Genomic DNA, 72,089 nt, shown 5'->3' with positions numbered 1-72,089 from the left:
CAAATGACCGCCTCTAATCGAGGCCATAAAAGCACAAACACGAGAATATAGATGCAAAGTCCTGTTAGTAAAGCTGCTGTTTGGAAAATCTACATTATAACATTTACATTTCATTTACAGTGGGGAGAAGGGTGGCTGATCATGCCTCTTCCAGTAATGGACTGCTAATGAAACATTTACTGCTTGAACTAATATGCAGCGACTCCTGTCTGAACCCAGAATTAAAGGGAAGATTTTCAAATGTGATGTTGGTTCACTGGACTCTACTGTGATTTATATTATTCATTAATCCACCATCGCTCTGCTATTCTTCCATGCTTCATGAAATAAGATCAGAATGGTTAAATGAATCTAATTTTATTTATGCAGCAGCTGTCTGTTGGTGCTGCAAAATCAGAGTCACTAAAAAGTATTTAAAAGGAAATGAAAGTGTTCTGGAAGAACAAGATTTGAGTTGCACAAGCATAAATGTGGGCGAGGAGCAAAGGAAATTGCAGCTGAGAGCATTTTTCAGATTTTCATCTAAATTGTACATCTTTGAATTGTTACTAGATAGCCTTCATTTTCTGCTTTTTTAGCACTTGGGAAATTACTGGAGCGAGACAGTCAGTTTGCCGTCTCTGCAAGGAACTACGGCTACTTTTGCAAAAGCAGACTTTGCTTTGATTCAGAGGAAGATGTGGAGAAGCACAGCTCCTGACAGCTCCTGCAGCGAGTTATGTAAAACATAAATGTTTAGGGGTAATAAATCATATTTATTATCCCGGTCCCTGGGGTGCAAAGTCATAGAATAATTAACAGCATGCACTTTAGTGCAAAGGGAGTTTCAGCTTCAGCTGTTATATTTCACTGTGAGAAACAAGATACGACACAGATTTCATTAAATCAGAACCAAACATATGCAAACAGAGTTGATCAGTATTAAAGTTTAATTTTAGGTTGTCAGTTCAGTGTAGCATGGTTTAGCATAGTGAATAGTAGACTGTATTATAATTTATATATTTTCTATTTATACATAGGGGATGTAGTCTAGTTTAATCAAATTGAGGAATGTTTGTATGTGCACTCATCTTTCTCACCGGTCTCAACATCTGTTTATCCTGCTTACTTCAGACTTGGCAGGTGTCGTGCTGGATACATGAATATGAACAGCACAAAACTGAAGTTTTTCGGATGATTGGTGTTTTCATTTGCTGTCTGTTCCCTGTTGGAATGACTGGGTGGAGTCAAACTAATTCTGTCATGTGATAATGTCATCAGGTGTGTTGTAGCATTTAATGGTTGGAAGCTTCCAGAGGATGTCACAGAAACACCTGCCAGGGAATTAGAAGATCTGACTGACACGAATGCATAACCAAGAAGAAGCTAAGATATACTTTATTTATCGCAGATTTGATCAATTATATTATCCACAAAAGAGTCCTCTTCATAAGAGTAAGTGTTATCACTTGGCAGCCACCTTGAAACTCCCACAGGTGCTTGTGTTGTTGTTGCTGTTATCTTCGAAATCTGTTTGTAAAAATTAAAGGTTTTGCTGATGTTGCCTCCCTGGAATTTATACTTCTAACACAATCTCCTCTGCTGCTGCATTCTCCCACAGATTTTAGCTCAGCTTTCTTTAAGTGTCTCGACCTTGTATCAGTTTTCCTTTCTTTAGCAGTTTGATGTAACTACTAAAGAAATGAATCTCTGTATGTGTGCTTGTTGCTACTGATGTCAAAGCACTGACCTTAACATTTACCTTTACTGAAGTGTTAGTGCTGTACAGTATAATATGCCCGACTATACTTTAGTGTAGTGCAGTATAGTGTAGGCTTTCTGTGTGGAGTTTGCATGTTACCCCCTGTGCTGTGTGGGTTCTCTCCCACAGTCATGCATGCTAGGTTAATTTGTGAGTGTAAATGGTTGTCAGTCTCTCCGTGTTATCCCTGTGATGGACCAGCGATCAGTCTGAGGTGTACCCCTCATCCAGTAATAGCTGTGATAGGTTCCAGGCGCCTTAGGATGATACTGGATAAGTGGTTACAAACAAAAAAGAAAACAGATGGATGGTAAAGTATTTGTCAATAGAAAACACGGCCCAACAATCTGTGTTATAGTTTCAACCCTGAGTGTGAAGAATTGCAATTCGTATTTTGTCTCAGTGACCTAAGTGCTTATTTATCACTTGTCGATTTCAGATCCATATCAGCTTCTATGAGTGAAGAACCCCTTGTCAACACTAATCTCCAAATAATTGCCTGTGAAACATCAATAATTTGCTGTGTGTTATGGATTCAAAACTAACAGCGCGTAATGATGTTGTGAGTCGTGCATGTACACGTAAAGATTCAAGTACATAATATTCAGTTCTGTTTGTTTTATTTCAGGTGTCTCCAGAATGTTTTCTAATATTTAAAAAAATATTTAAATAAACATTAATATTAATTCGAAGCACCTCTTAGTTTCTGCGCATGTTAAAAGTTCAGATCGAGGCATTTAGGGAGCGATGCTGCTCTATCCGTGGTTCTGAAACGGCCTCGACTCGTCATCTTTTTGTTGAATTCCCAATTTTACAGAAATAGATCCTTTGTTGTCCCTGTGATCCTGAATTATTTATTTCGGACCGTCGTTCCGCTGTGACATTTGCTCACATCGTCCCCGGGTAAGCATGTGCGGGAGCATGAATCCCCCGTCAGAATTCGGAAATGTCAAGTGATTGATTTCACTATGCAAACACGCTCTATATTGTCAGAATCAAACCTCCAAAGTTACGGATCGGGTGGAACATGACAGGTGACATCGGGGCTCATTGTGAGTGTTTGCTCTCAACATGCAAACTGAACGGACAGCTGTTTTAAGTTTACGCACATGTAAGTGGCCGATCCGTGATGCGTAAAAGGTGCGCTCCGGGGTGGAGACTTTCTCTGGAGAGGCAGCGGTAGAGAGCGCAACAGCACGACTCTGCATCCACAGGTTGCCGCGCGCATCTCTCCTCTTCTCTGAACATCTTAGCAACCCGCTGCAGAGTGCAGTCACAGGACATGAAGTCATTTGAGCACGCGCCAGGCTGAGCACTCCCGGGCTGCAAACAGAAGCTCGCGAGCACGATGCCAAACCCAGGAAGAACTGCAAGACCTCATTCAACAATTTAAAAACGCATCTTTCTGATTTAACCGGTTGTCATGTGAGCGTCTCCTCCGAGGACTGCGCGTTGTGTTCGAGAGCACCATGCTACGGGTCCCTCACTGCAGCGGCACCACGGAGACAACGGCGGCATAATGGCATGCAGGAGCGGCTGCTGCTGCGGCTCCGGTCCGATAAACGAGGATAACGCGCGGTTCCTGCTGCTGGCACTGTTCATCGTTGTCTATCTCCTGTGCGGGGCCGCCGTCTTCTCTGCGCTGGAACACCCAAAGGAGAGAGAAGCGAAGGAGCGCTGGGCGCAGAGGTTCGAACATTTCAGCCAGAAGTACAACCTGAGTAAGAAAGAGCTGAATAACTTCCTGAGGAACTACGAGGAGGCGAACGTGGCGGGGATCCGCGTGGACGCAATCAGACCTCGATGGGACTTCACGGGCGCTTTTTACTTCGTAGGAACTGTGGTGTCAACCATCGGTGAGATGAAGATGCTGGCCTCTGCAAACTCAGTCAGATACATCACTTTTTTCGTTCTTTTACATAATCAGTTTCTGGGTTTTTGTTTCGTGACTCTCTGTTCTTTTGGTGGATGCAAATAGCAAACTCCCACATCAATGCGTCTCTTCATCACTTTATATTCCTTTCTCCCGGGAATGTAAAGACTGGCCAGGTTCAGTTTAATCAAACTTTTATACAGGCCAAATGAAACGCAGTAGCAATCTTTACTGAAAAGTAGGCAGATCCACTTCAGCATCAGTTTAGAGAGTTGACTCAGTGCTTACAGTGTGGTTCAACAGAACTACACACACCCTCTCTCACACACAAACCTTTTAATGCCTACTTCAGAGATTTGTCCTTGACTGTTATTTCTCCATTTCAGGACTGGCTGACCGTTTGAGAGCATTCAAGTCTTTAGTGTCAGTGAGGCAGACAAAAACACAGCCATCACTCACCGTTCTACACAGCAGGCGTACAGCTGATCCTTTTTTTTGGTCAAAACTGCTCCTCTGATTTGTGCTTTTTAAGTCTTTTCAGATTTTTTCATGTTGTGGACAGGTCATGTTTGCAGCCGTTATAACAACCTGATTGGAGTTAATTTGTTTGTAATGACTGTAACTGGCTTGCCCATATCAGTTTAAATGAGTGGACTAGCTGAACATATTTTATATAGAAGTACTCTCCTTATACAGCTTAATTCTTTGGGTTTTCAAGTGAAAGTGCCTCAAAAACAGACCTGAAACCATACTTTCCTCTACTCGAGTGTCAGCCGTTATGCACTTTTCCCTCTGACAGTGCACAACAGCTTTATTTAAACAGACATTTAATCCCACCTTAGTTTAGCTTCTAAAAAACAAAACAGGATTGTCTTTTTGAGGTATGACTTCACAGTTATTCATGATACAAGCGCGGGGGGAAACAGCACCTTTGATCATGTTATAAGTAATAAGAGACGATCTCTGATCTTACAAATGACCTTAAAGTAATTTGATGGGATATTAATCGCTGTGTCCAGCCACTTCAAAACAATCATATGTAAATTGTTATAATATTGAATTCTTCCCCAGTTTCATCAGTCCCTCTTCATCTTTATTTTCAACAATCACCTCTCAGTGTTTGCCAGGGAAAGCCCCATTAGGAACACATCATCATTTTGCATCTTCTCTGAGAGCACTGTGTGTATCACAGCTTGGATGAATGTGTCTCGATTATCAAAGAACAGCAGCCTGAGTGTATGCGTAGGCACAAGAAGTCTATTTCAAAGGCATCTCGTATGTGTGCTGAGGAAACCAAGTATAATTCATTATGTTTAGAGGTCGACTTCACTGAGTAGACTGGTGAAAAAAATCCCTTCTCTTCAGTTTCATCTGAGTATTTGAGTATTTTTATTACAGATATGTAATAATGTCATCTGTTGACTGGTTAACTGTCAAATTTAAAGCATCACTGCGACGTTTAAGACAGCGGATCTATTACTTGATGGAAAACTAGATGACAGTTTCAAATCTATATTAAACAAGTTTATGAGGTGCTTTAGACTGTCAGGGGGAACTGTAAAAAAAAAAGGTAAAAAAGAGCATAAACATTATGAACAATTTATGAGTACAACACATTAAAAACTGTAAAGTGTATCCAGAAAAGAGGCCGTTACAGCTGAGTAACTGCAGGCTTAATAATGTAGCAAACATCCAATCGCAGTTTAAATTTGAATCCTGAGTCGAATTTACAAATGTAGAAGAAGTGATGTGATGTTGGACTCCACTGTGGCAGGACTCCCACAAATTAGTGACTTCACTGTAGGACTTTGTCATATTTTATCCTCTGCAGTAACACTGGTATAATCACTAAACACATTCATAAAGATCCTATGCTCTGATAAAAACACATTTTTACATTTCTGTTTTTCTATTTGTGAAAAAAAAACTTGCCAACTAAGCTAAAGGGTTGTTTCATGCTGCGTACAGCCAGTAAAGACACAATCGAGTTATTATTTAATGATTATTATTGATCAAGGAGCAAATAATCACCCAAAAAAGACAAACTTTAGCTGTATATGTTTGCAGAGTGCAACCCCAAATAACCCCGACTGTGTCCTGAGAGCGCTGTAATGGCGCTGCAATTTTACCTTTTTTCTTTGAGGCGCCGCATATCTTGTTCACTGGACTCATCAACATCAAATTTACAAAACAAGGGGAAAGAAAAACACATCTATAAAATCCAGGCCATTTGTTGCATTTGGATGAAATCTCTGTTTCAATTAGCACCTTGAGATCCTTTCTGAATGTGAAGGCAATCAAACCCTCCACAAGACGCCTGCCTCTGGCATGGAGGCAGTTAGTCATGCTGCACCGTGTGTTTTTCCTGAGTGGATACAGTCATGTTTAACTTTGTTTTTAGTAAAAAGGACGATCATATTGTTAAACAATAATTTGTCACACGAGCACATATAACTATGACGGTGCCACTCTAAAATAAAAGCCAGAGTTCGATTTTTCAACAATTGGTCAAGAAGAAGAAGAAGAGGAGCAGAGAGACAGACGGCACTTCATGAGCTTTAGTGTTAAATGAGGGATGAAAAGACATCAGTGAGAGTGGTGCAGCTGAAAGACCTCATGTTCTGACTCCCATTTTCTTCATCTGCCAGTTCAGAAGAGACAAAGTCAGTCACAGAAAAACATTTTCAGATCCTGTTGGAATAAAAATCTGCAAAATCTGTTTGACCTTTAAAAATCTGGAGAAAAAAAAGCTACACCTGAGGCGTGGGGTGTCTCCACTGCATCTTTCATTTGCCAAAAAAGTGTGGAAAAAAATACAGTGAAATGTGAGACTGGAACACCTCGGCTCTCAAACTGAGTGTTGCTGCACAGAGAGACAAAGTGAGAGAGGGTGAGCATGTCACCAATGGCAACCCTGTGGAGGAAAGCAGTCGCATGAGCACATTTTTCACTTAGCAGGAGAAGAGAGTTGTAATTGGTTGATGGCAGATAGGAAGAGAGCTTGATTTAAAAGATAAAGCAGCTGCAGGTTGGTAGCCACTTTTCTCTAGTTTGCTTGTGTGTAAGAAAAAACCCCAGAAGTTATGGGCAGGACTCGCATTTTCAAGTGAAGGTGACGTTTTAATGTACGAGAACTCTTTTAATCTGTCCTTTCATTCAAAGATGATCTGTACAAGCTGAGGATTTAAAGCTCTCTCATTAATCATTTTTCCTCTGACAATGTCCTTTTTTACATGTAGCACAGTGTAGCGACAGCATGATGCTGCTTTGCGAGTGTAAGGAAGGAAACAAAATAGCCTCATACAGTTTTAAACTAGTTTCATGAAGTAGACGTGTGGTATGAAGCCTTGGTTATACTCTGCTAACACAGCCAGCAGCCTGACAGCAAAGCAGTCCTTCCTGTTTAGTCTCAGTTACACTTTCCGTGTCCGTGATTTAGCTTCGGTCCAAATTTTGTTATCACATGGAGAGTGTCAGGGTCTGTGTGGATGACCTCACAGGTCTGACCACACAGAGTTTAGATTACAATACCCCAACTACACATGCTCCCCAGTCAGGTGGCAGACTTCAAAGTGGGCGCCAGCAGAGTTGGCGAGCTTAGCTCCTAGCATCGTGGAAAGTAAAATCGAGAGTCCACAGATGCGACAAGCCACAGCTCAGTCGTTTGTCATCAACGCCTTTGGTAAAAATTAAAAAAAAGAAGCTTGATGTTTGTGAAAATGTGCATCAAACCAAATTCTTTTAAGGTTTCTGTCTTGATTTTAGTTGCTGATGATGATGAGGATGATTTTCCTCTAAGAGTGACCATAAAGTAATCTTATCACATCAAACCATTATCTTTTCCTAAACTTCTTCAAACAGATTTGGTGTCTAAAAGTAACAATAGTGTAACATCCATCAACATTCACCTTAAGGGAGTGGGGGAGACTATCCTGGAGGACATTAGGTGAAAAGTTAGATCAGACTCTGTTGGTCTTTATATGACCTCTGGCTTCTGTTAGTCTATTTTAAAATGCTTTTGTCAGAAGGTCTTTCTGCTAAAAAGCACTGAAGGCAGACTTCTACCACTACAATCTTTGTCAGTGTAGCTACAAAGCTCACATCACAACACTGAGAGTGTTCGGTTGTAGTACTAGAGAAGGTAAAGACCATTAAATATGAGCTTCCACTGCTATTGACATTTGTGTTTTATCTTATAATAGCAGTAACACTGTGTAAATTTACTCTCACTACGTGATCTATTTCTCTGTGTGTGAACGTCAGGGTTTGGGATGACAACCCCGGCCACCATTGGAGGAAAAGTCTTCCTGATGTTTTATGGCCTGCTCGGCTGTGCGGCTACCATCCTGTTCTTCAACCTCTTCCTGGAGCGTGTCATCACCGTCATTGCCTTTGTCCTTAAGTTGTGCTACGAAAGACGTCATAACAAGGCTGTGCTGCCACAAAACGGACGTCAAGTCTCTGAGGGAAACAGAGCAAGTGAAGCCGGGGAGGAACTTGCAGGCTGGAAGCCCTCAGTCTACTGCGTTATGCTCATTTTAGGAGCAGCAGCCGTTTTGGTGTCTTGCTGCGCCTCGCTGATGTACTCCGCAGCGGAGGGTTGGGGCTACCTGGACTCGCTTTACTTCTGCTTTGTAGCCTTCAGCACCATTGGGTTTGGAGATATGGTTAGCAGTCAGCGAGTCGCCTACGAAGGCCACGCTACGGTTGCGTACAGGCTGGGCAACTTCTTCTTCATCCTGACCGGCGTCTGCTGCATCTACTCCCTCTTCAATGTCATCTCCATCGTCATCAAGCAGGTACTCAACTGGCTGCTGAGGAGGCTGGAGGCTCCCTGTCGCTGCTGTTTCCCCAGGAGGGGTCACCACCCGCACCGGCATCCCCGTCGGAATGTGGTGGCCCCGGGCCACCTCCGTGCCCGCAGAGACCCATCCATCGAGACAGATGCCATTAACGAGAGCGAGACCGACACTGGACGCAGGTTGTCTGGGGAAATGATTTCCATGAGGGACTTCTTAGCAGCCAACAAGGTGAGAGTAGACTGACCACTCGTGTGACTCTGCACCTGGTGAATGAAATCACACCTGTCTTTACAAGCAAGCAGTTCATTCTAAGAGTAACCTGATGACTGACGCGAGTAGTGGAGGGAAAACTCCTTTGTCCTGCTGCTGTCAGATGTCTCTTTATGAGCCATAACCTCCATGTGATTACCGGTGCATATATGTTATTATTAAAACTGATCAAAATATTTGTATTCGCTGTACATATGTGTGAAAAAATACAGGGGAGAATTCCTATTTTGATACAAGCTTATACTTCATATTCAGTGGCTTATGTTTGGCTGCTGAACTGCTGGGCTGCATGCATATGCAGTGTCAAAGTTCTTTGAATATCAACAGCTAAGCAACCACCGGCACTGCTCATTCAGCAGCTCTTGTGGCCCCTCAGGAGTGTCAGTTGTCCATACATTTCCATATCTACTACTCCACCATGTAAACAAGACTAATGAGCAGTGTGAGCTGCAATTAAATGTCAAAAGTGTGCGCCCTTCTGCACTGGATCAGAAATCATTCTTAGATCTTTCTTTACAGGTCCTGGAAGTCCTGACTGAGAAAATTAGAAGGCCGAATGGTTTAATTCTGCTGAACTGACACAACATTTTTGTGAAACCAAGAATAAGTTAACTGTCTTCCATGTTCTTAGTTTCACTTTTCATGTTGTGTTAGGATTGTTAGTGAAATATAAGATGAATGAAGAGTTTAATCGTCTGATTCAGCCTCAGAACAAGCTGATGACATCAGAAACCTGTCAAGCCGTAGGAACTCATGTCTTTGTGTGTTGGTTGATGGTAAAATTTATTGCAAATTATGATATTTCCCTGTTAGTGTGAAGCATGGTTTCTAACCTCTGAAGCACCACATGTTCATTTGCGCTTCTTTTTTACGTAAAACATAATAATTTATGGGTAACTGATGGTAATCGATTTCAGTCTGAAAATGTGAGCCTGGAATTTCACTGGAGCACCTGTTAAATCTGAGAGACCACTGCTAATACAACAATAACAGAGAGAAAAAGGGGCGGGGGGGGATATATCACAGAAATCAGCAACTTATAATAAAACTTATAACCTTCCTTACAAGTACAAACACTTTATAGTCATTTCCACTGCACAGTTAAAATAACTTAGCACTACCAAAGGCTTTAACTTTTTATTAAGGTGGAAATGCTGCTTGCATGATAAACCTGCAGCAGAATAATGGGCAGAGTCTGCTTTTAGGCCGGTTCCCTGTAAGCTCTGCTTTCATTATGACAGTCCGTCTGCCACTGTGTGCCCGTCTCAGGGGAAAGCAAAGGCTTAATTGTGAAACCAAAACAGGAAGAGGACAGTGTGTTTGTGTTCCCTGGTGTCTATCTGTAGCTTTCCCCAGCTAGCTAAAACGGTGGATGCTGGAGCAGTTGGAGTAGCTGTGAAAAGTCTACGAGATAAAAGAGAAAGAGTCGAGGTAAACAAGGTGAAGCGAGCGAGGGAGAGAGTGATGGTATAATAAGACTGTACCCCAGATGGGTATTCATTCATGGAGAAAGATCTGATGGTTTAGAGGGTTCAAAAGCTCCGGTGGCGTGACTTCCACGAGCTCGTTAAGTTACAAAAGCTCTGTACTTATTAACCTGATACAACTGGGTGTTTAAAAACTGTGAGGTCTCTGAGACAGCAGCGAAGGGTGTGTGTGTGCGTGTGTGTCTAAGGCATGTTAATGTAAGTCTGCTCGTTCCACATCAAAGCGTTGCTTTCACTAACAGCAAAGGAACAAGAAGGGAGGTTGAGCCTTGGCAATTCAGCTGGAAATATATACATTTGCAACATTTTTCCAAATTTCAAAGGATGGTTTTGTATCCAGGTTAGGAGGTGGCTGATGTAACTTGTAGTTGGTAACACAAACGAGCTTTTGCTTTGGGGTGAATATTTCAAGGAACGAACACCGTCCACCATCTGTGAACCATGCATGACAGCAGGCCTCACTACACTCGTCTCCACCCACTCCACCCTACCTGTGCTCTCTTGCTTTCCATGGTTGATCTCAGGCATTTAAACACATCTACCTTCACTATCTCTACTCCTTCCATGTTCAACTTTCTACCTGTCTCCCTCTAATCCACAGTCTTGTATTCTGTCTTGCTTCTACTGCCCTTCATTCCTCTTTTCTCCGGAGCATACCTCCACCTCGCCATACTCTCGTCCACCTGCTCCCTACTCTACAGATCAAAGTGTTATCTGCAAACATTATAGTCCACGTCTGCCTGGCCTCATCTGTCAGTCTGTCCATCACCACTGCAAACAACAAGGGTCTGATGGAATCCACTTGTTACTCCTACCTCACCACTTTCTTGTCCTGCACCACCCTCACATACTTCTCTGCACCTCCTGACTTCCTCATACAATGCCACAGTTCCTCTTTTGGTACCTATCATATAGTTTCTCTAGTTCCATAGAGGCAGAGTGAAGTTTTTACTGACCTCTATACTTCTCCATCAACACTCTCAAAGCAAACATTGCATCTGCTCTTTCTCAGATTAAAGCAATACTGCAGCTCACTGATTGTCACCTCCCTTCTCAGCGTAGCTTCAACAACTATTTCACACGTCTTCATGGTGTGTCTGATCGGTTTTATCCCTCTGTAGTTACTACAGCTCTTCCCATCATCCTTGTTCTTGTAAACTGGTACCAGTACACATCTTCTCCATTGCTCAGGCATCCTCTCATTCTCCTCAAAATAAACCATGATGTGCCAAAACAAACAAAACAGTCTAAAAATTGTGCCTCAATTTGGATCATCTGCAGGAGCAGCTTTTGCAGCTTTCTAACCTCCGAGCTAGCATACGCACTCACAATATATCCTCTTTCTACTGGCTGAAAAATGTATCCTTTGATTGGCCTCTTGATTTCTGCTATAAAGCCAAGATGGCAAGCAATGGGCGTCAGAGGTGTTTGGTGTTTCAAGTGTTTGTGGTGCACTTATTCACCCAAAACAGTATGGAGGTGAACGTGTGCCAGGTTTGCCAAAGTCAGCAGATACACTGTATTCACTCACCCATCCAATTCATTGAATTCAGGTGTTCCAATCACTTCCATGGCCACAGGTAAAATAAAGCAGCTGGGAATGGAGAAAGCAAAGTCCGTAAAACCATAAAGTCCTGACCTGACAGTAGATACATTTACACCCGATTATATACAAAACAAGCCTGTTGCATTTTCTGCTCTTTGTTGTGCAGAAAAAAAATCAAAGGTAAAAGTTGCTGAGTGGCAAAAGTTAAATCACTGACACTCGCGTCAATACTTTTCACCTTTGTTTGCTTAAAGCAGCCCACTAAAGAAGAAATACCATCTGTCAGCTTTTTAATGCACCTGTGAAATCAGATGCTGGCGTTTGATCTGAGTTTGTTTGCCAAGACTTTATAGCTTGAATGTACCACTTCACTTTCCCCAGTTTTCTGCAGTTTCCATTTCCTCTTGTGCTGATTTTTTTTTTAAATCTCTTCCTCTAGGTGAACTTGGCCATTATGCAAAAGCAGCTTTCGGAGATGGCAGTCGGGAACCAGCGCCAGTCCAGCTCCAGTTCACGTCAGAACGGCTTCTCGGGAGGGGTGGGTGCACTGGGCATCATGAACAACCGCCTAGCAGAGACTAGTGTGGACAGATAGGGAGAAACAGCGCGAGATCCTTTTAAAGGAAACAAAAGACACACGAGAAAGAGTATGACACTTACACTGAGCGCCGCCTCCCCGAGGAAGAAGAAGCTTTGATGTTGGAGGAGGAAGGCTGACCCCAGCAGCTACTGCTTAGACAGAAACCATCTCAGCCCAGCTTCTTGCCAAGAACTTGGCTAGATGAAAGATGCACGATAGCGTGCTGGATTTCCACATCTGGACCAGGCTCCGCGTGCTGGAATGTTCCCCTGTGAGGAATCCAGTTTCCATGGTGATAAATAAAAGCCTGCCTAAAGCCTGTATCTAAGCTTTAAAGCCTGATGCACTACGTGCTGCTTCACATAGACCTGCAACTTTCACTCATCCGCAGTACTTCACAACACTTACTACGACTCTGCCCGGTCCATGAAAGGTATTATTGTCAGAGAAGTAGCTTTAATAAAGGTGGTGTTTCTTCAGTCTCACAGCAGTCATTGCACAAAGCCCTGCGTCATGTTTGGAAAGTAAAAAAAGACGGGAAAACATGACTAACTAAAAAGATTTTAGTTCTACGCTCACAGCATTTGAGGTAAATGTTTCACAGCCATGTTGTTACACTATTCAGTGGCTCGCATCCATTCATTAAAACAACAAATAGCAACAACAAAGACAGAATCTCCCTCATTACAACCCTGAGCAGCCCTGCCCTCTGCAGAATCAGAGTAGGAGCCCGCACTGATCCCCATTATGTAGGATTTCTGTTTACTCCGAGTTTGTTTCACATTAGTCAAGCACAAATACAAAAATTATGGCATTTTGTTGTGACACAGGCCTGCTGGTGTTTGGTACTGATACAAATGAGGTAAAAACATGTAGTTCCAGGGCTCATTATTCAATTCTGGCTCAGTGGTGCTTGCTGTTTCTTTTTCTGTTAGTCTGGATCCACACGACAAGTGCAGTAAACAATTAGAAGAATATTCGAGGAGCCAAAGCCAATTCCTTGTGTTGCAAATTTAAAACCAAAAGTGATCTGCAGCAACTCCAAAGTGTTTTATCTCCAATGTTTTATCTCCTCGCCAGGTTTCATGAAATTCGGCCTGATAGTTTTTGTCTACCCGGCTGACAGACGACAGGCTCTGTATCCTCAGCAGAGGAAAATAACTGAGGTAGCCGTGTAAATACTTCTGACTCGGCCTCAGGCACAGAGTGAGCATTGTGGAGGATCAGAAATAGACCTAGTTGTCAGAGGTTTGGGTTCTAAGGAGAATATTATGGATCCAAAATGTAGCCAAGCATACAGCATGGAATTATATCTGGGATACTTTTTCCCCATTGAGATCTGATGAGCTTTCAAAGTGCTCCTTTAATTTCTTTTAACAGTTCATATTTTGATCATATTAAGATATTTTCCCCTTCAACATGTATTACAATAATGGTCTGGCTTTCTGCACTGAAATTACAGGGTTGTTATCCTCCGGGCTCCACCTCTGATAGTACCTGCTGTACATGTGACTTAAAGCGTGTAGAAGAGGCTCAGCAGAAATGTTGATGACATGAATTCATTTAAATGTCAGTATTTTAAAATAGGCATGGCTTTCCCTGCAGCTCTCCCCTCCCCTCCACTTCACATGGGGTTCAAATCTCAGTCTCTCCAGGGAGACGCCCTGTACACGTTGCATCTACGGAGTTATTTTTTTCTCTTCAAGCTTCTTTATACAGCTCATCTGATTTGTTCTGAAAAGACCTGTATTTTTTCACAGACTTTCTGCAGCTTGACGACAGAGCCAAGAAGGGGTGCAGGAGTGTAGTTCACTCTCAGACCACTTGAATTACAATATGCTGAAAGGTTATTATGGATGTTTTTGTCTGCCCCAGCTTTAAGTGCGTCTCATGACCGAAGATGAAGAGCAGAGAGAGAATACTCTTGAGTTTTGTCTTGATGAGATGACAGCCATGCAAACCTGCCAGGGAAGTAAGATCCCTGCATGTAGTATTAGTACAACACAAACTGCCAATTGTAGTTTTTTTTCTGTCTACTTCTCTTTGAAATAAAGAAAATACCCCAAATTTAATATGGTGCATCTACCATTGTACATGTTGGTTTTTGGGTGTCACTTGCTTCAAAGAATAGCCGTGGTTCTGACAGCAGACCACTGTGCTGAATTTCCCCACTGAATGCCACCTGATTTTAGCTTCACCACAGACTGAGTGAAAGCACAGAGAAGTGGGGGGGGGCAAAATTTAAAATGGTAAAACTGGGAGCACACACTTTTTTTAGAAACACAATCAAGGTTTGCAAAAAATGACAGGTTGATCCATTTAGTCCTTTAGAAAGTTAGCACTGACCACTTAGCAAAGGCTTGTTAACGCTCAGGTTAGATATTAGTTGGAAGGTTGGTTGTTTGCATGCAACTGTCCGGTCTTTAAGTAATGACGTGATGAGTCCTGCTTCTGGGCCCAAACTACTCTGTGTTTAATAAGGCAGTTGTGTCTTTAAAAAGTTTTAATGCTTTGTATCTTGCTCGATTTAATCCGAACAAGCCCCGGAAAACAGTCAGTGTCGCTGTCGGCTTCTCTCGGTTTTTATCACCACTGTTCATTTTAAAGCTCAGTTTTTAAACCCTTACGATGTAACTACAGCCCAGCCCATGCAGCAGTATATTAATGACTAACCTGGTATTGTGGATGGATTATCTCAGTTGTTCTCATGACTGAAGTTTGGTCCGTTTACAGCATCCTGCCATGCGATTGCATTTGTCTCTAACCATCGGGAACCCTCACGCTAACTTTTATTGAGTGGAAGAAAGTTAGCGTTCATCCTCCAGCTTCACTGTGCTAATGTTATGCTAACATAGCTGTGTCGCTAGCGATCACGTAGCACATCATTATATACCAGCTAGCCCAACTTCAGTAACCTTACAAACGTCACTGCTGTTTAGTTTTCTGTCTTCATTTATGTTGGAAGTGATAGCAGAGCTGTACGTTTTAATTTTTCACAAATCTCTCAGTCAGAACATGCTATATCATGTTTTAGTGGAAACTAGTGAGCTAACTTCCTGCTAACTTCCTGCTAACTTCTAACTCTGTTAAATTTAATAAATCCTGTTTTCATGGATGCCTGGATGTTAAACTTAATTGTTACACCTGGTAAAGCAGCAACGCTGATCATTTTATTAAAGATGAAAGAATTTAGACTCTCAGTGATGCCGCAGTGATCGTTTGACTTGTTTGGGTCCAGAAACGGCTAATGACATCAGTCTTAAAGACCGGATATTAACCCTAAGTAGCTCTCCATTCCATCCATCAAAATTTGAATGTGTGTGAATACAAGATAGAAAGCACTTTGGAGCTTGTATGAAAAAAGTGCTTGTATGAATGGGTGAATGTTGCATAACCAGCTTTGAGTGTGCTATAGGTAGACTAGAATTGTACTATATGAGAAGCAGTCTATTTGCTAAATAATAATACTAACTAGCCAATCAGCTCTAACTTGGTGCTTATAAACATGCAGACAGAGTCAAGCATCAGAATGAGGAAAAGTGATTTAAGTTATTTTTAACACGGCATCACTGTTGGTATCAGACAGTCTGGGCTGAGCATTTCAGAAACTGCTGGTATTTCCGCACACAGCCATCTCTAGGGTTTACAGCGAATAGTCCAAAAAGAGGAAATATCCAGTGAGCGGCAGTTCTCTGGGTGTAAATGCCTTAATGATGTCAGAGATCAGCTAATGGCCAGGCTGTTTGAAATTATAATAATAACCATTCATTACAATCAGTATGTAGAAGAGCATCTCTGAATGCACAGTGCATGAAATCTTGAAACAGCAGAAGACCACGCTGGGTGTCACTTCTGTCACGTAAGAGGAAAACAACACTACAATTTACAGAGACTCCCTAGAGGACAGGACAACAGAAGAATGAAAAAGACAGAAGTCTGATGAGTCTCGATTTCTGCTTTGGTGTAAACAGCATCAAGTATTGATCCATTCTACTTTATAACAGTTCAGGCCGCTGATGGAGGCGGTGGTATACAGTGGTTTGGGGGATATTTTTTGGCACACTTCAGGGCCCTCAGTACCAGCTGAGTATTGTTTAAATGCCACAGCCATGTCCATCCCTTTATGACCACAGTGTACCCATCTTCTGATGGCTGGTTCCATCACCATGTCACAAAGCTCAGATCATCTTAAACTGGTTTTGTGAACATGGCAATGGCTTCACTGTACTCAAATGGCCTCCACAGTTATCTTTGGGATAGAGCACCTTTGGGATATGGTGGAACGAGAGATGATGGTACCCACTATTAGTAAAGTGTACCTAATGCGTGCGCAACGAGCCAAGAGAAAGTGAGCTGGCTCTGCTAATGCACGTTCATTATGGGCTGACAGAATGCCCGGGTGTTTCATGGACGAAGCCTGGAAAACTTTTCGCTGTAGAACAAACAAGGACATTTCTATATTTTCATCAAGTAAACTAACTTGAAAATACACATTTAGACTGATTCTTTGCTACGGACACACAAACGCAATCACACACTGCAACACACACAAACTATTCAAATGGAGAGGAATTATGAATATGTCAATATGGCTACATGGATAATAACAGCTTTGAAGAAATGTGTGTTCCTGTTTGTGTGTCTCAGAGTGCACAGATACATTTGTGAGTGAGACAGCAGAGCCATGGGCAGATGTAGACACACAAAGACTCTTTGTCAAAGCTCTTTTTTTTTTAAACAAGTCACGACACCACCCAGAGAGTGACTGATACCACTGTCATATCCACTCTGTTTGATACGCACTCTAATGGAGGAGCCATGTGGGATGTGACAATATGGTTGATTCCACACTGCTGCACGGGTGGCCTCAGTGTGCTCCACCTTTCATGCTTCACTGAGAATAAACCTAATAGGTGGCTATTTTATTATTATGCTTGCAACAGGTGATAAAATTTTGTGTACCAGGGTAAAAAAAAAAACCCCATCATGTGTGAATACAGCAATTTTGGGAATAACTGAAAGTTGCTGTAGTTATCAGACTACAGAAAATGCAAATGATACTAAAGAAAGTCAATAAAGCCTCACATGCGTCAGCATTATACAGGTCCTTTAAAGGACAGCAGCTGCCACGCGGTGACTTTGCACATGTTTGACTACAGGGATTAGCAACACAGTACAGCTAATTACCTTAAAGTTTTTAATAAACTTTTTAAAGCATATGCATCGTCAGTGTGCACATAACTCTTCATACGTCATGTGCCTGAGTGTGTCAGGGGAGAGTAAACAGCAAATCAGCCAATTAAATAGTGTCTGTGAAAATCGAGGCTGTGAGATTCAGCTGCTACCTAAACATATGCAGAGTGAACGCTGCATGTTCACAAGCAGCATCTTAGAAAGAGCAAAATCTCTGCAGCTCCCTCCAGTTGACTGCAAGGATGTTAATGCTTCTCTTAATGCCGTACATACATCAAAGTCTACTTTCTGTTTGTGTTCTTTGTATATCAACCAATAAATTGACTTTTTGTCTTTCTGCAAACACGGGACTCTACTCACTCTCTTGCCTATTTACGTGGCTCACAAGATTAATAATCAGCCACACTATGCAGTAATGTGCGGTTAAACCTTGGAAACACACGACATGTGATGTTCATTAAAGTTAATTTAATAAACAAAAGAGACACTTCATTAGATGAATATATTACAGCAGAGTGCAGTCAGTAACCAGCAGAAAGTCAAAGTAATGCTAATAATTACAGATTTAACAGTAAGATGTTAAATAATTAGAGGTTTGTGCTGCTGTTTAAAGTCAACTAATGGTCAAAGACTCATATGGAGTTACATATACTACATATACACAGATCAGGTATAATATAACCACCTGCCTCATACTGAGTTTGTCCCCCATGGACTCCATTAGACCGCTGATTATGCTCTGGTATAGTCCAGAGCATAATCAGCATAATAAATGGCGATGTGGGGCATCCATGGATGGGACTTGTTTTTCAGGCACATCCCACAGATGCTTGATTGCATTGAGGTCTGGGGAATTTGGAGGCCAAATCAACACCTAAACTCGTTGTTGTGCTCCTCAAACCATTCCTGAACCACTTTTGCTTTGTAGAAGTGTGATTTATGCTGCTGAAAGAGACCACAGCCACGAGGGAATACTGTTTCCATGAAAGGGTGTACATGGTCAGCAACAATGTTTTGGTAGGTGGTACACGTCAAAGTAAGATCCACGTGGATGGCAGGACCCATGTTTCACAGCAGAACATTTCCAAAAGCATCACACCTGCTGGTTTTCTTCCCATAGTTCATCCTTGTGCCAGGTGTTCTCCAGGTACGCACATGCACCTGGCCATCCACATGATGTAAAACAAACCGTGATTCCTCAGAGCAGACTAATTACTTCCATTGCTCCATGGTCCACTCTGATGATCAGGTAGCCATTGTTGGTGCTTTCAGCAGTGGACTGGAGTCAGGATGGGCACTCTGACTGGTCTCAGGCTCTGCAGCCACACACACAACAAACTGCGCTGCTCGGTGTATTCTAGCACAGTTTTGTTATCAGAACTAGTGTTAACTTTGTGAACAATTTAAACTACAAATGTTGGATCGGACCACACAAGCCAGCTTTCATTCTCTATGTGCATCAGTGAGCCTTGATCCTCCATGCTTTAGAGACTAATTTGCCTTACTGATTATTGCTTTTAGAAATTAATGTGAACAAAATACCATGCACAACAACAAAAACAATAAAACTGAACATGTTTATGCTAGAAAGATTACCATAAAGAAAGTATGTTTGTAAAAACCATAATTAGTTTCCCTGTAATTATAATACACTTGGAGGTATTCATAACACTTTCTGGTGGTAAGTGTTGTCAGGAGGTCCAGCAGGTCAGCTACTAAATCAGAAGGTTGGTGGTTCAATTTCAATTCAATTCAATTCAATTTTATTTATATAGCGCCAAATCACAACAAAAGTCGCCTCAAGGCGCTTCAATCCCTGGCTACTTCAGGCAAGGTACTAACCTCACTTTGCTCTCTGATGGGGTGTGAGTGTGTTTGAATGTTAGATAAAAAGCACTTACATAGAGAAAAACTGCTTGTGTGAACTGGTGAGTCAAGTGGTGCAAAACATTTTGAGTAGTCAGGTAGAGTAGAAAAGCACTATATTTACAATTCCACATACTTCACTTCTTCCACGTTTGTCATGTTACAGCATTATTTCAAAATGAATTAAATTAATTTTTCACCTCAATACTCTACACAAAATACACAGAATGACGAAATGAAAAAAAGTTTCAAAATTCTTGCAAATTTATTAAAAAATAAAATACAAAAATATAACATGTACAGTATTCACAGCCATGACAGTCAAAATTGCATGGAGTTTGCCAAAAGTCACCTGAAGGACTCTCAGACCATTAGAAACAAAATCTCTGCTCTGATGAAACAAAGATTGGCATCGTTGGCCTGAATGCCAGGCCTCATGTCTGGAAGAAACCAGGCACCACTCATCACCTGGCCAGTACCATCCCTACAGTAAAGCATGGTGGTGGCATGTATCATGCTGTGGAGATGTTTTTCTGCAGCAGGAACTGGGAGACGAGTCAGGGTTGAGAAAAAGATGAATGCATCAATGTACGGAGATGTCCTTGATCATAACTTACTCCAGAGCACTCTGGAACTCAGATGGAGCAAAGGTTCATCTTCTAAAGGGCAATGACCCAAAGCACACAGCCAAGATAACGAAGCAGTGACTTTGCTACCACTCTGTGAATGTCCTTGAGTGGTCCAGCAAAATCCCAGACTTAAAACTGATTCAAGATCTCTGGAGAGATCTGAAAAGGGCTGCACAGCTCCCATCCAGCCTGATGGAGCTTGACTTGTTCTGCAAAGAAAAATGGGAGAAAATGCCCCAAAGCTTTTAGCATCATACTCAAAAATCGACTGTAATTGCTGCAAAACATCCTTCAACAAAGTATTGAGCAAATGACATGTGGGACTTGTTTTTTAAAGTGGTTTTGAACAAAATGTGGAAGAAGTGAAGCACTGTGAATTCTTTCCAGATCCACTGTATGTAATACCACTTAAATTAGATGATGTGTTTGGCAAAGATGTTCAAAATTTGGACTGGAGTCTACAAACATCGCTATCCCTAAAATGAATTGTGAACAAAAAATATCTGTGTCCTTATTAAAATGTACTAAATTGGTGACTTACTTTCTCTACTTATCAACTGCTAAGTATTCACTTTAAGTATTTCCATACTAATCTGTAAAAGAAGGACCAGTTGTTTTTTGTTTTATTCCACAGTAGCTACATAATAATGTTTAATATCACGTAAAATTCGTTCACGGCTTTTGTCGATAACCCTATACAGAACGTTAAATAAAACATAGAGGTTTTTGCCAACTCACTTCTCCATGCAGTGAAACTCTTCCGGCTGACACATTTTTGTCCTGGAGTGTTGCCGTACTGTGACGTCACTCGATAGCGACGAGCAACAATGGTAAGTGAGCAAGCAATTTTCTCTACGGCTCTTAAAATTAAAATATTGAAACCTATTATTTGCTACTTAAACTTTATTCTTCTAATTTTAAACTCCAGTATACGCGCTGCCACGTTCTTTCAGACTATTTTATGTATAACCTGTGGAGTAAAAATGGAATTAAACATAAACATCAGTCTGCTAGCGAAAGGAAAGGCTAGCGACATTTGCTTTTTTCCTCGGGTGCCGTTGTCGAAGCTCTTAGCCATCTAAGCCATTCATATATTCGATCGATGATTTCATCTATTTTTCTAATGTTAGTAATGTTTTAAAAAGGACAACGGGTTCTCTGTTAAAGTTTGTTTTTCCCGTAGTGTAAAATAAAGTGCTAGCACTTTCCAGTTGCCTGTGAGGCGCTAAATATATCGCTGAGCTAACTGGTGATTTTGGCTTACAGATATAATCGTCTGTAAGAGACAAAGTGAACTCGTTTTTTAATTTCTACTGTGTTAACACAAGTGTGTTTTTCTTCTAGGGACAAAGCCAGAGTGGAGGCCACGGTCCAGGAGGAGGCAAGAAGGATGACAAAGTGAGAATGCCAGCTGATTGTTTTGGTAGCAAAGGTTTATCTTTACAGTGACGTCTGAACAAGTACCTCGTGCCTTCTTGTCACTATTTTTTTTATTTCCGATACGGTGCAAAGGTTTTCATGCCACATTTTACTTCTGATGAGCCAGACTTGTTTTTTAATGTGGCATGGTAATGAAGCCAACACAACCAACACAGTAAAAGCATTTGTGGATAGAAAATTACACAATGGAACACCATCAGTCAAGGATTGGCCTCCACAGAGCCTGGACTTAAAATATTATTTAAACTCTGTGGGATAATCTTGACAGAACAGAAAAAATATGTGCATTTTTCTTCATGACTGTACAACAGATGAGTGCCAAATTAAAGACATAAAACTGAATTCTTACCTCTAAAGCGAGGGGATCTGGTGGCTTCCTTACATAGTGGGTTGCATTTTGCTGGCGTCATGGTTTGAGGAAATTGATTGTATGTATTCAAAGGTCCTACATAATAGGCTGATAGGATGTGTTTATGTTGTTACATAAGTATTTTGAGCTTTGAAACTGTATATAATGTTCCCCACTGTTAATTTGTTCTTTTTCTGCTAAATGAAGGATAAGAAAAAGAAGTATGAGCCTCCAATACCCACCAGAGTTGGCAAGAAAAAGAAGAAGACCAAGGGACCAGATGCTGCAAGCAAACTACCATTGGGTAAAGGAGTGAAAAGCTTTGCACTGGGAACAAAAATCTCTGCTGCCAGCTTGTTTTCCTGTAGATCAGAAAATTTACATTCATAATTACATTTTATTCTATGCTTTTATTCGATATTCTGTGTGAATTCATTGGATGCATCCCTGGACACTTTGTTTTTACTCAAGATATCATGGATAATTGGCAGTTTCTAAAGTTGAAATCTTTTCCTTTGTGTGACATAATATTTGTGGTTGTATCAACTGGGTTATATGCTGTGCATCTTTTTGACATTCTGCTTGTTTGCTATTAGTTACACCTCACACTCAGTGCCGCCTGAAGCTGCTGAAGCAGGAACGGATCAAAGACTACCTGCTTATGGAGGAAGAGTTTATCAGGAACCAGGAGCAGATGAAGCCCCTGGAAGAGAAACAGGAGGTCAGCATTTGCACCTCAAATACCACGCTTCTTTCTGTGTTGCAGGTCTGGGTCAAATGAAGTTACCAAAAAAAACCCAGTTGTGTTGGGCATCTTGTCAAAATTAATTATTAATTTAATTAATTATGACCTCAGAATTCAAATTCATCATGCAGTACCACCTGAATAGCATCTGACTTCCAATGACTTCCTTTCTCAAAATGACAATGATCCCAAACACATTGCTGTGCACTAAAAGCATATCTGGGTTAAAAACACACAATGAGCTTTAATTATGCTGAGGTCTGGCTTGTTTTTGTAACCCAGATACCTCAGCATAATTAAAGCAGCGTGGGATCATCTTGACAGTATTTGTACCTGACTTTATTTTGTGCTCCATGTCTGGATCAAATGAAGTTACTCCAGTGCTGTTTGTGTTTACAGGAGGAAAGGTCAAAGGTAGATGACCTGCGGGGGACCCCCATGTCTGTAGGCACTCTGGAAGAAATCATAGATGACAACCATGCCATTGTGTCCACCTCAGTGGGATCAGAGCACTACGTTAGTATCCTGTCCTTTGTGGATAAGGATCTTCTGGAGCCAGGCTGCTCTGTCCTGCTCAACCACAAGGTAATATTAATATTTTCTTATTTACAGTGAAGACCAAAAAAAAAAAAGTGTTAACAAACTTCCCAGCAGTGTTTTTGACCCAACTCCACCACCTAACTTAATACTCATTGACCTTGGGTCAGTGACTATTAATCAATTCCCCAAAACTGAATTTAACTGACCTCAAAAATTCACACTAGTTGTCTTGTATTTGTATATTATTGTAGGTTCATGCTGTGATTGGGGTACTGATGGATGACACTGACCCCTTGGTGACGGTGATGAAGGTGGAAAAAGCCCCACAAGAAACCTATGCTGACATCGGAGGACTGGACAATCAGATCCAGGAGATTAAGGTACACTATGACAAGAAGCCAGAAGCCAAACTGACATCTTATAGTGAAGTGCTTCTTTTTAGAGATTAACTGCATTTTTAAACAAATTTCTAACAGGAGTCAGTGGAGCTGCCTCTTACACATCCCGAGTATTATGAAGAGATGGGCATTAAGCCTCCCAAAGGAGTCATCTTATATGGACCACCTGGCACAGGTAAGTCTCTGAACTGTGGGTTTAGGCTCTTAAAAATGTTTTCTCCTGCCAACAAACATTAGTGTCCACACTGATATTAGTCATGCTGTAGGGAAATAATAACCTATGAAATCATTTTAGTGGTTTTGTGTCATCTGTCCATTCATCCTACTTCTTAGAAGTTTTAAGATCCTTTTCAGATCTAACCTTTAAACATTAATACTTTTCTGTAATTTTCAAACTCCATTATAAGGCACTATAATATGATATTCAGTGTGAAATCAGCTGTTAAATCTGGTGTAATTTGAAAGAAAAACTCTGCCGTCAGTTCTTTTTAATAAAGTGTCCAAAGATCAGTTTCTGCCTTTAAAAAGAGGTGATAGTCCTGTTTACTGTTGTTGTTGTGGTGAGTGGTTGTACAGTGAACTCCACCACATTTAAAAGTGTTTATAATATTTTCATCGCTTAATGTCTGCTCAGAAATCACACGACACTGTTTGAATATCTCATTTTATGAGTTTACATAAAATCTGTTCTTCACTGAAGACGATGTCAGCAGCATGTCCCAGCACAATGACTGGGACATGCATTGTGCTTTGACTTAGCTGTAAATTTCACTGTCGTGTCTACAGCTCGCTGGTGTTTTTTATGAGGCGCTGCATGTCATTGCCGTTTCACGTAGAAAGATGCTTTGGGCTGCTTTCCTGCCACGAGGGGTCGCCACAGCAGACAGCTCTGCATGTTTGATCTGGGAGAGTTATACGCCAGATGCTCCTCCTGACACCTCCCCAGTGGGGTTTAGTCTCTCCTGCTAGAATTGAACCAGAGATGTTGAAAAGCACAAAGCTAGAGCAGGGCGATATGACCAAAAATATTTATCACGATATACATTTGAAAATTTGCGATAACGATATAACTGACGATATAATTGACACGAGACAAAATACTTTACAACTCCACAACTTTATTAGTGGAAAAAAAAAAATCAATGTATTTTCACTTAAACAAGCAGCTGTTTTTTATGTGCATTAAAGTTATATAAAAATTTAACAGTGCAAATGCAAATTCCTTGCTGACAGTTTAACCAAAAGGCATTTCCAGTGGAAACTGGCCGACATATCCTCAGCATAACCATGTATAATATCCACAAAACTTAAAAAGAGGTTATACACACACAATACGGTAATATTATGTTGAAGCACAGTACGTATCACTCCGCGAGGCTCCGCCTACGATAGCCGTAATGCTCCGACAATCCATCAAGCGGTGCGGCTTCGTAGCTTAGCAAAGTCGTACTGAAACATTTGACAGATTTTCGAGCGCCGTGTACATAAAATCGTTTCGAGGTCAGTAAACACAACCAGAGTTCATACATAAGGCACACGGGATTATAAGGGCTCTGTCGACTTTCAGAAAAATCAAAGGATTGATTTTAAGTGTGCCGTATTTTCCAAACAACACGGTAATAACGACGCCCGCTAGCATGCGCTACCAAAAATAGTGCTTTGTTGTGTATCTGACGGACGGAAGCCAAACCAGTTCCACCACTGAAGTTGCAGCATTTTTACAAACCAGTTCTGGTTCATCTGTTTCATTTAACGATCCACTTTCGCCGCCATGCTTTTTCCGACGTGTGCGTATGAAAACAAAGGCACTGCGCATGCGTGTTTTACCCATATTCTATCGCGATATTTCATTTTTCTATCGTTGCCCAAAATTATACCGGTATTACCGTGAACGGTACGATATGGCCCAGCCCTACACAAAGCTATGTATTTTGGTACACTTCATATGTTTGGATATTTATTCTGTAATTTTCAAGGGTGTCCAAACAAACATAGCAACATAGTTTCACAATTTCACTCTAAAAATGGTTGTCTTGAGGGGATTTTGAGAAATATCTTAAACAGAAAAATAATAGTACGGCGACTGCAGAAAGTTGACTTTCTTTCAGTGAAGGTATTTTTGTGTGAAGGCCATCGTGTCTGTGAACTGTGCAGATGATTGAGTTCCTAATTTAGCTGCTCAGTGTTTAATATTTTATCTTCAGAGTTCATAAAATCCTTTTAACTTCTAATAAAACATTTCCAGTAATGTTAAATACATAATGCATGGAAAGCGATAAAGCTAAGTGAGTAATACAAGCGAGTTAGCTGTGATTATGTTATGGAAAGCTGTGTAACTCTTTCCCCTATAAAGATTCCATCTGATGATCTCCCGTCTACCCGTAATGATGGGTTCTGACGCCTCAGTATAAATCAATAAAAACGTTGTTTGAGGACAATTAGAATAGAAAATTTACATTTTTTTTCAAGGGTAGCTGCGTCGGCAGAGATCACCCTCACTAACTTCTGATGCAAAGCCAGTCGTTGTGTTCTGTAAGCAGGCCTGAAATATGACACAAACTGCACAAAGCTTAAAGCATTACTTTTAGTAGGCTTTCATAGGGGTAAAGAGTTAAGCCTTCTTAGAAACTGTAGCTGGTGATCTTTCTGTCAGCAGCCATGGGAAATGACATTTGTGTAATGAGCTCTTTGCCACGCCATTTTTACTGGAAATGTCCTCAATTGTATGCATGCTCATGGTCACAGACTAACTGTTCTTCATGTTGCATTGAAATGAAAGATTAAGGTTCAAGTGAAACAGAGTCCAGTCCTACGCTGGACTCTTTCACTTGGATTAAACTATACTCTTTTAGGGAGTTATATAGACGTGTGGCAGGTATGTTTTACTCTTTCCTCTGTTATGCATGTACCAGGTAAGACACTACTTGCCAAGGCTGTAGCCAATCAGACGTCAGCCACCTTCCTGCGTGTGGTGGGCTCAGAGCTGATCCAGAAGTATCTGGGAGATGGGCCCAAGCTGGTGCGAGAACTCTTCAGGGTAGCAGAGGAGCACGCCCCTTCAATCGTCTTCATCGATGAGATTGACGCCATCGGCACAAAGAGGTAAAAAGAAGCTCTGAAAGCATCGGCACAGTGATGTTTTACCTGTGCTGCTGAGAAGCTGGAAGGGGACGCCAAGGTGTTGATTAGTATGTGTGATAAATGGCGGCGTTTTCATTCATAACAGTTTTTTATATACTTCCACAGCACATTAACAGTGCAAGGTGATGTGCTGCTGCAGGGTTTACGTCATCTCAAGTACAGGATGCTGAGTTTATCAGTTGCACTGCACAGTCCTTTCTTACACGTTTTACGCTTCATTTTGCCTCTCACCCTGCTGCAGGTTGTAATAGTTCAGGGTGTAGTCTTTGCAATAGGAAATGTGTTTCTATGACCACAGGCAGCTTGCACAAAGTGGTGGCTGCACAGTATAGTGCTGCTAGGAAAATATGGCACTACTTGACATTAAAAGCAGCACAGTTCCCTGATTTGTTTGTACAAATATTTTAAGAAGTTTTTAAAGGATAAAATAATTCTCAGCAGTGTGTGTCACTGTTTCCATCCTCTGCCCATGTGTCTATTGTAACTGTTTTCCTTTTCTTTGCTTGCTGCATGTGCTGCTCTTGTTGAGCGCTGTGAGATCACTGCAACAAACAGACTTTGTTGTAATCATTTGTCTTATTACACATTTTGTTCAGCACATTCTCCAGTTTTTATCTTGATTAATTCTCAGCCTTCACTTTAAGCTGTATAAAAGGTGCCACACAAATGAAGCCTGTTTGATGGACGACCATAAGCAAGCCCATGACGTGAGACAATGTAGGGGATGCCTTTGATTTTCACGTGGTGTGTTCACTGCCTGTGTTGTGTAGGTACGACTCTAACTCCGGTGGTGAGAGGGAGATCCAGAGGACCATGCTGGAGCTGCTCAACCAGCTGGACGGCTTCGACTCGCGGGGAGACGTTAAAGTTATCATGGCCACCAATCGGATAGAAACGCTCGATCCAGCTCTCATCAGACCCGGTCAGTACCAGTGTGACTGTCACCGGCCTTCCATCTTTATTCACATCCACAGTACTGTAAACTAGACTGACATTCAGGACATGGCTGCATTTTGTTGAGTCACTGCAGCGCTGCTTTTGGAAGTGACTGTTCATATTTTGTTCTTTCTAATCAGCCACAAGCAGTAAAATGTTCTTCCTCAGTGTTTTCCAGAAAAGACTCACTGCTGTCTAAGCTTTAGCAAACACTGCTCCAAGTCCTGCTTGCGAACAGTGTTGGGAGTGTTATGAGAAAAGTAGCTCCATAAATATCTTCCCTGCATTATTAATGTATGATTGATCACCTGAGTTTGATTAACAAGACGGTTTTTGAGTGAGACTCATTGATCTGCCGAAGACTAACAGACTCGTGGCAGAACAGAGTCACAGTCAGTTTGTGATGTTTTGTTTTCTGTCGTACTCCTCAGGGAGAATCGACCGTAAGATTGAGTTTCCCCTTCCCGATGAGAAGACCAAAAGAAGGATCTTCCAGATCCACACCAGCCGTATGACAGTAGCAGATGATGTCACCCTCGATGACCTCATCCTGGCAAAGGATGACCTGTCGGGAGCAGACATCAAGGTAAGAGAAGACTACAGGCTTTTTTCCCTCTCTTTGGCACTCACACCTTTTTCTTCAGAGTACAAAGAAGCACAAAAAACAATAACTGAAGACAGAAACTGACACATTCTAGTAGGGCTGCACGATTAATCGCTAGAAAATCGCGATCTCGATTCATACTTATGTGCGATCTCATTTCCAAAGGACAACGATTTAAATAAATAAAAAAAAAGACGATTGTACCGCATTTTGATCTGGGACATAATCTGCATGAAAACAAGCGCTCACTCTTCCTGCTCAACAAATGACAAGGGCGGAGCCTTATACCACATGATACAGAAGCCATCTGGCAGGGAAAAAACAACGGAGAGCACGTGAGAGAAACTGCCGGAGGGGAGAAAACACAATGAGCGCAGAGGAAAAGCTCGCTGGTCGCGGTGAGAATGACAACCCTACTGTAAAACTACTTCCAAGAAAAGGTTCTCATTCCTCCGTGTGGAAGTTTTTTGGCTTCAAAGAAGACGATGAGAGTAAAAAAAAATATATATAATTTGCAAGCTGTGTTTTGCCATAGTAGCAGCACCGCAAGGTAACACTACAAATCTGTATAACCACCTCAAACGTCACCATAAAGTGCAATATGACGAAGCTGTAAAGGCCAAGAAAGTGACAGGAGAAAATCCATCCCTGTCAACCACCCAAACATCAATAACGGGAACCTTATACAGCGCTTCCCCATACGCGTCAAACTCCCGCAGGCACAAAGAAATTACGGAGGCTATCACTTATCACCTGACCAAAGATATGGCTCCCATCCATCAACACTGTGCAAAACGAGGGATTTAGGAAAATGATCAACACCCTAGACAAACGCTACACAGCGCCGTCCCGCAACTATTTTTCTATTGTTGCACAACCTGCTCTATACGCGCAGTGTCGAGCAACGGTGGAGACGGAATTTCAAGCACTACAACATTTTGCGGCAACGACAGACTTATGGTCCTGCCATGGTCAACTATCATATTGTCATGTCAAGCGTTATATTTTGTTAATATTTGTGGTTTACATTTTAAGAAACATACCTATCACCTTACACACGCAAAGAATACTGTTCAAAAAGTTACTGTTAAAGTGTTGTTAAAGTCAGTAAAGTATTTTAAGGTTTTGTACGTAAGAGTAGACAAGTGAGACATTTAATGTTTTTATGTTCAGTCTCAACTGTTGCGAAGTTGATGTGCAGTTAATAAGTGCAATAAATATTTATACTGGAAAAGAAAATCGTGAGAGAATCGTGATCTCAATTCTAAGCAAAAAAATCGTGATTCTCATTTTATGCAAAATCGTGCAGCCCTACATTCTAGCTCAGCACAAGTTTTTCCCCTCCCAGTCCTACAGCTGTGATGGTTTGACCAAGTGAATGCTGTGAGGCTGAACTCGAACTGTATTGAATTTTCTGCTCAATGCAAACTTCAGTTTGCTCATTTTTTCCCTTCCATGCAGACTCTCTGCCGAACAGGAAATCCATTTTTAATTCACAGGGAAAATAATTTTTCACACTAAAACTATTTTTTTAAAATTTAAAAATTAGTAAACAAATAAAACTACCATGAAATGACTTGTTCAGTGTTAAGAAATTACCCCACAAAGTTTGCTGTTCACTTCCAAAAGCTGAAACTGTGGCTGTACTTGTAGACCTGACAGTTTTAGCTACCATAGTCTATTAACCACTTTACTGCTTTAGCATTAGCTAACACCAAGCTTTGTCTGCCAAAGCATTTAAATGGTTTTTAAATGTTTCACCCCATTAAATTTTTTTGTGCATTTGTGTGAAAAATAGAAATCAATAAAGATGCTCAACCTGTAATCTGAATTGGCGTAGGGATCTCTGCTGGACTGTTTAAAACATGAGTGAAATATGAAGCATGTCCAGCCTCTTTGCATCCTAGCAGAGGAGCTGTGTCCTGCTTTCTTCATTTGCTCCGGCCTCGCTCTGATGCTGCAGCCATCTATTGATTGTGTGAGGGCTTGGCGGCGAGCCAGTTCACACTGTGGCTCAGCAAAACGGGGAATAAAATGAGCAGAAAAGGCTGCTTGAAGGAAAGCAAGCGGGGGTTGATTTTCTAAATGATTTTCACATCAACACTTAATTAACTTTATTAAGTTCCCCGTTAAAAAAAGACCTGGCCCAAAGTGTTCAGATCACTCACACAGCTTTGCTGCCCTCGTGTGGAGCGTGGCAGAATGACACATGGAGATTTCTTGGATGACATTTAAATGGTAATGTTTGGGAAGCAAACAATGAGTTTGAATATTAGGGATGTCCTTTGTTTCCTCAGACAAACATTAAACATTAAGGCTCTGTCTGACTCTGACTGACATGACTGTTCATGGTCAGTTTGACATCAAGTCAAGCCACAAACAACCGGCTGTTTATTCATTATAGCTCGTACCGCTTTGTCACATATTTGTATCAAATTCCTTCAAGTAAGCCGTTTTCACGTTCTATTTAGATGTTCGTAGGTTTTGCCTGAGATTATTCAATGAAGCATTAATCCAGGAAGATAAACTTAAGAATCTAAATAACAGCACAAATCAGACTACGTTATTTTTAGACTGTGTAACGTGCTTGTTTTTCCTCCAGTTTGACTCTCGTTGCTCTCCCTGTGTTTCCTCCTTTCATCCTCCAGGCCATCTGCACAGAAGCAGGCCTCATGGCTTTGCGAGAGCGCCGTATGAAAGTCACCAACGAAGACTTCAAAAAGTCCAAGGAGAACGTTCTGTACAAGAAGCAGGAGGGCACGCCAGAGGGGCTTTACCTCTAACCTTGAAACATTTTTGTTTTCTCTCATCCTCCCCACCCCATCACTATCTATCGCTGTGTGAAAGAGAGGAGGCAGCAGCTGAGTCGCCTCCTCAGAGAGTTTGATATATTTTGTGCATGTCATGTCTGGCTTATCCCGCTCTCCTTTAACCGTTACGTGTTAAAACAATAAATGACAAAATATAATATCTAATCACTGCGTGTTCTCATCACTTCTTCTTTCACTTTGCTGCAGCAGCATCTGCTTCCTTTTCACTTCCTGTAGTCTTCATTGGTTGGCTACAACATTTTGAGATATTCACATGAATTATGAGACTTCTCCCGTTGTCCCGAGTGTCATAAACAGTCCTGTTAATACACAAAGTCTTGTTTTGTGCGTTCCCATACGCAGCACAGTACACTGGCTATTTAGAGATTCTCAGAATGTTTGGGATGAAACGCCCTGATTGTGATGTTTCACTCAGCCGTCCCCTCCAGGAGCTGCATAATGTCACTGCACTAATGCCCAACTTTTTAAGTGTTTAGAGAACACAGAGTGGGTTTTGGTACATGTTTATGTTTGTGCGCACAACCCCCTCCCCTATTTAAATCAGCCTCCAAGTTAAGTAAATCCAGCTAAGCTGCCCTTGCTGCAGTGTGACACACGGAGAGCGGCAGCGTTGATTTAATTCCTCTTGATGTGGAGCCATGTGCAACTCGCTGCTCAGCAGAAAGTGGCCCCATGCAGCACGGGCATCAAACCACTCACCGGGCTCCAGTGAGGACCGAGCTGCTGCTGCTGTTCTGCAGCCCCTTCCTCGCAAGCTCTCTTGCCTTATTAAATCAGTCACGCATTTCAACTGCAGCTCATTCAGCAAATGGAAGAATTGAAGGGGATAAAAAAAGAAAAACATTTAAATCAAGCACAGCGCGTTTGGGTGCCGGCAGATGGGTGCCGTGTTTTATAATGAGACATTTGCCCTGTCAGCTCAAGGCTGGGGTTGGGTATTAACAGCCCCCGTGAGCGCGTGCACACACACGCACACACACCAATATGAGCTGATGCAGCTGGGTGTTGACACACTTTGATAGTTTCCATTTAATGCGCTCTCCCAAAAAAAACAACAAAAACCCTGAAGTTCCCGCATATAAAAAAAAAAGAACAAAATGTTGCATCAGAAATGCCTTTAATTGTCTTTGTGTTGGTTGGAATATTTAAATACTCACTTATTTGCCTTGCAAATCTTGTATCAATGTATTTGTATATTTTAAACAGCTCAAAGTCTTTCCTAATGGCTGACTAATCATTCTCTGATACTGTCTCAGGTAAGCCCCAGATACCCCCCTCCCCTTTATTTTTTTAAGAACATAAAGGTTTAAGGTGAGAAAAGGGGATTGTAAGGCATACATACAAAACAGCAATATTATGTTTCATATGCCATTTGTGCTGGAAAACACGGTCCCAGTAAATAACCAGCAGAGCTCATGCTTTCACCTCTGTGATACTGCAAAGAGCAAACAATTTAAAGAAAAGACACGCATGTGAGAGAGTCGGAGAGATGCAAAGCAGTAGCAGGAAAAATGTATCTCTGCTTATGTAATGGCCATTTCTCCCGTTAAACAGGGCGAAACACTGAACAAATTCAGTAAGAAGTCACGATTAGTTCCAGCAGATTAACAAATGAAACGGCTCAACTTGAGTTAGAGTTACTCGACCTGATGAGAGGGCTGCGAGGAGCCCGGCTGGAATACATAGACGCACTATGCCGGGCTAAAGCTTCCACTAAGATATTTAAGAAGATATTTAAAGGATGATCTGTCTTGGTGACCAGTTCCACTGCTACTCTGTAACTGTAGATATATCAATCATATCTAATTATAAATACAGTCATAATGACTGTTGCATCATATGTTTTTGGGGGGGAGGGAGGTTGTATGGAGAAGAGTCTTAATGTTCAAAGTTCTGCTGTTGAAATAGCTTTGACTGTGATTTAAAACATTTTGGGGCCTTGTATCAGTTTAGTCTCAGGATACCAAAGGTCTTCTGTCTCTAAGATCAAGGTTGAGAAACAAAGCTGCGACTGATGAAACATTTCAGCAACCCACACGCTGTCATCTCACTGTTAGAAATTGTTTATGAAGGATTCATACCCTTCATACAAGGCATTTTTTGTCCTTATGAAGTGTGTGGCGTCCTCCTGTTACCCGCCTGGCTGCTGTAAACAAGCGTCCAAAATTTCTCCACTTTGTCCGCTGGGTGGTGCTTTGTTGTCGGGCACGCTTCACACTCTGTGGCGGGGGTCTTGGTGGTGTGTGTGCGGACTCTTGTGACAACACTGCGATGCCGTATGCTCTGCCAAATTCTGCACCGTCATTCCCACCTGCCCAAGTCACAGTGTTATACCCAGGAGTCAGCCACTGTTATTACTAAGAGTAATAACACAGGACGGCTCATTTTTAAACCCACTCCCCTTTTCTCGTCTGCGACCGAAAACAAGCAGCTAGCAACCCCGCCGTGCTTTACTGTTAATTTCGCGCAGGCCTTCCAAACCTTTGTGGCAGCCAATAGCAAATGTGCGCACTTCCCATATCGAGCCTATTAAATGTTTACCCCTCGCCAATGAAAAGCCGTCGCTTCTCCTCTCGCCTCAGTCAAATTTATTATTATACAAAATAAATAATTGCTTAAACTCCTCGAACAGCGAAAGCGAGGCTCTGAAAGGCGCGTTGTTTTTAAGTTTTATGTATTTGTACTTATTCTGTTTCCATCAAGTGCCACTGCCTGGTGCAATGCAGGTCCCGTGTAGCCAATCGATGGTGCCGACACATGGAGTATAATATTGCAGGTCTGCAGCGGCCAATCAGAAGCGACCTCACACACCGGCACAGCAAATCTCCGGCGTCAACCGGGCTTCCTACACTGGCGGTATGCTTCCGCGACTGCAAACTAGTACCCATATTAGTAAACATACCTGCCCCTAGAATAATAATAACAATGTAAATCCTGAGCTATAGCTGGTAGCGTCAAAATTTCTTGTAATTTTTACTTTACAACTCATCATTATATAAAACCAGTGAAGTTGCCAGACTTCAACTGTTCCGATCTTTTTTTTAATTTAAAGACACAGTATGTTTTTTACCACCACATCGTGAGTTTTGAACATTGAATGCTAAATTTGTTACCAATAATAAAATAAACTTTTGGCTAACGCTAATTATCAAACTGTAGGAAAGGTTTTTACAGTGTTTCCAGATAAGCATCAATCACTGGAGTTCGGTCAAACAATTTACTAGTGCATCCTATCCTCTGAAATGTGGCCTCATCTTATTCTTGATAAAGATGAAGGTGTTAATGGTTTGCTTCACACTCCTTCTTTTCTACTTAAAGTTAATTATGGTCTTTATATGCATCTTAATGGATCCATAAATAGTTGGGCTTAACTTTAATGTGCTGCTTTACTGCTGCTTCATTCAGTTATTGCCTAAAAGCTCCCAAGGGGAACTAACCATGTAAATCTATAAGCAATATTAGTCTGCATTAGTCAGCAAACATCCAAGTGAATAAAAAGTAACATCTAGAAATATTTATTCAGATCATGTTTACTAGCAGGCTCAGAATTTCAACAACATGGGCAGCAGTGTTTGTCTGCATCAAAAAGAAAAACAACAACACAAAACGTAGAATAATGTGTAAAATAACTGCATGTCTGCCACATCCCAAGTTGTGTAGTTTGACACGAGTGCAGGGACGCTCTCTCCATGTACTGCAGGCGTTTTGGTCCCAGTGATTGACGTGTCCACTGCTGGAGGCCCGCGTCGCTGTTGCTGCTGCAACAGCCCTGAATTGAAAATAAGGAAGTGAGTGATCAGTGCTAGTGTGGCGGAGGGATACACGAGGCAATCCCCATTCTAACCACGGCCAATACACTCACTCCTAACCCGCCAGTGGAACTCCATCTAAGGAACGACTACACTCCTAGTCTGCCTCCACAGACCAACAAGCACACAACCCATCCAACATGGTATGTATTGTCATTCATTCCGTTTAGTAGGGAAATGTGTTTTAAACGTAGGGGAAGCCTGCTTATTAGAAGCGCAAACCTACCATAGGTGTATGTTTTCTCTATTTACTGTTTAGTCATTGATTCCTCTTATCAGCTATCCGGTATGCGCGGAGGAGGCGGAAAACGCCCGCCAGGCGCATTTTTTTAAGCTAGTGCATGGGGCAATATGAAGCACACTATTATGTGTTTTGTCTGTCCGTTTTAGTGACTTTCTAAATGGAAATACTGTCCACTTCCAAATGGGTTTGCTTTATGCTTCATAACTGCGCAATTCACACAGCATTATTGGCTATTCGGCTATATGGGGTCAAGTAGCCGCTTCACGGCTGCACGGTGCATATCGAATTAATTCTTGGACTAGTTTAACCGGTATCGGTGTAACTAGCAAGCTATTCTGGGTTATTACGGCATAATTCTGAAGCCACGGGTGAGTTAGGGTGCGTTTTTACAATCCGCCTGAGGAGCACACCTTACCGAGAAGCACACCTATCGTTCGGAGAAACGTAGCCGAGCCATAAAGCCCTGTTTCCCCAGCCGGGAGAAGCGTGTTTGAACAGAGAAGCGCGGTAAATTTCGCGACGTGAACGCAGCACTGGTAATTAGAAGGAAAACGAACCGGCTGCGTTTGCTTCTCCCTCCCTCCATTTTTCTTTCTTTTTTTTTTAAGGTTGCACCACCTTGTTGGTCGAGCCGAGCCGTGTTATGATGGGGAACTGTTGTTGTATCTCGTCAGTGTTCCGCAACGGAAACTGACCATATTTATGTAATTGCAAGGTTATGGCTACATTATACGTGTCATCCCGGCCTGTAAACAACCACTAATAGACGCAATTCCACCTTTAATGCATGCAGCCTTTACTGGTGGTTTATCGTAAGCGGGGTTATCTATTTGTGTTATGGTGGCTGATTTGCCTGGCTCTTTGCAAATTTTTCTCGATGTTATGCAAATGTGGTGCCTGTGTGAGTTGTCCAAGAAGCTCTTTGTGGCGCTTGGTCACCGCAAAAAAAAAAAAAAAAAAAGGCATCAGCAGCTGGAGAGTTCAGTCCACTTTTTCCAAAACCAGATGTTGTGATATATGGGAAGTGGCAGGCTTGCATTACAGAATGCAGTAACCTGAATTCTGTGAGGGGGGGAGGGGAGGGGAGGGGGGGCAACTAACAATTTTCACCAGATCCCTGAAGCCACACACACTCTTGACATCTGCAACCAGCTAACGAGGCAGAGCCTCTCTGCTGGCTGTGAGGAGAAGTTAACAAGTGGAAATGATCTGGATGTGGAAAAGAGGCCTTCGAGCTAATCCATTGATTATCGGGCTTGATAGCTCATTAATGGCTCAAGGAGGTCAAGAAGCTGTAGACCTCCTCCAGCCCCTTTGCTGCAATCAAATACCCCATATATGGTAACAAGCTGTGATGCAGTTTCATGTTGCAGCGCAGTGCAGTAATTGGAGTGTAAAGGGGAATAGTTGTCCCCGTGTATCAGCCGCTCTGAAAAGTTTAATCCACGGCCGTAAGCCCCCTTGTCTGCATCAATACATGCTCTGAAGTGGAAACAGACTCCCCCATTGAGGTGGACGTATCGAATATGTAGCGGGACCGGGCTAAGGCCCTATCCTGTTCCTGTTACGCGCTTGCTTGCTGATGCATGTTTAGTAACTCAGTTGACATCCTATCCAGTGCAGTGAATAATTTATACGCTTGCCGACAACACCTAGCCAGGTCCCGTGTTCCCAGTGTGTGGCGGCAATGAAGTACAATGGAGTACCCGGTCACCTGCCACCACCAGCCATATGGTGAACGGGCGCCCCCATTGCAGGGTGTTGGGAGCCTGGTGTTGTTTACACCATCCATCCTCACTCCCATTAGACACAGCTCGGCCCTGAGGCCTCGCTGTTCTTTTTCTCTTCTTTTTTTTCTGTCCAGCCTCAAAGAGAAGAGGTGTTAAATGCGCTGTGGAGCTCAGTGCTACTATAGAACAGGACTGTGTGTGTGTGTCATACCCATCTGTCAGACTGACAGCTGGTTCTGCACCTTTCACTTGGTGAATGCAGAGATGCTAGCTCAGGAATTGTTAGGGCACCTCGGTGACAGATGAGCAGCAGCAGAGAAAAAAAATGCACATTAAACATTGATAACAGGCTGTTAAAGAAGAAGATGATAGTTGATGGTGTTCTCTTGCGCTATTTTGCATCCCCTATCTAATTAAATCAAGTATGAACATAGGCGAATGCAGTGTTTGTACAGGCCTGATATGGAAGGAAGTGAGAGCTAAAAGATATTTTACGCTGGCCCAGGGAACTGTCTCCTGCCTCCCGCAGTCCTGTTTGGAGTGCAAAGCTAGGGCTGACTGCCCAGGCAACAGTGGGAGTGGTTGACCCACTCGTGCCAGTGAATTATTGCCAGCAGAGCACACCCCATCCCCAAACAAGCCGTTTTTAACACCGGAAGCCTAGCAGCAAACATGGCTGTCCAGAAGACAGTGAGGATGGTGAATCATTGGGAGTTTCCTCTCAACAGTATGCCACATATGGAGAGAGAAGAAGGGACACACAGAGGAGAAAAGGTCTGAAGGAGGAAATATTGGCAGAGGTACAAGTGCCAGGGAGAGGAGGAAGGAAAGGAAGAGATGGGTCAGTAGTGAGCCCAGTGGTGCTGCGGCACCATAAGGCCCCGACAGCTTGGGCCTAAGCCAGGAGAGGTTCCATAGTACTGAGTCACCAGTGCCCACACCCTGTCCGCTTAGAGAGACAGCACAAGCAACACAGCTTGACAAAGAGGGTGACTAAGGGAGGACTGGAAGGTGGAGTCATGAACACAGTGAGAAATTCACACAGGGGTTAATAAGGGACGGAAAATGTAAAGAGGAAGAGAGCAGCAGCAGAACTCAAATACAAAGATGAGACTGAGAATATCGGTCGACCCAAGTGGCACGTCAGTGTCGGGGAGGTTGCCTTTGTCTCTTGACATTTCCTATTCCATCAGATGGAAATGGAGACAGGAGGAGGGCAGAGGCAGGGAGGAAAAAAGCAAAAAGAAAGAAAGAAACGTTGTGTTCAGAGCAGGTTATTGAGTCAGGTCAGCTAATTGTACGAGTGCTCGTGAGGTTCTCCGTGAACCCCTTGATGACTGAATCGATCCATCCCCAGCCTGCTGCTACTGCTCAAGCCGTGAGGCTTCTTTCTTTGGTGAAAAGTTAAAGGTCATCTGGCAGCACATTGTGTGGTGATCTGCTAAATCGTATCCAGTCAGAGCAAATGTATGAAGCAAATTTGATTTACTGGTTTAATTGAGAAAAACAAGATACTCTCACTCCCAAATGTGAACTTCACAAGGGTCAAAGCGCCATAGCTACGGCGTATAGGTACAACTTGGAGGGCGTGTTTGTCTGTACCCAAAGCAAAATTACATGTGCAAACACATAAACACACTGATGGGCTGCAGGAATTCGCTTTGAGGCATAACCGGCTACTCTGACTAATTCACAGGAAACATGGGGGTGGAAAGTATTGGTGTTGAGGAAGAATGCTATTAAAAGGGACTCTGTGTATGTGTGCGCCCTAGCTTACTCTTCCATGTTTGTCTGTGTGTGTTCCTTCCTTGCTGCCAAGCACAATGATGTCAGAGCGTTCTGTTAACAATACTAACAAAAAACCCCAAATCATGTTTTATAAGGCAGAGATTGAAGTGTACCGGTGGGAGTTATCTGCACCAGTAGCTTTGTATTCACACTTTTACAGCTGAAGGTGTTTGTTTGAAATCGCTGGCTCTTTTTACAAACAAGCTTAATAAATCTATGTAAAAGGCCTGGTGGTGGATGCTCGGTTTCAAGCCATTTAAAGTATGTGTGAGTCACTCTGAGCTATTAAGACAGCTCCAGCTGGCACAGCGAGCAGGGCTGGGAGGGCAACCAAGCCGGGCCAACCCGCCAGGCCATTATTCTTGTTACTACGGTTATGGAAGATACGCCGGCACTGATATGTCCTGAAACTACCCCGCCTAAACTTTGACTCCTGGTCTGGAGGCAGCACTTAATCAAATTTATTGCAGTATCTTGTTACCCAGCAGTCCTTCTTGTGAGCACTGCTATGGTGTAGCCTACTTTTATACACGAGGACGTCAGTCTTATGGAGCCACTCTTCGGCTGGAAATTACATTTCATACATCACTTTCATGTAGAGCTTTTATGTGTTAGCTCTGTGCCAGTCTTAGAAATACAACCTTGACGGTATGACGGTAAGCCTCCGCTCTCACTGTGAGCAAAACCTGATTACTAGCTTTTAGCCTCAGTTTTATAGCATTACATTTGAGACTTACTGCCATGTAATTGGCAGTTAACTGTTATGTGAGAGAACAAAACACTATTTTGATAAGAAATATAAGGAAACCCATTTGGAGTATTGTTGTGGGTAGGTTTTGGCAGCCCCAACAGGAGCTCCTAGCTGAAGCCACCCAACCCCAGAACACTGTGGCCAATGTTTAGCTGTGTGGTGGTTGCACGGTGGGGATGATGAGGAATGTAATGAAAAAAACTACTTGAGATTTGCAATCTTTGCCCTGTGACTAAGACTTGTTTGTTTGTGACAATAACAATCCGTTCTCCCCCCCAACCACACAGGCTGACCAGCTAACAGAGGAGCAGATTGCAGGTAAGAACAAGCAGTTTTTCCCTACTTCCCCTTTCCTCTTGGTGCGATGTTCCCTGTGTACTAGTGGATCACTTTCATGCTGTAAAGTTCCAGAACTGAGTAAGGAAATGTCTCCCATTAGCTGTTCTGGCTGTTTCCATGTTGCTTATAGGGAACATGAAGTGAAAGAACATTGAAAGATTCGGCACCCGCCCTCCCTCAGCAGATCATTATCATTTCAAAATGAACAGGACATAAGGGGAAGAACTATTTGCAGCAATCATAAGTCAAGGCTGAAACCCGTGCAGCACATAGACGGTTTTAAAGCCAAGCTTAGGAACAGTTTCAATCACTGAGGCACCTTGATATTCTTAATAATAAATGATGGGAAAAAAGTGAAAGCTGCACAGTTTCTTCTCACTCAAAGCCCCTCTGTGGCTAATTAGCTTGTGTTAAGCCCTCAAGGCTGATGCTCACTATTGCCTATTTTCAATCTCTGGATGGGTTTTTATGGCCTGTAGTTAAGAAGCCTGCTCGTTCAAAAGATAAAAACAGACACTTTTTCCCACTTCCAGTCTTCTGAGTCTTATAAGACTTCTTTGTGCAGTCAGAGCTCGGCACACGTGTGCATTAGCTTTGCAGGTTAGTTAACAGAGCCCCTGTAGTTGAGAATCAGTTGACCTTTCTAGACCCGACCGCAGCGTCCCAACACAACCTATTCTCTAACTGCACAGCAACAGCAATCTAACTGGCGCTCTCACCTCCAACCCCCACAGAGTTCAAGGAGGCTTTCTCCTTATTTGACAAGGATGGTGACGGCACCATCACCACCAAAGAGCTCGGCACCGTCATGAGGTCGCTGGGCCAGAACCCCACAGAGGCGGAGCTGCAGGACATGATCAATGAGGTGGATGCTGATGGTCAGTATACTCACGCTTCATTTCTTGGCATTAGACTAACAAAACTGTGTCAAGTTACTCATTACAATTATGATTTGTCAGTTCAGTACATGCCTAAGTGCCATATAAGGCACGCTAGTGAAGTTTTCTTGATTGGTTGAAAAAGTACTACCCTAACTTTATGTTGACGATTATCACTTTTATTGAGATGTTTTTTTTAACCCCGTCTTTGTGCCATAAGGTGAAGAGTTTGTGTTTGATGTGATAATTGAACAATAATGTTTTCCAAATCCAAAAACGACATAGCCGACTAGAATGAGGGATGCACGTGGATGTTATTTGTGGTACGGTGCGTTCAGGCTACAAAAATAAGACTTATGTTCTAAACCAGGGAGATGGGTTTGAACATTTGGGTTAATATGATCCTTTCCTGTAACGGCTCCACTTTTAATCAACAAAATGACCGGCAGCTGTCATTCCCAACAGAGAAGCAGCAAAAATTACACAACTGCGACTCATTTGCCTAAATACAGTTGGACATAATTTAACTGATTTTCAGGAGTGGGACTTCACCTCCATGCAGACCCCTTCTGGTTCTGTCTATATGTGGACCCCACCCCCACGCTGCACGCTGTTCGTTGTTGTTTTGGTGGCCCACCCACCCACACACCCACCCTCTGTTTTTCAATTCATTCACTTCTCATCAGTACATGGGGATCTGCATCCAGTCCCCAGACTGCAGCCTCAATTCATGTTCACGCCATCTGCCATTCTGCACTAGAAACACTATCAAACCTAAATGAGGATGTGGTCCCAGCTAGGGAAAAGAGGACTAACTGTTTGGAGATTTGTCTGTTAATTTGATTGGATGGTCTAATGGGGTGGGTGAGACTTTAATTTCTAGTTAACATTTCATTGCGTGACTTTAGCGATAAAACCTCTGTTACAAATGGACGAGGGATTAGTTCGACCATCCATAACGGCCCTTTCTCGAAACACATCAGCGGTGCTGTTGCCCACGTCCCTCCCTTTTCTGCCAACTGTCAACCAACTGTCCAAGCCAACTGTCCGGCCAGCCTTATCTCTAGATGACGTATCCTCTCTGTGTCAGCAGTTTAGTCACCGTGCGTTCAGCTCCATCACAGTTGTCAGTGTCACGCATATGGATGTGCACGAGGAGTATTCAGTGCTGGTGAGTGCTGTGTGTCGAAGGCTCAGCGTTACCGAGCCCATGTTGAACCACCGTCGGCTGACATAATTCTTTTCTCCTGTGCATCCGTCCCTGCACTGCAGTGTGAAACAGACATAGTGAGACAGCAAACTGAGTTAGAGGACAGGAATCCAAGTTGTTGGCTAGTAGCTCAAAAGTTGGCCGTCCTTGAGCTGCACAGGATGTTAGCTTTCAGTGGGGCCTTTACCTCAGTGCTGCTCTGTCAGCTTATAGGATTTCGTAAATGGGAGCACATTGATCAGGAGAAATCAATTGCGTCGCAGCTTGGCTGCCCCTTTATTGAAACGTCCTCCCACAATCCTTGATGCCCTCCCCTTCTCTTACACCCAAGAACGAGCATACACACACACACCATCACTAACATCCCCTTGTTCTGCCTCTGCCTCCCTTGGCTGATGCAATCTAGGTCAGACAGCAGTGAAGCTAGTAATGGAAAATAAAAGTGGTTACATAAGGCCTCTCTGCGCTTTGCACATCCAGTACCCACATCAGCAGCCATGGGATGTCAGCTGGCCCACTGAAAATCAGCTTTATTTACCAAACAAGGAGGCTGGGGTAAAGAATTACAACAAATGGAGACAGGATGGAAGGCTTTAGCTAGAGACAGCTCTGTGTCGGTGTGGTATCAGATAGAAATGCTGGTTTTTAATTCGCCACCGCACAGAGTTGAGCACAACCGCATAACCACACATGCTGTAAAACACCCGGGAGCTAAAAGAAGATCACATCATGTTTAAGACAGGATAAACACAAGTGTAATTATGAATTAAATACAAGCTTTAGCTGCAGCACATCACTCGTCATCATTACACAACCCGACCCTTCCTTCCCGGCTCTGGGATGGAAGCTGGCTTTATGATGCAGGAAAATCCAATGACCACACACAAGAGTGCCGAGATGCCTCAGCCTTCTATAGTTTGCGTCAGCACCTCTTATGTGTAATCGCACCATCTCCCACTCGGTTCACTCCTTACATTCTCTCCTCTTCACATCTCCCTCATCTCCAGCTCCCTCTCTACCACCCACTCCCTCCCTCCCTCTCTTTTTTCTCTCTCTTTATCTTACCACCCTTTTCTCTTCCTCTTCCCATCTGCCTTCCTCCCTATCTTCATCCATCTGCTTCTACCCTTCTTCCTCATTTGCTGTTGCAGCTGGCCTGAGGTGCAGCTGTACAGATATCGCTCAAGGGCTACCTCTCTTGTTATTTTCCCCCTTGGATTGTGGTCCCCCCCCCAATATCCATCTCTCCCAACCCCCCAGTGGCAGCATGTGTTTTCCCTTCGGTGCTGCTTGATGTCTCTGTGTTAGATAACAGGTCCTTAGATTGCTACCGCAGGCCATGAGATCGCCATCTGCCCCATCACATTACGACATTCCTTTTTTGATATACACATCCATCCTCTTGTTCACTCTTTAGCTCTCCCTCTAAGGCATGCTCTGCCATTGGTTAATCTGCCCACAATCCCACCCCAGGGCTAATCCTCATGGTTACTTTGCCCTTGGTGTCCCTGACCTTCATTTCAATTCCCTCATAAATTTCTGGGTATTTTTTGTCACTTGTTAATGAAAATACATTTCCCATAGTTCTTACTGATTCTTCAGATCTTGTAATAGATCTGGAGATCTGTTACGTCCCCCACCAGCTTTCCCAGCCTCCTTCTTATGGTGTTATTGGTGAGCCACTAAGCTCCCCATAGAGCCTTGCACTGTCAGGAATGTCTGATCCTTTGGTAATCCTGTCTTGACAACACCTACATGGATATTGATCGATTTGCACACACATGCATGTGTCACTAGCATAGCAGCTACCATTAGCACCATCTGGAAAGCCATCGCTGGTTCACGTGTGCCAGATCTTGCACTTTTTCTGCAAACAAAATAGCAGATATTTTACAGGGAACAGGAGCAACAAAGATGGATAGGAGGGACGGAGCATCCAGACTTATGTCCTTTTCTCGTTCTCCCTCCAGCCTCAGTTTGTGACTGTGGGGCCACAAGAGATCTTTCGATACATGCAGGCTCCTTGAAGGCAAAGCTGCACAGTACACTAAATGTCTGCATTATGGATGACTGCCCATGGGTCCCCTCGCTGCAATCCTGCTGCGTTGCTTATAGCATACGCAACATTTTCCAAGGGCTTCCCCTAAGGAAGAAAAGGAAACACATACATACACAGAGTCACCCTCACACCCCCCCTCCTCCTCCCAGCCTTCAGTAGATATGTTTAGCACAGCAGTAAAGGTGTATGATAAATTATTTTTGAACTGTTCAGCCTCAAGCTTCACTGTCAAAAACATCTTTGAAGAGCAGACGTGGCCTAAATGCTAATATAAATGTTTCTGTAATACACAGCAGCAGAAGAAGGACATAAATGAGTATTTTTGGTGCTTTTCATCAGCTAAATGCTGCGTTGTATTATGTCTACTTATCAGTGCTTGCTTTTACGTAATTGCAGTTTTTTGCTGATTAAATGCGCCCCATTGATCACCCATTGCAGGTAATGGAACCATTGACTTCCCAGAGTTCCTGACCATGATGGCCAGAAAAATGAAGGACACAGACAGCGAGGAGGAGATCCGCGAGGCTTTCCGGGTATTCGACAAGGTAAATAAGCTTTTAAGAGCATCATTAAGGAATTACAGCACAGCGTCCGTGCTTTCCAAGCTGAAGTTTTGGTTTTGGTGGAACAAGAGGTCGACGGATTGTTAAATAAATGGTAAATGGCCTGTATTTGTATAGCGCTTTACTTGGTCCCTAATGACCCCAAAGCACTTTACACATAATAACAAATAAGCCCGAGAATTCAGAGCAGGGAGAGCTTTTTGTTTTCTTTGTCTTTTTTAAGATTAGAGTTTTAGAGGGGGAAGAAATGCAGCAAATGCTTTGGTAACGCAGGGACTGAATGGCATTTGGATGCATGTGGTATGCGCCTTAACCTCTTGGTTATTAAGTTGCATGATAGGCCAGGCTAGTGTTCAATTAAAGCAGAGCTATTCTATTCATTTCCAGCTCAGTGGTTTTTATTTTGGACTCTACTACAGTAGCGTTAGACAATCCACACTTCTAAATAATCCTTAGTTGTCTTGTTCTTGGCCGTTGTGAAGCCCCTCAGTTCCTCCTCTGTGTGGAACAAGCTGCCTTTCTTCCTCCTTTAAGTCAGCCTTCTTCTGATTGGCTGCCCTTCCTAAGCAGAGAGTTAGAACAGCAGGTGGGTCAAACTTTTTTGAGATGACCATATCGGGAATATCCTATTTCTTTGACATGAAGATCCAAGAATAGAATACGAGCATCTCCCATTGTAACAGTAGCCTGTATGTGACAGAAAATAGACCTGATGCAAAGAAAAGTTGTTCTTTTACTTCCTGCTTGCGTAACACCTTCTCCTTACTTACTTACTCCATTTTTACCTGAGCAGTTGTCAGCCTGCAGGGTATTTGTTTTACCGCTTGATGCGATTGTTACCGTGCTCCGTTTCCAGGACGGAAATGGCTACATTAGCGCCGCAGAGCTGCGTCACGTCATGACGAACCTGGGAGAGAAGCTAACGGACGAGGAGGTGGACGAGATGATCAGAGAAGCAGACATCGACGGAGACGGACAGGTCAACTACGAAGGTAAAAGACTGACGAGCGCGAAGTATAGTGCATGCTAAAATGTCACGCTACACAAATAGCTTTAGTTTCTAGGCCAGGGTGCGAGCTTTTATTAAACAGGGAGAACGGAGCGCTTCATTTGCCAAACTGTATTTCTCTGAGGGCGACCGCAAGACAAGCCAGCCGCACATTATATTAGTTATTAGATGGGGGGTATAGATGGAGCCTGCTGAAACAGAGATAGGAGAAAGCCATCCTTCTGAATTATCATCAGTGCGCCAGGAGCCTTTTCACTCTTTCTCCTTCGTCCTCCCTTCCTCCCACTGTTGGTCCCCTGGCACATTACACGAGAGACTGCGCTCATTTTCTAGAAGGCTGTTGATATATTATGAACAGTCCATAAGTCCTGGCTGCAAAGTGCCCTACTTCTACACTCCGACCGGATACACGAAAACCTCCTTTTATTTGTTCACTCTTGTCAGTTTCACCATCACATTTCTCCCCAGCTGTAAGCACAACGCTCGAGCTTTTTAATCACACGGGTTTAATGAGATGAACATGGAAGCTGTTTGGAAAGGGGACACTAATTAGTATGTGTGTTCTGAACCTGCTCAAGTTGATTAAAAAATTAATAAAGCATTGAACAATTTAGCAGGTGACTGCTCTTACTGGCTGTGCCAAAGCCTCACACCCAATGTCCTCATTGTCTCTTGTCCCCTCTCTCTCTCTCTCTCTGTTTGCAGAGTTTGTACAGATGATGACTGCAAAGTGAAGCTTGCCTGCCCCGTCCTACCCCCTCTTAGAAGAAAAACAAACAAAAAAAAGGATAAAAAAAAATCAAAATGTTTTACTTACCTCTTGGAAAAAATGTTCATTTATTCATACTGTTTCTGTATAGAAAATAATTGAATGTTGAAATAAAATATCCTTCTGTCCACACAGGAAAAATATAAAAACATACAAAAAATATCTGCATGAAAATGGTTAGTGATCCTGTCCCCTCCCCCCCGGAGATCAGTTTAGCATCAGTACTTAACAAGTAAAAATAATAACGACAAACCCTGTAACTCCCTTCAGACTAAAGCAGCAGCATTTGGTGAACTCCTTCCAGTTCCATTTGCTAGTGGTAAATGTCTGGGCTGGCCATCTCTTCTTTCTCTCTGTTTTCTGTTCTTCATGCATGCAGCTTGAGACCGGAGCACTAACCTAACCCTCCGACCCCTCCCTCACCTCCGCCCCTCCTCCGGGCTACCAGAGCGTGCTGATTCCACTATGAGCTGTCCTCTTGTTGGTTTGGTACAGTTTTTTGTATTTGGAGAGGAACTCTGTACTGTTAAGATGAGAGAATATAACAGGTTCTAACTCAAGCGTTAAAGTGGAACGGGACTTAATGTATGCTAGATAAAAAGTGGAAAAAACAAAACCCCACAATGTACAAAAAACATTTTCAAATGTTTGGCATGTTCTTTTGTTTTTGTTATGTTATTTGGACGGCCATCTTAGTAGTTGTGCGTCCTGCCCTTTGAAAGGAGGGGGGACTTAAAGAGTCTTACGGTGAGCTTTCTCATTTCTTTTTTCTTATCTTTCTTTTTTCTCGCTGAGATGCAGTGTCTGTCCTCTTTTCTTGCAAGAGAGAATCACTGGCCTTCACTTTTCTTCTTCTGTTTCTCGACTCAGACGTGAGCATAGTGAGGGGTGTACTGTGTTCGCAGCGCATGCCGTTAGGAGTGTCGGCACACCGGTCTTTGCAGATGTTCTTCTGAGTTCAGTTTACATTCATTCCAAGTTGTACATGCTAGTCTTTTTTTTTTTTTTTTCAAATAAAAGACCATGAACTTTATCGTGTCTTATGTCATTTTTCTTATGCTTGATTGTGCAAATGATCTATAAAGACAGCATAATGAGTCTGTATGTTGTTTACCGACTAGACAAATGTGTCAACAATAAATAATTCTGATCATCCTCTCCATGTGCCGTGTCTTTGGGTGGTGCTGAGAAGGACCGGGTGGTGTGTGATACTCCTTTACATGGCGGTGAGGTTTAGGGAGAGCGAGCGCTCGCAGGGGAGGGAGAGGCAGCAGGATGTGTTTGCTTTCCCGCTCAGCCGTGGATATACATACACATCCGTGACGCCTCTTCCCTCTCGAGACCCAGCTGGTTGCTAGGCAACAGGAGCATGCTGTAACTGGGATGTTGGGGGTTTTTGAAAAGGCAAGTGGGAGTTTGAATAAACCCTCCTGCTTTCTGCCAACGACTCCATGTTGGCTTGTCCTAGTAAGGCAAACCGGGCCACAGCTTTTTACACAACACGCACGCACAGAGGCAACGTAACAGGGAGCGAGCTCTGCCATGCCTCAGTGCTACCTAAAGGTCTGAAAGTAAAGCCAGACCTAAACTGTTTTATTATATTTGGACTGTAACTTCACCGTGTTTGGAAAGAGGAAAAGATGTGGCCGCTCTCCTCTCACCAGCATGTATGTCTGGCAAGCTCGAGCTTGATGTGAAGACTTGCCTTAGACATATACATTGAAAACAAAAACACACAGAGGGGTTGGAATCTGCTTTCAAAAGACAAAACACAGAATATTCTCTGCATACCTCACGTCATCATTATCTCTGCTGATCTGGTCTAAATTAGGTGGTATTTAGCTTCTGTGGACTTGCCTTGCCCACGTTAATCAGATAAAAAAGGAAAGGGTGGGTAACAAGTAACAGAGCCACCCGACTACTGCCAGGAACTGGGAAGCCTATCTAATTACAGTCATGATGTTTTATTTGGAAGAAGACATAAACTCGGCTTTCCTGCTTTGCCCCTCCCTGCAGTATCAGATGAGCTAATAGCAACTGCTGTTCAGTTGATTGACAGCTGGGACCGTACCTCGGTTAGTCAGATGCTCCATCTGTGATTTTACTTTGAAAGGAAGATAAAAGAGGTCTTCATGAAGCCCATAGACCAATAAAATCATGAATGGTGGGATAAAATAATGAAATCAATGCGCTTTTGTGAAAGTCATCCCGCTGCTATAACATTAAAACTTTAGCATTAGTCTCATTTCTGTTACAAAAAATTTATTTTTTAAATGTTTTTTTTTTCTTTAATTGAGCCGTAGTCTTTGTATTTCAACATGACATCCTTGGATGTGGAGCTCCTGTTTGCTACTATTATCAATTTCAACTATATCTATATATATATATATAAATGTATATATAGATATAGATAGATAGATAGATATTCAGTTTTGTGTAATATTTATAATTAGAGCTCTTTTGTTACATTTAGTACATTTGAAATATATTGTATTATTTAACTTCGTCTAGTTGTTCTTGGAGCAACTAATAATTTTCTCCTGGAATTAATAAATAAATAAATCTAATTTTGAAACTATGTTACTGTGTCTGCTTTAAGGAGACTCTTTGTGCTAAAAACATACAGCCAGATAACTGCTGCTTCTAACATGAGCTCTACAGTTTGATGCCCAGAAAAAAAAATCCAGGCTCCTGTGTTAAACTGGTTTAATCACCCTGATGTCAGAGGATAATGGCCAGACTGCTTCAAGCTGATGGGAAGGCAACAGTAACAGGAATAACCGCTCCTTAGATGAGCAGAAGGGCACATCTCAACGCACAACACAGCAAATATTGAAGCAGACAGGCTACGGCAGCAGAAGACCGCACCAGGTGCCTCTACGGAAAACCGTGGAGGCACCTTTCATGTTGTTTACTAACATGGAACGGTTTGGGCTACTGCTGGGGGTGTAATGGTGTGGGGGATCTTTTCTTGGCACACTTTGGGGCCCCTCATCACCGACTGGGCCTAATGGCCTACACAGTCACCAGCTCTCAATCCAATACAGCACCTTTGGGACGTGGTGGAAAGGGAAAGTCACATCCTGGATGTGCAGCTGACAAATCTGCAGCAACTGTGATTCTACCATGTCAGTATGGTCCAAAATCTCTGTTGAATGATAGTAGCAAGGTGTACCCAATGAAGTGGTTGGTGAGTGTATAATAGATTTATTTTCTTAAAAATAGTGAATACTAGGAAGTAACACAGTCTTGGAGCCAGTAGCTTTAGTGACTGTAAGCTGTAAAGTTGTGCCTGCAGGAGCCTGTTTCCCCCCCCAGCATCAATCAACACTTAAACGCTAGCAGACTGACAACAAACAGCCACACTGGCTTGTTTGCCTGTAAGCACTAACCAACCAATGAAGAAAAACCAAGCACATCCTCTCAACCAATCCCAGGAGAACAGGGGTGTGGTTTCAGTGTGGAGGCTGCAGGTTCTCTGGAAAAGGCCTCTCCCCCGGCTCTTTGGGAGAGGAAGGGACACCTGAGCACCCCGGGGGTTAAATTAAGAACATCAATATTTCACGTGTAAATGAAGCAGCTCACTGCAGAGGCGGTAATGTGAGAGGGACTGACCGGGCACGGATATCAAGTATCAACGCTGCTGGAAAGAACGGGCATGCTTTTAAGACAGACCTATGACATACAGGATGAGTGTGTATCCTGTATATAGTAATGTGTGTGTGTGTGTGTGTGTTGGAGGGCAGGGCATGGAGCTCTGCTGGTTGGTGTAACGTCCAGCTGTAGTAGCAAGTTAAGGAAGTGGATGAGCGGCGCTGACCGAGACGTGCAATCAACATGAGAAAGCTTCTAGTACTTTCTATAAGTACCCCTACACACACACACACACACACACACACTCGTTTTCACATCTTTCTCAGGACATCGATTTGACATAATGCTTTTCCTAAAACCACATTTTGAGCCTCAAAATTCCACGAGTACAGTCCTCACAAAGACATTTAAACAAGTACACACGCGCACACACACAGTAACACAGGTCCATTTGCACCAGCGTAACGTGCTTCGGACTTTGCTATATCGACCTAAACAAGCATATTTGCCTTCGTGGTGGCTGGAAAGGTGGCAACGTTTTAAAGGCCCACCTGTCTCCAGAGTGAACGGCACAAAGCCACGAGGACTGTAATAAAGAAAGGCAGGCACGACCTTTCAGAGCGGTTTGATCTTTACCCCTCGCGCTCACGCTGTGTACGTACACACAAGCGAACACGCTAATCACTTGGAAACTTTGTGTTTTGTGTGGAGACGTTACCTGCAGCAACACAAGGAGACCTTCCCCAGCTGTGTTTTATGTTTTGCCTTTAGATCCGTCTTTTCTTATTTCACTTCCTTTTGCTGTATTCATGGTAAAAAGGAAAGAGAGTAAAATGATGTTATTGCAGCCTCACTGCTTATTATGGGCCTTTGAGGGTCATTTTCACCGTGCTGCACTAATGACGACTACAGAGGTGCCGGAGCAAAGAGCGAGGGGGGGTTCGGCTGTTCTTGTGTCCTGGACTCTGCAATGCAGCGAGCTCTCCACCAGCACCATCCCACCAAACCCAGCTAAGCTCCCTCTGTAAATCAGTCCCGCTGCCTTTTCAATTACTGGGCCAGCGTCGGTCTCCGTCTCTCCAACTCTAACTCTTTCTCTCAACGTCTAATAGCTCCATCACTCTCATTTTTTTAATCCTCCGCCTTCTCTCGTCTTGTCTTTTCTTACTGTCTCCCTCTCTTGTCCTCTCCCTCCCTCTTTCCCCCTCATTTACCTTGCTCCCTCATCTCTGCCTGCTCCATTTGTCTTACAGTGTATTTTTATGGACTCAATCACTCTTCTAGCATTTTTTCTGGTCCCTTCCTCTTCCAAGCTCCCCACCCACCCCCACCCCACTTTATAGCACGTCAGTGTCACCGTCACCATCTCTGGGTTCCTCCTCATTGGTGCCAGGCCTCCCTCTATTTACCTAGAAGAATAGGCTCATCCATCTTTGATTGTTGTGAAATATTATGGCGGTGTCACGACAACCAAGCCTCCCCGAACCTCATGCAATATTCAGAGGCGATGATATAAGATTCCTGCTAATGAAAAAAACAGCAGGCAATACAAACAGCCCTTTAATAACGGCCCGGCAGAACAGCAGGCTCCCTGTTGAGCTCAGGAGTGCAGTTGTCTGAGACACAGAGACAGAGTGAGAGACCCTGTATATCAGTGCTAGGCCCCTAGGGTGGAGGCACCAGCACCCAGCACCTGTTTGCGCTAAAAACCCCACTTCATTAGTACCATGGACTTATCTAGAACAAATGCATGCAAAATACTGTTTAACATGTATATAAAAAAAGAAACATATGTAGCTACTTGTCATATTAAAATATTCCTCCATGTTTCAGAGCTTGTAATGATCTGCAGTTTGTTTGGGACGCTCCACTCCAGCAAAGCCTAAAGTAAAGCCTGCATGTTGATCCACTTTTCTAACCCTGTCACGCTAAATTGCACCAGTCCACCTGCTCCTAAATCTCCATAGCAACTCAGGCTGTCGATGGAGGGTGATTTCAAACTTAGATTAACGCCATTACATACTGCGTTAACCCGGCCGACACATTACCGACACAACACTACTGCGCCAGAACTCTAGCCACCCTGAAACTAACCAGCTGATTAACTCTCACCTTTGCTTCACCAACAAAGAATATCTCATCCTTCGCCTCCAGAACGGCAGCGCTGCAGCACATCAAGCTGAAATAAAACTCGTTACTTTTTTAAACTTTAATCCGAGCAGCAGTATAAAGGAGACAGATAAACCTTGCCAAAGTGGCGCTGCAGAAAGGATTTTTTCTGTAGTACTGCAGCTACACACAGCATACAAGTGTCCAAGAGCTTCAGTCTATCAAGTCTTTCCTTTACAAGTATTTGGGGCTTGAAACGAGATGATAAGATCACAGTCGGTGTGTTGGAACAGAGTTTCAAGATCCTGCAGGTGTATCACGGCGGTCACATGACTGAAAAATGTGAAGGAGTGACAGGCCTGGAGCGTGTATCCTTGCGTTTGGAGTTTGTGTAGAATTGCGTAGTACGGGGTTCAGCATTACTTAAAATATGCCAGACCGCATTTTGCTTATTTCTTACAGAAATATACTGGTAGCATCAAGATGTCTGTTTTATCAAACAATGGAAGCACACGTCGTTCCAGAAACTATATTTACATATTGTTCAGTATCAGTGGTGGTGGTCAGTGAATGAATTTCAAATTGTGACCACAAGATAGTTTTCCACTCCGCCTCAGTACGTCCTAAACGAGCCCTGGAACAGAGACGGTGGCTGTTTTTCACGATCATGTCAAAGAAATTTGGCACATCAACTCGTTTTCTGCAGTTTTACACTGAGAAATCTTCTCAAACAGTGAAATCACTGGCCCATGCAGACGTCCACTGAGCGGTGATCCACTTCCCTGAAAGCCTCGCAGAGTCGCTCCCTTTATTCCCACTTGCATTAGGATTCAACTTCAGGTGTGATGTTCTACCAGTGTCTATGTTTTTTAGCACTGGACAACTTTTCCTGTCCTTTTTCTGCACTACCCCAATTTTGTTTCAACATGCTGCAGGCATCAAATTCAACATGCAGTAAATTGTCTGTGTCAACATTTTACTATCTTCAATTAAATAGGAGGTCTATAGCTTCCCTGGATGGCGACAGCAGTTCTAAGTGTGTAACACTGTTAGAACTGCTGTCGCCATCCAGGGAAGCTATAGACACACACACGCACGCACGCACGCACGCACGCACACGTTAAGTGTATGATCAAAAGGGAGGGGTTGGCTTAGTGGCAGTGCATTGCGTCAACAGCAGGGATAACCCTCGTCCCTCGTTCCTTGTCCCAAATGCACAGATCAATGCAGAGGCACCTATCCAAGCACGCAGCAAAGAGACGCACCAGCGGGAATAAGGAAAAGAGGGGAGGGAAGGGAAAATGACGCAGAAAAATGGAGGGAGGAGGAGAGAGGTGTCAGGGAGAAAGCGCTGAGCTGGAATCCTCCTGCCAGGGATTTCCTTCCTTTGATGTACCCCCACCCAGACCTTGTCCTTTTTGTTTTTCCCCCTTTTTTCCTGCCGTAATCTTTCCTGAGTTTGCTGCTTATTCCCAGCAATACTCGAGCACTGCAGACCCCTACCTTCACAGACCTGAGCCATGTCCTGGCCTGTCCTGTCCTGTATGCAGAGCAACTCACTGCCAAGTCTCTGCAGACAGGCACTACCCCGACGCTGGGGACAGTGATGATGATGTTAATGATGGTGAGGGGTTGGGGGGAAAGAAAAGGAGACATAAAAAGGGCAAGGGGAGATGCGAGAATGCAAAGGGGGCCAGTCTTGCAGAGGCAATGCAGAGGCAATACGATGCAAATGCAACATAATGCAGTGGTGCTGGGGGGAGGCACTGCAGATGAGACGGGGAAAGGGCGTCCAAGAGACGTCTGCTGCTGCTGAAGGCCCCACGAGTGCTAGCAATGATCTTTGCAATGCACCCTTGACCTTGATAGATATACTTTGTGAATTACATACTAGTACGCAATGGAAACGCGCGACAGCAGACGCAGATGAAAGCGAGAGCAGCCAGACATTGTCCCCTCCATCCCAGACGCCAGATTTGTTTGACACGGCATCAAATCCAAATTCCAGCCCTCCCCCTCCCAGTGCACGCTTAAACATTCATCAACTTGTACGTGCGCTCTAATAACGATCCACGTACTCATGCCCGACTCTTCAATTATTCATTACCGATATACGCTCAGTCTGAGCAAAACACAAACAGCTCAAATGTACCTCGACACAAAAGAAGTCATTACTGCAGCCAGCCTGGGGTTTAGGTAACGCAGACATGGCGATCTATGCTGACGCAGTACAAACTAATACAATTTTCACAAGTAATCTTGTTTCAAGTCTTGTTAGACTGCATACAGCCAGAGAATCACGATGCCGCTCCCTCTTCACTCGGGGTACAAGTCTGGAGAATGTTCCCTTGAATGTTAACATCCTCTTTTTTCCCCCCTGATTTAATAATTCAATAAAGCTAAACTTAAAATGGTCTGCGCTCTCTCAGCACTGCCAGGAACAATTCAATTAGCCAGACAACGTGTTGTGACAGCCCGGTTTATGCTTGGATCCCTTATTTGTTTGTCCCGTTTGTATAACCCCTCAGCCCCAACCACCTTTCTCTCCCTCCTCCTCTATCTCGCTCTCTCTGTCAGTTATTTCTGCATCGACAAGAAAGCTGAGGCAACTAGCCGACTCAGACTTTTTCTGTCCTACTCTGACGAGCCGCGGGCCACATTTGCTGTGGGGAGAGGGGATAAAAAAAACCCTGCTGTCAAGGGGTTGCTGGAACAGTGGGGAGAAGTGTGATGGGGATGGCGACGTTCTGCATTTGTACAATGCTGTATGTGAAAGGTGCTGACGGGCGACAGTGTGGGAAGGGCACAGCATTTGTTCCCAGGATGGGACGGCCAGCCGCCCGTCAGTGCGGGCTAATCCGGAGCTGTGTTGATTGACAGAGAGTCAGCTGTCAGCAAGAGAAAAGCGCTTTGTTTTCCCCAACACACAAAAGTGTTTCTGTTCGACGGCAGCGCCCTGCATGAACACGTTCACCTCGGCCAACGGCAGAAAAAGGAGATGACTATTTAAAGGAAACGCTTTAAATGGTTAGGCATTAGATATTCTACAGATTACAGCGCAAGACAGGCTTGAAAGGCCTCGATCGAGCACATGTCATGTCAGTTTGACACTGAGCAGCTACTACGTCATGACTCTTAAATCGATTTACATAGTGCCAAATCACCCTCTCAACTCTTCAGATCTCACAGGACCCAAAGTTTCCCAAATCAGGAGCCAAAGATTTGGAGTCTCCAAACTGAGAGAAGGTTTCACAGAAGAAGGGCCTGAAGGCTCTGCGTCCCATTCTACTTTTAAATATCTTATGAGCCACAACTAAATCTGCAGTCTGAGAGTGAAGTGCTGTGTTGGGATGATACAGTATTACGAGGTTTTTAAGACAAGAGGAGCCTTGTTGTATGTGAGGACAAGGATTATAAATTCAGTTCAGGATTTAACAGGGAGCCAATGAAGAAAAGCTAATATGGGAGAAATCTGCTCTCTCTTTCTAGTCCCTGTCAGGACTCTCGCTGCAGCATTTTGGATCAACTGAAGGCTTTTGAGGGGCTCCTTAGGACATCCTGATAATAATGAATTACAGTTGTCCAGCCTAGAAGTAATGATTGCAGCATCACTCTGAAACAGGATATTTCTAATCTCAGAGATGTTGCACAACTGCTACCACTGAATTCTGAATGCAAGTGGCTGATGCAAATATCTGCTTACTGTGACTAAACAGAAATTTCATTCACAATAAACAAAGATTTGTGAGTTAGGCAAATTTATTAAGTGATTAGGTTAATAGCTGTATTATCACAGACCACATGTAACTGCTACCTTGACCCATTCAACTGCAAACAGATAGTAGGCTCATAGCATGTTGACTCCATCTTATTTTATCATCATCTCGACGCACCAAACCTGCTTTAACAATGGAACGTGACTGCGAGGTGTTGTATGGTTGAAGCAAACAATTCAAAGTTCATTGCTCATCAATTCATTGGTCATATCACAGTCTCCAACTGCTCTTTTCCCTAGTGTAACAGTAGCATCAGGTACTGCAGTCAGCAACAATATTATAGGCAGGTTCAGACAGGTGAAGAAAATAAGATTAAACTCTCTTTCCCTTTGACAACTACCACCCACTGAGACACAAGCCCCAACCCACCCAGGCCGATGCAGTGTCACATGCATATGGAAAATCTACGATGTTCAAACTCTCCAGATGTCACATGACTCAAAGACTCTATGTGACGCTCCCAGAGGTGCCTGCCTCGATCAGTTTGTTTTGGCAGTTTTCACCTCATCGGCATTATCTGGCTTTATGTAATGATTCAACTGTACGCACAAGTGTTTCCCATTAAACATCACCAAATGTTTTCCGTGTTTTATGTCCGAAGTGAGAAATGCAGTCAAGCATAATGCAACGTCATTGCTCGTGTTTGGCCTAATGAGTGAATGTCAAAGTCAGCTAGCAGTTCAGCTAAAAGTTGTTGAGTTCATGTGGTCTGGACCAAAGTGGGCAGAGTGACAGACGATAAGCCATACTGACAGCACAGCCAAAGAGCTGAGATATTGATTTAACTCTGTTGCAAAGTTGAGCATTTTACCGTGCCAGTCTTTAGGGAGGAATGCACTTTTGAAAAGACGGTTAGTAGCAAAAGTGCATTGGCTTCATTTTTCTGCTCAGATGCACCAGACTGTGTTTACCTTTGTTTATATGAGCTCTTATTTGCACTTATACAAAGAAAAGACACACAACTCTGAATAAAAAGAAAAACAGAATCTAAACAAAACATGGGCTGCTTGGTCAAAGTCAATCTGGAACCTTTGTTTGCTCAGATGTATTTGACAAACTGAGGAAGAAAACGTGTTGTTTGCTTTAAATAGCAAAGAGCAATATTAAGCTTTCTGCATATATAAAAATGTGTCTGTAGGTAGAACCAGAGACAAGCCTGGAGAGCAGCAGTGTCTTCTCCGCCGTGTCCACCCACACAGGGGCCTAGTCACCAGGTGGGCGGCTGGCAAGTCCACTTCTATTGGCCAGCCGAGAATGCCTATCCAGTGGAAACTGCGAGAGCGCAATTTTTCCAGCCAAAAGACGACGATTTCCATCTCCTCATCTCCCCGCACTAACGTACCCCTGCCGCAGTGATGAGCACGGCTGATTCAGAACAGAGAATTGCCTCGACTAAAATAGTTATGCCATCATCATCATCCTTCTTTGATAAGCACTTCTGTGAATTTAAAGCAACGCTTAAGAATTTTGAGAAGTGTGTGTCATCATGAACTTGGGTGACCTGTCAGACCTTGGCTCATTCTTACATCGTTCAAATTAACAGAAACAGATGCGGATGATGTAAATGGAAGTCAGTGAGGGGAAAAACAATCACACAAGGCACCATTAAAACATTTTGCTGATGGGTTCACTTATATTAAAAAACTGCTTTTGGCTGGAAAGTGATTAATCAGACTTTTGAACACCTACAACACTAATTTGAAAACCAAAAAGCCTTACTGGAGAGTTGAAAATGCTTTCATAACTACTCATTATATGACTCTACGTAGTTAATGTATGACGTCTGCAGTACAGGGGAGTTTTGGGAATTTCAGGATTGTGGAAAAGTCTCAAGCCTCCCCTCATTTCTTTGTATTTTGCTTCCAAGTAGCCAGACTGTTGTGTTATTTATTAAAATGGTCTCAGCGACAGTTTTTCAGAACTGTTCCTGAAACTTATTTGAAGAAATTACGATAAAGCTGTCCGAAGAAAGTTCTGATTTAAAAAAAAGGGTAAAAGTGGTCATAGCCCTCAAATTTTGCGGTTTGTGCAGACTACTGCTGCAAGTTCTTGGACCAACCACTCTGGTCCATTCAATTCAATTCAGTTGTATGTATATAGCGCCAAATCAGAACAACAGTCGCCTCAAGGCGCTTTATATTGTAAGGTCGACCCTACAATAATACATACAGAGAAAAACCCAACAATAATATGATCCCCTATGAGCAAGCACTTTGGTGACAGTGGGAAGGAAAAACTCCCTTTTAACAGGAAGAAACCTCCAGCAGAACCAGGCTGAGGGAGGGGTGGGGGCATCTGCCGTGATTGGTTGCGGTGAGAGAAGGAAGACAGGATAAAGACATGCTGTGGAAGAGAGACAGAGATTAATAACAGGTATGATTCAATGCAGAGAGGTCTGTTAACACATAGTGAGTGAAGAAGAAACACCCAGTGCATCATGGGAATCCCCCAGCAGCCTACACCTATTGCAGCATAACTAAGGGAGGATTCAGGGTCACCTGATCCAGCCCTAACTATATCAGCGGTCCCAGCGAAAGTTGAGGCTCAGGTGTGAAATGTATGGTTTTCAGGGTTTTTATCGGTTTTCAGCGTTATTTTGTTATCGTTTTTATTGTTAACTCGGTTTTCCTGGGTCTTTTCACGTGTGTTATGAATTAATCTTCTTTTTTTCGGTACCGGTACTAGTTTTATTTTGTTGTATTTATCCGCGACACCTTAAAGGCCGGTCCGTGAAAATATTGTCCGGTCCGTGGCGCAAAAAAGGTTGGAGACCGCTGAACTATATGCTTTAGCAAAAAGGAAAGTTTGAAGCCTAATCTTAAAAGTAGAGATAGTGTCTGTCTCCTGAATCCAAACTGGAAGCTGGTTCCACAGAAGAGGGGCCTGAAAACTGAAGGCTCTGCCTCCCATTCTACTTTTAAATACTCTAGGAACAACAAGTAGGCCTGCAGAGCGAGAGCGAAGTGCTCTAATAGGGTGATATGGTACTACAAGGTCATTAAGATAAGATGGGGCCTGATTATTTAAGACCTTGTATGTGAGGAGCAGGATTTTGAATCCTGGATTTAACAGGAAGCCAATACCGGAGAAATCTGCTCTCTCTTTCTAGTCCCTGTCAGGACTCTTGCTGCAGCATTTTGGATTAGCTGAAGGCTTTTCAGGGAGGTTTTAGGACTTCCTGATAATAATGAATTACAGTCGTCCAGCCTGGAAGTAATAAATGCATGAACTAGTTTTTCAGCGTCACTCTGAGACAGGATATTTCTAATTTTAGAGATGTTACGCAAATTGAAGAAAGCAGTCTTACATATTTGTTTAATATGTGCATTGAAGGACATGTCCTGGTCAAAAATGACTCCAGACTAAAGCAAACCAACCATTCGGTGATTTGACGAAGACACAGCAAAAGAGAGAAGAATTAGCTGATTTTGCAATGTTGAAATATGATACAAAAAAAAATGTAGCAATCAATTTTATACCACTATTGCAACAACCATCATGTCACACTTGGGTATTTCCCAACTATCACACTATGTAGAACTTCACTGATGTACAGTATAGTTTCCTGTGTTGAGCAAAGTCAGTTTCCTTTCACTTTTTCCCTTCTCTCCATTTTCTCTCTAATTACTGCTTCGCAGACTAATGAGGAGGATTCTTTCTTTAAATACAAACAGCACCCTGACCCTTAATGAGCAGCGTCTCTGGTTTTTGAAAACATTGTGGTACAGATAGGAATACAGCATCTAATAAAAGATGGATATAGAAACCCAATATTTTGTGGACTGCCTTCGTGAAATTCCCAGATGAGCATTTTGGCTGTTGCCATTTTTATTTTTATTTTTTTAATTGTTGCTGATCACGTATGAAACAAAGAACCAACAATCACGACCATAAACTCATTAAGAAAATGTCCCGGTATCAAAATAAGACACATGTAGGCTTATTTTCTCTGCGAGTTTCACTGAATCTGAGAACTAGAGAAGTTGCTTCCTGGTGGATATTAGAAAGAATGAGCGTGTAAGGCACTGGCTACATCCATCTCTCACATACAGTCTGTGGGCACAGATATGTAACTGGAAAAAATGTTGCAACCTTATTGCAGCCTCTATCACATGACCCTTTTAAGAAACAAATCAACCACAGAAACTCTGACCTTGTCTGTGCTAGCTGCTTTTATGCTGTTATTGTGGGAAGATAACATTTTTAATTAAAAGCTCTTTTCATCTTTTCAACAGATTGCTGGATCTTGGCAGATAAAAAATGTAGCTACTACTAAAGAGTGTGATGGTAAACCAGTACAGCATTCAAGTATTGTGGATGCACTTAGCATTTTCTGGATGAAAAAAATGGTTGTCTAATAATATATTTACTATTTATACGTTACACTCATTTGCATATGTCAAGACCCCAATCTGAGCGAACAAATACTGAGCCAGTGAAGCCAGTATAGTGCTAATGGAGGGTCAGAGGCTAAACACAGAAGTCTACTCAACTATGAATATTTCCTCATTCTACATTTGTTTTGGTGATTAAGACTTTAAATTCCAAGTACAATTCTCGCTCTTTCCTCATAAACACAGGCCTCTCTCTGCACAGTGTGCAGGCACGGCGGACGCACCTTCATCCGCAGTTACCAAGAAGACCAGTGGTGGATTTCGAAGATGAAAACCTGAGATGATGTCAGCAGTCTGCTGAAACTCACCACCATCGGCTAAGGTGTCTTCAGTTTCCAGAGCAGCACCTCATCCTCAACAAGAGCCAGTGCCAACGATTCTGTGCCGCCGGACTGGGAAATGACAGACAGCCAAGGATCAAACGGTCGAGCGAGGGCAGGAATATTTGAGGAAGATGAACTGACTGCTAATGAGACACTGGATCCTAAATGATAACAGAGTGTTTATGAGAGGTCACCTGAGATGGCTGATGAATAATAAAGGGACCGCAGCCGTGTGAGAGCAGGATAAACTCATTGGGCTGTGGTTAGAATCGATGCAGCCACAGAACAACATTTAGGGACTCGTGCATGCCTCAGCAGGGGCAACAAGTGAGCAGGGCAAGTAAAGGCCAACAGAGGGCAAGTAAAGGCCAACAGAGGGCAAGCAAAGGCAGCAGCGGGTCACAGAGTGACAGCAGAACTGGAACCTCAATACACTCTCAGTACTGACTGAAATACTTTAAGAGCAGGATATATCAAGTAAGCCTCCTAATTTATTATTTATTACTCTTATATATATATAAGAATACTTCTTCAAAAGCGCTCAGAGACACGTTCAAGCTCGAGGCATTACATAGAAAAAAGCTACTTCAGTTCTCTGCTCTGGTTTGGAGATGACGTAACCGTATATTCATTTATTAGTTTAAACTTTCTTCTCACTATGATGAAAAATTTAATTATTGTCTTGTCTTCTTACCCAAGTACAGAGAGAACCATAGCATTTTTATTTGTTCTTTTTTAAGTATATATTTTTGTATTTAAATGTATTTTAAGATAAGATAAGACTTTATTGATCCCACGACGGGGAAATTTTTGCATCACCCTAGCTCAGGTACAGATATCAGAAGGAAATCCAAAAATACAAATAAGTACAATCAATGAAAAAAAGTAAGATAATACACTATATACAATGGTAGCATACACAGTATGTGATTATGGATATGGTTGGAAATAAGACATAAACTATATAGCTTGACATAACTATTGTACCACTACTATTCCTATGTATAGACATGTACACACACACATGTACACACTAAATATACATATGTATACATATACATACATATATACACATGGAAGGTCCATTATGCATGAAGTGGTGACCGTGGTGTCCACAGTGTCCAGTAACTTATGACATCGTGATTGAGGAGGATTTTAAATGTATTTTTCAGATATATTGATGATTGATTCTATTCTATATTTTTACAGGCAAAGAGAGATCTTTAAACTTTTCATCATGCCCAAACAAAAGGCTAAAAGTGCCAGGGCAGTAAGTTACAAACTACTGCAGGTAGTCGACAATTCCCACCGGGACACTCTCAGCATCCGAATGTGAGGTCAGGGATTTATGAGTCGAGCCGGCCAGCCTGAATCCAGTGCTGTTTGCTAAGTTCAAAAAACTGTAAAAGAAAAACGCACTCGAAAAAAAAGTGGAGACAGTTGCAGATGCAGGAACAAAGCAGCAGTAAATAGAGAGTCACTGACATTTTATTAGCCACACCTGTTCAACTGCTCGTTGATGTAAATATCTGATCAGTTAATCAGATGTCAGCAACAAAGGGCCAGACTGCTCCTTGCTGATGGGAAGTCAGCAGTAACTTAATCATTTGCTTCACCAAGGTATGCACAAGAGCATCTCTGAACACACACCATGCTGAACCTTGATGCAGCTACAGCAGCAAAAGAACACACTGGATGTCACTCCTGTCATCTAACAACAGGAAACTGAGGCTTAGCAAAACTGGACGACAGACCGAGTGTCGTCTCCTGTCATGCTTAGTGTCAGAGCATCAGCACAAGAAATGGTGATGCTCTCCTGCTTGTTTGTGTACATTTTTTGTGTCTTCAAAACTGAGTTTTCCCATTAAAGTTTGTTAGTCTACAACCAGTAAGCAATTTAATACAGTTCATTTCTGACATCAATTTATGTTTTCTCTGCATTACATTTCGTTCGCGTTCATTCACCTGAAATTTTGTTACACTGACACTCAAAGAATACACAACTTCACAATTGATCTCGTGTGCTGGACTGGCAGTCTATTTCAGGTCCACGTCCCATCTTCAGAGCATCAATACAAAGTTGTTTTAGGTGATCGCCCACAGAGCGTGGGGGCTGTGTCTGTGTCTCCATCACTGTCGTCAAAAGATGGTTGTCCATCCGTCCAGCACAGTTCCAGAGATCTAGAGAATCAGTGCAAAGCTGTACTGAAGCTGCACCCCAACAACTCAGTCTGTTGATTTTTACTCTAATCTGTCATCAGTAATCATCAGTTCTGCAAACCGGCTCGTCTGTATAATGTAGACGGAAACCTGACACCCAGAGGAAGACAGGGAAAACATGCAAACTCGATCCAAGCAGGCTTCACACACAAAGGTTGCTGTAAGTTTACTTTGAACCCAGGAGGCTGCTTGATGTGAGACATGCTCGCAACACATCTCGACTTTTTCATCATTTCTCCTGATGACAGTTATTTGCATGGATTGCTTTTTTTTGGCATTGCTGCTCCTAACCTTGGCCCAACGAGACATTAATGAGAACAGGTGTACTCTTAATGACCTAACTGGAAAATCTCACCGAGAACCGCTCACAATGAAGCACAGTTACATCATCTGTGTACAGTACTAATCGCCCCAGAATTCGTTGCTATTAAAAGCCTGTTGGAATTATTTGGACTTGAAAATGATTGGATGACGGTGAATTCCATTAGTGCGATCTCTCTTTTCTCTGCATCTGTGCAGCCTCCATCTCTCTAGCCCATTAAAAGATGCATCCATTTCACAATAAAAGCCTTTTTTTCTGCTCCGCAGCTCACTGCATTAGGCTGCTGACGGATAAAGAGAACAGAGTGTCTCCTTATGAAGAAAATGCAGACACATCATCTATCCGCATGCAGATGGATAGATCCATGGACAGACCAGGCAGTCGGAACTGCTTTTGCTCTGAGGGCCTTCTGTCTTTATGTATGTTCCAGTGCACAGTCTGCGGGGCTTAACGTGCACCCATGAGCATCACTGAGGCTCAGCGAAGCCAGCACATAAAGACGGATCGAGCCTGCTCGCTTCAGCTCGCCCTCCTTCTGAGGGTTACATAAGAATGGGAGATGCAGGCATACCGGCGCTGTTGCAGCTGGAGGTGAAAGTAGGCCTGTTAAGCCAAAGGGGTGATAAAAGTGTGTGCATGTTAGAGAGGAACATGTGAGGATGAGGGAAAAAAAAGACTGCTCGAAGCGGTGGGCTGGGCCGAGGCAAATGGAGCCACTGCTGGACACGAAATTCTATTTACTTATTCATAAATCTAGACCTCGAGGACTTGTTTTCTACACACTCACTGAGCAAGTGTGAGCCATTTATTTTTTTTAAATGTGAAGCAAGGAAACATATCAGCCAGTAGGTAAAATGCAGATATTACAGAGTATTAGTGTGTGGAGAATACAAACTTGCTGCAAAAATGCTTTGTCACAGTCACAGTCACGATCCATATGAACGCCACCAGATGCTACAGGACGAACGTGCAACTGACAAATAACCCAAGCTCTGCTTTACCCATACCTTTCTGACCCCCCCACCTAGCTCCACCCCCTTGCCCAGAACCCTCTGTGGAACAACATGAAGCTTTTACCAAAGACAAGATGACCTCATGAATATTCATGTCGCAGACACTGCTGGAGACGCAACAGAATTCGCTGAGCTCAGCGCTGAGAAATCCCCGTTGTGTGGCAAACATGCATGGTGGGCCTCCCTCTCTTTGTCTTTCACTCCTGCTGACCCACCCGCCAGCCCCATCCTGGTGCTGAAAATATGTGCATTCATGTTTACATGGGCTGACTGCTGGATACTGGGGTCGACATGTTCTACATTTTTCCATCGAGGAGGCCTGTAGTTAAAAAACTTGAACAAAATACATGCCATCCTAAGAGAATGCATAACCTCGTGTAAGGCTGACAGTAAAGTCATGAGGAAAGTTGTTACTCAGAGTAGCTGCGAGTTAAGAAAACACCAGTAAACAGAAAAGGCCTGAAATGGAAGTTGAATAAAACTCAAAGGAAGACGAATTTTTTAAAAAACACATGTATCTACAGTATTATATGAATCATGTGATTAAAACACATTACCTGCATCTTTTTCCCCTCACAGCACTGCAGTGACCTTTACATGTTTTGGTTTCTGTTGTTAGTGGTCCCCAAAAAGGCTTTTGTCTTGTCTTGAGTTTTGCTTGAAGTCATATTCAGCTTTTAACAGTCTTTTGAAAGTGAGTCAGAATACCTGGAGCCATACTAGTGAGTGATATCTGAGTTTTTCTTATATCTGCATATGCATTTGTGAAGATATGTTGTAAAATCCCTTATTTGGCAAAGGAAAATAATCCTTCTAAAAGTTCCCAAATCCACATCCAGGTCAATCACTTCTGAGACTGAGCCCCTCCCACCAGTTGGCTACAAACTTTCAGGTAAAACTTGCTAACAAACAGAAAAAAGTAACCAAACCAAAACAGTTGCATAAAGCAAGCATCTGTGGAAATGAGTTTAGATTATCTGCAATCCACACGTTGACAGTTGCTTCTCTTTCACATTACTAGCCATGCAAACACACACAGATTTGTGCTGAGAATCGCAGCATTGGGACAGTTTCTCACTGTGGTCCCTCTGTCGTGTTCACGAGTCAGTGCTTCATCACGTCCTCCGATGGCTCTGCACTGCGTGCTCAACACCTGTCTTTCAACGTCTCAGTTGAGAGGAGCTTACAGTACCTTAGACTAGGGCTGCCACGATTACGTCGACTATCAAAATCGTCGACGACTGATTTAATAGTCGACGCGTCGTTTGAAACTTTGTAAGATCACAAAAGACGCAGGAATAAGTAGTAGGATTTAAGAGTGTAATAACGGACTGAGACAGAAGATGGCAGCACTGCATGTACAAGGATGCCAGCTGCCGTTAAACCCCGAAGAAGAAGAAGCTGTGTCCCAGAATTCATAGCGCAGCCCAGCTCAGTTTCCAACAATGGCGGCAGCTAGTTAGTTTTAATATTACTCTTATTAATCTTTCTGGGTCACAAAATACACGTTTAACATATTTTCAGGCGAGAATGTTGCTGTGTAAACCTCAAATATCTGCTCATTTTATCAAGACACCACATATTTTCAAAAGCGCTCCGACGTTTTCGGAGACGTCTGTTACCCACTAGCTCGATAGTTAGCCGGGGGCAAGGCTCACTAGAGCCGTGAGAACACCGGACTCCCGGCAAATCGTTTCCAAACCCACCGCCGTCTTTCGCTACTCAGGTTAAACATATATAGGTCACTTAGATAACTTAAAAATGTTATTGTTTGCCTTTTTTTTTAGTATTTTATTTGTTCCTGAGTAAATCGGTTTGGCTGAGATTAAAGTTATAGTTTTTACACAGCTGAATAAACGTCAAGCAGACAGCTGATTATCAGAAGTGTGAGATGCTGGAGAATTTACTCCGGTGTCCTGTTATATTTTAGATAGCAAGGAGTTTATTAAACTTCACCGAAACAATCTGCAAATTTCATGAAAATTTAATAAACTATCATCTTGTCTTTATTTTTAGTTAGCACAGACCTTAAACACTTAAAGTTGTAAGCTAATGATAGTTATATAAGAGCAGATGCTGCTGGTGCAATAAGCTGTACGTTGTACATCCAATGGATGATGATCTGATTAGTCGACTAATCGCAAAAATAATCGGTGACTAGTCGACTATCAAAATAATCGTTTGTGGCAGCCCTACCTTAGACAGAGCACAGGCAGACTCTTGATCATGAATGGAGATGACAGACAATCGGATGTCATCTTTGGAGATTTATGACAGGGCTAAGCCGAAGGCCCAAAACATTGACAAGTAACCTCATAATAGCGCTGTACTCTGTGATCCCCTGACAGTGCTGCTCAGCTCACAGCTGCACATTTCATATGAGTGACAGAGGAAAGTGATTTTGATTTAGTGATTTTGTAAACCCATGCACTGTGTGCATATTTCTTTTGTACGGAAAGATGTGGCTCAGGGGATACATTCAACTGGATGACTGGATACGACAGTAAATAAAAGTGTGCAATCTTTTACACCTGCTATTCTAAACAGTTAGCTTACTAGATCCTGGTTCAGGAAATCTGTCAGATTTGATATATTTTCAACAGCTGTTAATATCATTCTACGTAAACAAAGAAAGGTTAAAGGACTGCCTGATTAATCAGTAGCTGTTACTGTCAATAAAGCTAAGAGTCTACATCCACGCTAGAAGATTTCTGAGGCCGTGTTAAGGCACTGCTGTGAATTGTCATCGAGATCACAGTGATGATAAATATGCATGCTGTTTAGAAGATGTAATGTCCGGCGCGATCATTCGAGCTTAATATGTTAATACGCTAAGGGCCACAAGTACAGCTGAGGCTGATCATGTCTCTACTAACATCTCAGGTGAACTGAACAAATGATGACAAAGTTGAAGATCACAAAGTCCCACAAAACTGTTTGCTTGGTCTTCCAATAACACCTCAACACCCTACCATCAAACTAGGATTCTTGTCTGTGAGGATCATGAACATGCTCGACTCATTTCTCTTATATTTTGCTTCCATGAAGACAGACTTTCGTGTCATTTTAAAGTGGTCTTGAGCAATATTGAGCACTAGTTCTCCAGGCTTTTTGGAGGAGTTCCAATGTTTTTCTTTGGACATTGGCTGTTTCTTCACTCATTTTAAGTGTAGTTATATCTGACCATTTTGAGAAGAATATTTTTTATTTGTTAAGCCATCTAGTATTGACCTATTGATCATTTAAGCACACAATACAGCCAGCTTTGACAAATGCACACATTTGTTCCCAAATGTTACTTTAAATTTATGGAAAATGCCATAAATAACACAGTTTGACAGGCATAAAATTGTATTTTTGCATCAGCGAGGTGACTCCCACAGAACCTTTAGTGGAACAGCTAGCATATTTTGGCATGGCGTGCAGTGTATCCTTAAAAAAAGTTGAGGAAACTGGACAAAAGAAGAAAAAGCTATCAACAGCTGACAAACAGTAAAAAGTTACGTTCTTAAGAAACAGGAAAAATCCAGGAAAGACCTAACAGAAGACCTGAGAGAAGCATCTGGTCCTTCATTTGATCCAGATCCAGATCAGAAATGGTCTCAGTGGAAGGATGGCTGTGAAGAAACCATAGTTAAGGAAAGAAACTGGGGAGAAGGCTGTGGTGGATATAAAGGTGGAGGCTATGTCATTGTTTGGGGCTGCATTTCAGTCGGTCGTGTTGGGGATTTAGCTAAAATTGATGGAAATATAAACACGGAAAATTATAGTCAGATTTGATCCACCATGCAATACCATCTGGAAAATGTCTGATTGGTAACAGCTTCATTGTGCGGCTTGACAATCATCCCAAACACACTGCTAATGTCATGCAAATCTACCTGGATAATAAAGGCGGTCATCCCATACATCGACGTTCAAACTTATCACACATATGCAAAATATTTTTGCATTATATTCTGTATTTCCACATAAGTGCAAGTTTCAACAAATCACTGCACCTATTTCCAATGTTCCTAGCAGAACACAAATTTATGCACAGCACTGTACAAACAGGGAAAATACAAGAGTATTTAAAGTAGCGAATTCTGGACACAACGTATTAACAAAGTAATACGCTGGAAACTAAACTCATGATATTTCATGTTGGAGTAAAGTTGTGGATCTCTCTGACTGACTTCATCACTCCATCACCCACTGTTTGATTTCTGAGCCACCGTGTAAAATATTACAGTTCCTCCTCTTGTTATTGGGACTCAAATTTGAATATGTGGGGTTTCTCAGCGGACAATCTATCTGTTAATGTCAGATAATAAAATCATAAGTATGGTCTTATATAAAAGCCCAGCCACAAACAGTGACCAGAGTAAGGGCAACTGAGGCCACAGCCTCTAGGAAATATGCAAAAATGGCGGATTCTAACATGAGCAGTGTGATTACAAGCCACTGCTCTCCTCCACTGCATATCTGTAGTCACATGCAGGCCACATGTTTTTGTAGAATGATAATAATTTCCCTTAGGGGAGAAAAACGCAGTAATACGCTCTTTGGCACCAACCTTTGTTAATGCACTTGTGGTAAACCCCAAATGTCTTCCCAGAATTCCAGTGTAAGGAAGACATTATAAACTCACATATTTAATGTCATTAGCTTACTACAATATATATTGTAGTAATATGGGAAGATGGCACACTGAGGACGGGTACAAATGTATTTGAAAATCACAAAAACGCTGCTCTCAAATGGGGAAAAACACAAGGGATCACAGATGTCACATGTTATTAGCTCACTTGGTTTGAACAGTTCTGGTGACAGAGTTTATTAAAATTGGAACATCCTCTGAATATTTTAAAAAGCTATATTTAGTAACAGGAGGTGTGCTCTCAGCACTCTGAGTGTACTGAACTTTGGACCATCCTGTGTCCTCTAAGCCATTTTGTCTCCAAGTCATCCTGTCAGTCAGTGACTCATCTGAAGCAGAAAAAATAAAGACTCAAAAATTAAACCTCTCAATCTGTGAGCTACTCTGTTATTACTGCTGTTTGCTGAGTCAGTAAATGGTTAGGAACAGAAAAATGTCTGTGAAGGTTCTCAGTCATCCAGGTCATCGTAGTCAAAGGGCGTAACACACAGAAGAGACTGTACTTTAAAATGCGGGGTCATCCCCTGATGGCTCTGAAATTTGTCTGCCTTCCTTCCTGCACTCAGCCAAACAGCAGTTTCACCTTTTAAACTCTCCCTCCAGTTTAAGGGAATTAAGAACGCTTCAGCTCCTCTCAAAGCAGACGCTCCCACGGGCCTTACACATTAGTCTCCGGCTTTTTCTAGAGCATTCCCTGAAAGAAGTACGCAATTAACAATAATTCTGAGGCCATACGCCACAATGTTGATTATGATCATGACAAAACGTTATTTAAAAGCAGTGAAAGTCCTTTTTTCATTATACGCCAGTCGTCTTCTTGACTGAGCATAGATTTACTACAGCTGCAGTATTTCCTTGTCTTTGGCATCAAACCTGCTACAAACCACGTGAAACATCTGTAAAATATGCAGGAAAAAAACAATATGGCAAAAAAAAAAAAAAACTGGCACATTTCTGCATGTGGCACAGTAAAAACCATTTTATAAAAGTTTGATCTTATTTGACCTTGAAGAAGAGGTCACATGTGACATGATATTTAAAATCTATATACGGTGCTAAGTTAGTGAGTTTCTAAGTTATAAGGCTTTTTGTCAATTTTCAACCAATATATTTGAAAGTTGACTTTGAAGGCCTTGGTGGATGTAAGCCAAAGTTTAATGGATTGTTAAAATGACCCCACTCGACACCTCCCCGTGTTTATAGACAGAACGACGACACGCATACACGCAAACGCTACCAGAAGCATAAGCTCTACGGTAATAATGATGTTTTGTGTTTCTCTGTGGAGGAAATCCACATAGGCAAACTCCACCTGACCACACATATTTATCTACACACAGTTCCTGACACTTCACCTTTCGGCTGATTCTCACTGAGCCGAACTCCAACACTGTTTCCAGAAAACCTGCACTCTGCTCTCGGCAGAATGCTCGGCGTTGTTGAGATAAACTGCACCTTTGTATACTTGAAGTGTTTAAGCTGCTGCCTGATGCTGCAGGAAACTTCAAGGAAAGACTTCTGGAAACAGCTGGAAGCAACAAGCAAACTTTAGCTCTTGTTAAGCAAAGATTACCTTTATTAGTGGTCATTGAGTTGAAATGTCACAGACTGCCTTCATTGTATTTTACAGAGATTTTAAAAGGGATGTGCAGATGTGCAGCGTAACGAACATGGGAAAAATGTGCTTTTAGAAAGGTCTGAGAGTGAGAGTGCAAATTCTTGTGCAGGCCTATCTGCTGACTTTTTTTATTTTTGACTTTCAGGTTAGTGGAAAGGAGGTCTGAAAGGACTTGAGCCTGTTTTACCACAAAAATGGTGAACTATCACTTTGTGCACAAAACACCCCCAAGACAACAAAAAATCCCAACACTGCAAAAAATGTAAGAGCAGGAAATAGCTGGGAAAAATAATACAGGGTGATCCTGACGTAGCTGATGTTTCACAACTACGACGCCCTGACGGCAAAAAGCACATCTCCTTTATTCTTGAGTCTTGACTGACAGATACGACGATGCAGAGTTATTCTTTCTGAACATACCTGACTGAATACAGCACTGTTACACCTCTGAAGTGAATACAGTGCGTGTCATAACCTTACGCAAAATGTACACAGCATGCACAGAAACCTTAAGGGGTCTCAGACTCAGTAAAGGTATTCATGAATGACAGGCAAAGTGAGAAAGAAGTGCCTTATATGCGAGCATTGTGACCCATCAAAGTAAAGTGTTGGGTAAAAGCATCCCGAGGCGGCGACCTGTCCCGTCTTTTGACATGCTTCATTTAAGATGTTGCTTATATCCCCTCCCCTTCTTCCGTTCTCACTGTGGTCTTTGCCGTCTATCAAAAGCTCTCTTGTGGGCATGTGTGTTCTTTAGAGTCAAGTATGCCATTATGATGAGTGGTACTCATATGTGAGCTCAGGATGTTGGGATGGGAAAATGTTTTCCTATATTTTAAAGTGCAAAGTCGATTAGCCATTTGCACCGGCATCGATATGCGTGTATACCTTTAGCCTGCTCATGCTAAACATAAAAAGGAATCCCTGTATATACACATACATATATGCAGACACCCAAAGGCCAACCAGGTCACCAAACAGTAAACCACAAGGCCCGACAAGCAGCACAGAAAAGTCTCATTAAGGCTGGACTAACTCCAGGTTCCACATTCCCATTTTCTCTATCAGAACAACAGAAACAAAGAAAAACGAGCTTTGTGACTTGTCAAAGGGCACCACTTCAGTGTTTTTAAGCTTAAAATGAGTAAAGCAGGAAAGTCCTCTGAGGAGATCTTTACAAAAACACAAAAGATGAAACAGAGAGGAAAAAGAGTACCTGTCTAAGCGATGTGCTCCGTCAGCATCATGTCAACAGCACGCAGCCAATTAGGACTGCAGCCAAATGGCTGGGTGAGCTTTCTGTTTCTCACTCCACTGATCCTGAGTCCAGCACAAACATACACACTGAGATGCACAAACATGCAGGCGGTAAAGAAGTTCATGTGCACTTTTAGGCAAAATGTACACATTTGGCCTAAAAAAAAAAAAAAAAAATATATATATATATATACATAGATACATATATCTATATATACATATATCTATATCTATATATATCTATACATATATATATATCTATATCTATGCATATATATATCTATATATATATATATATATATATATATATATATATATATATATATATATATATATATATCTATATATATATATATACATATATATATATATATATATATATATATATATATACACATATATATATATATATATATATATATATATATATATACACATATATATATATATATATATATATATATATATATATATACACATATATATATATATATGTATATATATATATGTATATATATATATATATATATATACATAGATATATATATATACACACACACAAACTGCAGTCACACACAAACATGCGATAACTGGCAATGAGTCAACGTCACCCTGAAAGAATTTTGCCCCGCTCATCTTTGCAGAGTTGTTGTAATTCAGCCACTTTGGAGGGTTTTTAAGCATGAACTGCCCTTGTAAGG

At 42.4% G+C, this 72,089-nt stretch overlaps 3 protein-coding genes across 4 annotated transcripts; all 3 read left to right on the top strand.

The window, feature by feature from the left end:
* The first annotated feature begins 2,767 nt into the window (after positions 1–2,767).
* On the top strand, positions 2,768–14,382 carry kcnk13b (potassium channel, subfamily K, member 13b). The gene is made up of 3 exons (XM_084953651.1): positions 2,768–3,597; positions 7,878–8,644; positions 12,159–14,382. The coding sequence occupies exons 1-3, from the start codon at positions 3,261–3,263 to the stop codon at positions 12,312–12,314; spliced, it is 1,260 nt and encodes a 419-aa protein (XP_084809777.1). The 5' UTR covers positions 2,768–3,260; the 3' UTR covers positions 12,315–14,382.
* Positions 14,383–20,743: 6,361 nt separating this feature from the next.
* Positions 20,744–31,115, top strand: LOC146371393 (26S proteasome regulatory subunit 4). Its single transcript, XM_084953289.1, has 11 exons — positions 20,744–20,817; positions 21,332–21,385; positions 21,984–22,080; positions 22,373–22,497; positions 22,921–23,106; positions 23,313–23,441; positions 23,538–23,634; positions 26,372–26,561; positions 27,371–27,522; positions 27,968–28,122; positions 30,789–31,115. Exons 1-11 carry the CDS (start codon positions 20,815–20,817, stop codon positions 30,921–30,923), a joined length of 1,323 nt encoding a protein of 440 aa, XP_084809415.1. The 5' UTR covers positions 20,744–20,814; the 3' UTR covers positions 30,924–31,115.
* A 3,679-nt stretch (positions 31,116–34,794) lies between these two features.
* LOC146371392 (calmodulin-1) lies at positions 34,795–47,153 on the top strand. 2 transcript variants are annotated; one of them, XM_084952855.1, is made up of 6 exons: positions 34,795–34,923; positions 39,581–39,611; positions 40,367–40,510; positions 44,218–44,324; positions 45,199–45,334; positions 46,057–47,153. In XM_084952855.1, exons 1-6 carry the CDS (start codon positions 34,921–34,923, stop codon positions 46,083–46,085), a joined length of 450 nt encoding a protein of 149 aa, XP_084808981.1. In that variant the 5' UTR covers positions 34,795–34,920; the 3' UTR covers positions 46,086–47,153. The 2 variants fall into 2 exon arrangements, with proteins under 2 accessions (XP_084808981.1, XP_084808982.1); XM_084952856.1 differs by lacking the exon at positions 34,795–34,923.
* Positions 47,154–72,089: the final 24,936 nt, after the last annotated feature.

The sequence above is a fragment of the Perissodus microlepis genome, chromosome 15 (assembly GCF_051167445.1).
Source record: "Perissodus microlepis isolate ML-2025 ecotype Zambia chromosome 15, ASM5116744v1, whole genome shotgun sequence".
NCBI lineage: Eukaryota > Metazoa > Chordata > Actinopteri > Cichliformes > Cichlidae > Perissodus > Perissodus microlepis.
The sequence above is the reverse complement of the archived record's forward strand: the minus strand, read 5'-3'. Positions and strand labels throughout refer to the sequence as shown.

Excerpts from the sequence above, each read along its gene's own strand:
- LOC146371392 (XM_084952855.1), top strand. Across the intron at positions 39,612-40,366 it reads AACAGAGGAGCAGATTGCAG|AGTTCAAGGAGGCTTTCTCC; the intron begins GTAAGAACAAGC and ends CAACCCCCACAG. Across the intron at positions 45,335-46,056 it reads CGGACAGGTCAACTACGAAG|AGTTTGTACAGATGATGACT; the intron begins GTAAAAGACTGA and ends CTCTGTTTGCAG.
- kcnk13b (XM_084953651.1), top strand. The coding sequence starts at position 3,261 with ATGGCATGCAGGAGCGGCTGCTGCTGCGGCTCCGGTCCGATAAACGAG. Across the intron at positions 3,598-7,877 it reads AACTGTGGTGTCAACCATCG|GGTTTGGGATGACAACCCCG; the intron begins GTGAGATGAAGA and ends TGTGAACGTCAG. Across the intron at positions 8,645-12,158 it reads ACTTCTTAGCAGCCAACAAG|GTGAACTTGGCCATTATGCA; the intron begins GTGAGAGTAGAC and ends CTCTTCCTCTAG.
- LOC146371393 (XM_084953289.1), top strand. Across the intron at positions 22,081-22,372 it reads TGCAAGCAAACTACCATTGG|TTACACCTCACACTCAGTGC; the intron begins GTAAAGGAGTGA and ends GTTTGCTATTAG. Across the intron at positions 22,498-22,920 it reads CCCTGGAAGAGAAACAGGAG|GAGGAAAGGTCAAAGGTAGA; the intron begins GTCAGCATTTGC and ends TTGTGTTTACAG.